Source organism: Pongo abelii, chromosome 6, assembly GCF_028885655.2.
Source record: "Pongo abelii isolate AG06213 chromosome 6, NHGRI_mPonAbe1-v2.0_pri, whole genome shotgun sequence".
NCBI lineage: Eukaryota > Metazoa > Chordata > Mammalia > Primates > Hominidae > Pongo > Pongo abelii.
In genome coordinates this window covers 82,257,380-82,329,468 of record NC_071991.2, presented here as the reverse complement: position 1 = coordinate 82,329,468, position 72,089 = coordinate 82,257,380, and the positions used below count along the sequence as shown (strand labels likewise).

The 72,089-nt window shown below is 37.8% G+C and overlaps 1 long non-coding RNA gene across 2 annotated transcripts; it reads left to right on the top strand.

Moving 5' to 3' along the window:
- Window positions 1-54,553: 54,553 nt before the first annotated feature.
- Window positions 54,554-61,501, top strand: LOC112134343 (uncharacterized). 2 transcript variants are annotated; one of them, XR_008527096.2, is made up of 5 exons: window positions 54,583-54,802; window positions 54,988-55,157; window positions 55,301-55,396; window positions 57,939-57,990; window positions 59,891-61,501. It is a non-coding gene; the product is annotated as an uncharacterized LOC112134343 (long non-coding RNA). The 2 variants fall into 2 exon arrangements; XR_002915785.3 differs by lacking the exon at window positions 59,891-61,501 and having other exon boundaries at window positions 54,554-54,802; window positions 57,939-58,255.
- The last annotated feature ends 10,588 nt before the right edge of the window (window positions 61,502-72,089 follow it).

Genomic DNA, 72,089 nt, shown 5'->3' with positions numbered 1-72,089 from the left:
AATAAAAGATGGAGATTCAATAAAAGAAATGATAGCTAGGTATCCCTTTATAACTTAAAATCTGTGACAGTCCTTCGGTGAAAAAAATGCATGTTCTATATTTAAAACATGTTTAAAAATTGTCTTACAGAAGGCTTGCTGATAGAAATGTAGAAATCGTTATTTTTGAAAATATGGTAATATTTACCAGAACTAATCATTTAGATTACATAAAATATACTGCTTCCTTTACATGGTAGGAAGACATAAGAATGAAATGTAATTAAAAGGAAAACATATATAATGTACTAAGAACATAACTGAAGTAAGGCAAAGCCAGTTCATATTGAAGTTGTTACCTAAAAAATCCAATTATTGTTTTTAGCTAACATTGCTAGTATCAAATTAGGATAATGTCATCTGAAAAAAATTTGCACTCAAAAGATGAGGCAGGAAAATGAACTTAATGTGCAGAACAAGAATTATTAAATGTGACCATAGTTGACATTAGCGATCAGAGGGAATCATTTTCACTTTTCTCGTTGTACTTTTTCCTTTTTAAATTAAAATCTTTAACTTTTCTTACTGATTGAAAGCAAATAAACTTCGCAGAGATGAATAGCATTTAGAACCTCTTCTCTATTCTCATAGGCTAGTCTCACAGAAAACATCTAATGTTTGTAGTTCTCTAGGAGATAAAGAACTAAAAATTACTTAAAATAATATTAAGTATTCCTTCCAGTAATTACAAAAGCAAGAATATAAGCAGGAAATGTCTGAATCGAGGTGCAAAATTGGAACTTTTCTTTCTCCTATCTGTCTGCTTCCTGCCTGCCCATTTGTCCTACCTCTTCCTGATCAAATTTCAAGTCCAATCCAAGGGAAAAGAGCATACCAAGCTCTCAAAACTGGTTCAATAAACATTAACACATTTTTCAATCATGAAGCAAATTCGGTATCTCGGGTATCATACTGAACTGTCACAAAATGTAAACTAGAAACAAAAAACTATCGATTTACAAACAAGCTATGGGACAAAGTTTGGTTCTAAGTTTGTTGTTTGGTATTTAAAGCACATTTTCCCTGAAGACTGAAATGATGGTCAGGTTCCCAACTCAGCCCAGAAAACACATGGCTGTTAGCGTTACTATGCTGGCCAATCAAAGTCTGTGTAACCCATAGGACAGCAGAAATACTGTGTATTTTCAAGACCAATAGAAGAAAAATAATGTTGTAATACTTGTGATAAAATAAAGCAATGCCATTAAAGAAGAAATAGAGTGCTTAAAAATTATTTTGGTTATTCATGTTTGAGAAAGAATGAGTTTTACTTAAAAGTTTTAAGAATGTGAAGAATATTTTCAAGGAGTTTGCAAAAAGTCATCAATTTGATCTTTCTTTTCTGTAATTTGGGAATATTACTAGCACTGATGGCAAGCTTCTCAGCCATACTTGGTAAAAATTGGCACACAATTCCAACCTTAAAGTCCTCAGCAGAGCCAGACACGTAATTTGTGGGGCTCAGGGCAAAATGAAAATGTTGTGCCTCTAGTTCAGAAAACAGGGGAAAAGTTCAGTTAAAGGTATTAAGATATAAAACTTCTCTTTCTTCAGTTTTCTTCTGTAATCTCCCTACCATCCTTCCTCCCCTTCCTACACCAACTTGCCATGGTATTTTTATTTGCTATTTAATATTCTTCTGAGTAAAGAAAAAAGTAAATTATTAGCATTAATTTTACCCTTGATCTTTATATTGTGCAATTGACAGTTTTAAATGCAAAGATAAGAGCACTCTACTCGTGAAATCACTAAAATTACACATTTTGTATCTTGTACTTTGATATGGTTTGGATATTTGTCCCAACTAAACATCATGTTGAAATGTAATCCCCAGTGTTGGAAGTAAGTCCTGGTGGGAAATGTTTGGATCATGGAGGCAGATCCCACATGAATAACTTAGCACCATCCCCTTGAGTGAGTTCACAGGAGATCTGATGTCTAAAAGTATGTGGCATCACCTCCTGCCTCTCTTGGTCCCACTCTCACCAAGTAACCTGCTCTCTCCTGCTTCACCTTCTGCTATGAGTAAGAGCTCCCTGAGGCATTACCAGAAGCTGAGCAGATGCTGGCACTATGCTTCCTGTACCGCCTGCAGAAACATGTGTCAATTAAACCTCTTTTCTTTATAAATTACCCAGTCTCAGGTATGTCTTTATAAAAATGCAAGAATGGCCTAAATAGATACCTCACACATGAATCTGTATTTCATTCTTACCATGGCAGAGAAGTCAAAACACTGCATCAAAACTAAGTCAACTGATTTTATTTCATGTCTTGACAGGCACATATTCTACCAACATTCTACCTTCAGCCTACTGATGAGTTAGGAGGGACTTAAAAGAAAGAGAGCAAGGGGTTGCCTTACCTATTCTTTTCCTTTTATGCCATCATTTTTAATACAATTGGCTAATACAACAATGTAAGATAAAAAAGCATGTGATAGGGTTCCTTGGTCATTTTCTTCTTTCTGTGGAAGAAGTTCTGGTTCAAGCAGAACACGTGGCCTTTTGGGGCTGTCAGTGTCCATACTTATTCTGACACAAACTTAACACATCTTATACTCTCTTTGAATGTTTCCGAACTCCCATGCATCATGGGTCCACTGGCATTCTGTGTTCCTGGGTCACTGCAAATGTAACATTCAAATGAAGTGACAAAGAAAAATGAAAATGCATGTTATACATATCTCCTGCAATCGTGGGCACTCTCTCTTGTTCCATAAGACTTTATGCACAAAACTTAAGGCCAAAGGTAAAATTATTCAGAATTTCAAGACAGTGACCACAGAGCATTAAACCAAGTTTGGGGGCCTTCTGATTAAGGAACCTTATGCAACTGCAGAGGTTGCAGGCCCCTGAACATGGCCCTGGTCCTCAGAAAGAAATTTTCAAAGGAAATAGGGCCATAATTGGTAGAGAAAAAGGAGGGAATGAGTGAATACAGAGGACATATATATCCACAGATAGAATTAAAATGAAACATTTAAATTGAGCAGTGAAATTCACAGGGAAGCAAGAGAGTAGAGTATACAGGTATTGCCCCAAGAGAAAGGAAAGAAGAAAGGGAAGAGGTGGTAATTTGCAAACCACTGACCAAGCCAGTTTCTGTCTGAAGTAAATTATTATTGTGGTTGATGAGCCATAGATGAGTAAAATTCTAGTGTGTATAAGCAGTAAGAAAAACTGTCCTCAAGGTGGGCATGATGCCAGCAAACATGAGTGATGGGACATAACTTCAGGGATGAGGCTTTTTCTGTGTTTCATGGCAAGATGTTTCACACTTCCAGCAATTCTAATGTATTACTAAGTTCTCATTCTGGGAAATTATTCCTTCCTTAATATCAGTTAATCAGTAGCTGTGATTTTTTTTTGTCTGAATATCCAGCCCCACAGCAGAACAGTACTATAAAGCTAAATTTTAAAATGAGTACTTTGCATAGGCTGCCCTTTTAATATTCCAATTTTGAAGACATCTTTGACATTTCTAAAACATAATTTTAGATTAAAGAAGATAGGTTTAATTTTCATTACCTGGAATATGTCGGTGTTGTATATTTTAAAATTCTCTGCATTATCTATCATTCAAGACTAATTTAGTCAAGTTGATAGTCATTTTATTTTAATAGCATTATTATTCAATAAGTATATTGAATTATCATAGTGATACATTTAAACTACAAAATGAAAAATGAAGTATACAACTTAGTTTTATTCCTACAGCACTGTTAGACACTTTGACAGACATGTTATTACTCCACTACTGACTTGTTTTTTTTCCCAGTGGTGATTAGTTGAGTTTATATCATAGACAAAACACTTCAATTTGTTATTCAGATATTAAAATATGCTATCCATTTTTATGTAGTAGACATTCACTTCACCTAATTTTCCTGTTTTACTAAAGCTAATGATCTCATGACTTTTGATTTCTAGAATTAGGCCAAGACTGTCACAGATGTATGCAAGTCATCTCATTTCAATTCGCCTTGGTTGTTGACACAGAAGCACTCCTTGGAGCCTAAATGGTCCAGTTTTCTCACCTTGTCTGTTAACCATAATCCCACACTCAGCTGAAATGATCCAATTTTTTATCTTTAATATTTTGTTTTTTTTCTTATAAGTTGAATGTAACTGCTTTGGAATATCAGATAGCATTAAAATGATTTAATTATTGTACCAAGAATCATTATTATTTTACATCCACATTCCAGGAGGATGGAATCTGGTATATCCTTTAAAACACATTTGTGCTTGAGTAAAGTTTTCCTGTAACTAATTTGTACTGACTTCCTCTTCTTGATTTACTTTATGGTACATCTATATCAGGATACATAGATTGCATTACTTTGCTCGCTCATTATGGGCAGTAATTCTGAAATCAGAAACATGCTTCAGATTTTAATGTAATGCAGCCTTTTCTTAATTTAAAATTCCTCTCTAGCAAGGTTTTGCTTTTTACTTTTCCACAGGAAAACCATTTCTGATGGCACAAAACTTGAGTCATAATGTATAATCTTTGCAGTTATAAAATAACTGCCATCTTTGTTTTATGGTTTACTCACCTGTAAAAGCTGTTTATTGTCAAATAGGAGACACTATGAATCGAATTTCTTCTCTTGCTGAAGTGCTTCCCCCACTAAAAATCTCTATTAATAGGGCCCCCCAAGATCAAAAAGGTAGTTTGATCACTGTTAGCAAGGAGTTATGCGGAAATAAGAATTGTTACAGGGAGAATTAGAAATCTGGTTTTATAGGAACAGAGAGGAAAGAATTTGCCACTACTGCTCTGGCTGCTCAACCTTTATTAAAGTATTAACATGGCACTTTTGGGCACTTAGCTTGGATGCCTTATTCTAGGCCAGTGTGAATTTTATGTCTCAGTTAGAAAACTTTGCAAAGAGAAAAAAAGAAGTTTTTAAATAATAATATGTGACATTAATATTCATGCTTATACAATCCTATGAAATCTGGGTTTGATTTCTTTTCTTTCCTTCCTTCCTTTTTTCTTCCAGGTGCCACCCACAGAATATTTATCTAGTGCCTTAACCCTGTACTATAATTTAAAAAAAAACAAAAACGAGTTGGGAAGATGCTTTAATTCTCTACCAGATCATGAATGTCATCCCTTATCCCAAGTGAAGGAGTTAAGTAGATGGGTCGTCAAGTATGTCACCATGGTACTCTACTAGTTTAACGAGTGAGGGTTAACTTTACTGATGAAACAGACAACCTGACAGACTAATGCTAGTGAAATAATGGAGTAGCTTGTCAAGAGTGTATTGAGACATCTCTTTATCCAGAAGGCCTTAAGACAAGGTTAGTTCAATTTTGCTCAATATTCTGTTTGACTTAAGAGTTACAGGCATGCCTCTGCAGATGTCAGTCTCTATTAATATCAACACTTGTCCCTTCTCCTTCATTGCAAAGCCAGCTTCATGACCTGCTAAGAAAATGGCACCACGATCGTAATGCAACAAATGGATGTGGAAGAAATGAGACAGACAGTGAGTAGCCACGTGTCATTTATCTGCAGATGCTACTGACATCCTGTTTATCACTCTAGGCCTGCCTCCTTTTGTGTCCGGAATTGGGGGGTTCTTGGTCTCACTGACTTCAAGAATGAAGCCATGGACCCTCGCGGTGAGTGTTACAGTTCTTAAAGGCGGCATGTCCAGGTGATGTTCGGATGTGTTCGGAGTTTCTTCCTTCTGGTGGGTTCATGGTCTGGCTGGCTTCAGGAGTGAAGCTGCAGACCTTCGCCGTGTTACAGCTCATAAAAGCAGTGTGGACCCAAAGAGTGAGCAGCAGCAAGATTTTTGCAAAGAGCAAAAGAAAAAAGCTTCCACACTGCAGAAATGGACCCCAGCAGGTTGCCACTGCTGGCTCAGGCAGCCTGCTTTTCTTCCCTTATCTGGCTCCACCCACATCCTGCTGATTGGTCCATTTTACAGAGAGCTGATTGGTCCGGTTTTGACAGGGTGCTGATTGGTGTGTTTACAATCCCTGAGCTAGACACAAAAGTTCTCCAAGTCCCCACTAGATTAACTAGATACAGAGTGCGGATTGGTGCATCCACAAACCTTGAGCTAGACACAGAGCACTGATTAGTGCATTTACAAACCTTGAGCTACACACAGAGTGCTGATTGGTGTATTCACAATCCCTCTGCTAGACATAAAGGTTCTCCAAGTCCCCACTAGACTCAGAAGCTCAGATGGCTTCACCTAGTGGATCCTGCAGTGGGCCACAGGCCGAGCTGCTGGCCAATCCTGCCATGTGCCCGCACTGCTCAGCTCTTGGGTGGTTGATGGGACGGGGCTGCGGTGCAGGGGGCGGCGCTCTTTGGGGAGGCTCCGGCCACGCAGAAGCCCATGGCAGTGGCGGGAGGCTCAGGCATGGCGGGTTGCAGGTCCCCAGCTCTGCCCCACAGGGACGCAGCTGAAGCCAAGGGAGAATTCGAGTGCAGCGCCAGCAGGCAGGCACTGCTGGGGGACCCGGCACACCCTCCACAGCTGCTGGCCCAGTTACTAAGCCCCTCACTCCCTGAGGCCTGTGGCGCCTGGCGGCTGCTCCGAGTGCGGGGCTGCCAAACCCACGCCCACACGGAACTCGCGCTGGCCCACAAGCGGCTGTCACAGCCCCAGTTCCCTCCGGCGCCTCTTCCTCCACACCTCCCCGCAAGCTGAGGGAGCCGGCTGTGGCCTCCGCCAGCCCAGAAAGGGGATCCCACAGTGCAGCGGCGGGCTGAGGGGCTCCTCAATCGCAGCCAGAGTGGGCGCTGAGGCCGAGGAGGCGCCAAGAGCGAGCGAGGGCTGCGAGAGCTGCCAGCACGCTGTCACCTCTCACTTTCTTCACTTCCAATAACTTATTTCTACCATTTCTTTGGACATTCCTGTTTAGATATGTCACAATAATTTCAAACTCAATAATTTTCACTCCTAAACAAGCTTGCCTTCGTGGGTTTTCTTGTCCCTGTTAAAAATATCATTAAGGCCCAAAGCCTCTGGATTTTTTTGGATTTTTTTCTACTTTGCCTATTACAACTCATCTGCAAAGCCCTATTGAGACTCCATTTGAAGTATCATTTTTGTCCTCTTTCTTTCCATTCCAAAACTAACAATATTAATACAAATTTCAAATACCTCAAATCTTACCAGAGCTTCTTCACTTCCTTGTTCTCAGGTCCCTTTTCCCCAAACACATTTAGAGTTCTTAAAATTTCAAGAGCTCTAATCTCATCTCATTACTAATTTAAAGGCATTTAATGAATTCTCCATGACCTGTGTGGGAAAGCATAAAGAGGTATGTTTCAGTTTCCCTGAAGATACCACAGAAGTGGTGGTTGTATTGGGTACAGACTGTAGGCTGGAAGTTGGCCAGGGAGTGCGTCCTATAGGCCAAAGGAGGCACAGAAGGCAGCAGCAATTGTCTTGGAAGCCCATGTCTGTAACTTTCCATTTAATCAGGATCCTCTGGATAGGATCATGGTTCTATAGGGTGCAGTCAACCATTCTCTTCCACAAGCTTTCCCCAGTTTCTATCTTATTAGGATTCTACACTCTTTAATTTAGACACATTAATCTAGATGTTTCTCGCACATTTCAGAGAAGATACCAGTAGGTTAGCAGTGCGAAAGAACACAAAAGTTTGTTTCCTCTGTTTTTTTTTTCAACCATCATCATTCTTTCCCTTGCTGCAATTATTCACTTCACTTCTTCCTTTTTTTCTCACTCTTCCTCTCACATCTCTCCATGTCTCATAATCTACAAAAAGCCCCTAAGTCTTTACCATGTAATCATTTCAATTAAAAAGTATCAAACCGCTGCATAGTGTTCTTAAATTTGTTTAGACTTTACCATAGATGTTGTCCATAGCAATGACCTGAAAAATATTAATACGTTATGAATGACTTCTCCTTTCTTCATTCTCAATATTTTTTAATTCACATATCCTTATTTAACTTTGTATTAAACAAGAAGTTTATCTTGCTCTTCCAATTATAGTCATTGAAAACCTCTCTTCTTCTTTGACTTCTACAGCACAGAGAAAGTATGCAATAAATATGTACTGATTGGCTGTTCACAAATCAAGTCTCCTCATTAGGAGTTGTTGATATTGTCACTCCTCCTTGAGCAAACAGATGGTTGTCTTTTAATATATTTTTAATGAGATAAGTACATGGAATTTACTTAGGGCTTAGAGAGGCAAATCTATGATCACTGAGCTTTCTTAGAGAGAGGGAGATTTGTAACAAAAAGGCAACTATAGGAATGGAAAGAGTGGGGTAGCTTAAGGATTAAAAAAAGATAATGAATACAATGATACAGACAAAAGAAATAAAAAAGAAGGGAAACAAACACAGAAAGGCTTTATCTAGGAGAAAGTGAAAGAAAGTGTGGAAGAACAGTTGGCGGTATAAGAGTTGTTAAATAAATCAAAATATTTTGTTTCCTGTCACAGAACCATTGTGTTTGGTCTTCTACTGGTTTATGGTGCATGATAGGAGTTTAGTATTCTTTGTTTCTGCCAGAATTTGAGAATGTCCTTGAGGCTAAGTTGTGGGAAAAGTAAATATGAGACAGCAGAGTTGCTGTAGACCTTGATTTGGACCCTTGTAATGGTCTTGCCTCCTCCACTCTCTGTAATGATACAGCTAGCCTCTAGACCTTAAGTGAACAGCCTAAACAGCCATTCTGCCATTCCTGTTTTTCATACCTTCTCACACTGGTGGTGCAAAGTGCTCCATTCTGAAATGTTCTAGAAGGACCATGCTCTAAGTTGTCTTTGTTCTACAACTTTTATTAATCAGCTAATTTCAAAATTATTCTTCCTTTTTTTTTTTTTTGGTGACTTCAGAACAAAATTTCTTTTTTTTTTTCTTCTTTTTTTTTTTTTAGATGGAGTTTCACTCTTGTTGCCCAGGCTGGAGTGCAATGGCGCGATCTTGGCTACTCCCATATCTAATGCATCAATTCTGACATCTAAAACAAAAGCTCTTAAGTAATGCAATGAACTGTTCATTAATTTGAAGGACATTTTTGCAGTCATCATTTGAAATATTTCTTAAGAAAAAAGGATGAAAGATAAAATATGCAAAAAAAATTTTTTTGTGTGTACAATCCACCATTTTCCTTACAGAAAATTATTTACTGTGATTCTTTATTTCAAAAGAAATTATTGCATCCATTTCAAAAGGAATTATACATAAAGAAAAAAGTCACATGCCCCAAACCTAGTCAAACACATAATATAAACAATCAGTATAACTTGGGAAAGAGATGTATTTATTTTTGGATTAACTACATGGAATAATATACTTCCTAATATTTTTATTCAATATGCTCACTGAACACAATAATATTCTCCAGCTAGAAGTGACTGATAAACATGCATACTTACTTTAAAATTAGAAAGAACCTTTTTCTGAACTCCTTTTTTTTTTTTTTTTTGAGACAGGGTCTCACTGTCACCCAGGCTGGAGTGCAGTGGCACGATCTCAGCTCCCTGCAAGCTCCACTTCCCAGGTTCACGCCATTCTCCTGCCTCAGCCTCCCGAGTAGCTGGGACTACAGGCAACCGCCACCACGCCCGGCTAATTCTTTGTATTTTTAGTAGAGACGGGGTGTTAGCCAGGATGGTCTTGAGCTCCTGACCTCGTGATCCGCCCACCTCAGCCTCCCAAAGTGCTGGGATTACAGGCATGAGCCACCGCACCTGGCCTGAACTCTTAAAATTAGCCATAATTGCCCTGTAAGGCTCAGGTTGAATTGTCTTCATCCCATAGAATTTATCTTTATCACTGTAAATAAGAGTAATCAATCCTTCTCTAAACTTCTAGCCACTTAAGACATATTCAAGAAGCATTTACTAAATGTCTCCTATAAGCTTATCACTCTGGTGGATACAAAGAAATATAAGCCATGGTTCCTACTGTTAAAGATTTTACAAACCTATTAGTGAGATTAGGAGTCCATATAAAGAAAGTTAAATATTATCCAAGAGATTAATGCAATCCTGTATTGCAAGGCGATTGATAACCTCCAAGTTCCAAAGTAATAGTTCACATGAATGTGAAGTCTTGAAGCATGTATCCACAACTGAGCTTTATGCTTATTTACTCAAGGGTAACAATGAGTTGTAAAACCAGAGTATAGTTGGATCATGCAAATTAAACCTATTGGAATATACTTGAAACAGTTTCAGAAAAAAAAGAACATGAAAATCAACATAGTTTATAGTTTCTCAAAGTATGTAGTGGGAAACTAGAAATAAAGCAAATATGCATCATTAATGGAAAAAGCTAAATAAATTATGTCATATTCATACTATTGAATATATAAACCCATTAAAATATATGTTTATATGAGTTCATTTGGAGGGATTTCTACAGTGTATTTTAAGTAAGGAAAGAATGATGCCTAAATTTAAAAATTGCCAGTCATCAGAATCAGGACAATTTGGCTGTCAATTTAAGTCATTAAATTTTGGGACAGTTATATGAAAATGGTAACTGATAATAAGTTTTTATTAGAAAAAACTATATTACTTATACAAGTGTTTCAGAAAGATTTCTGTGAATATATTAATATAACTTTCAGAAAATACATAGATGAGTTAAATAACTGTCACAAGCAAAAATAAAAAAAGTTGTAGGAATTTATTTAATGGTGAAAGGAGTCTCATCCCTTTTTCATATGATAATAAATCAGTTTGTATAAACCCATTATTGTAAAATACTACATATATAGAGAAAGTGCATATAACTCAGATATATGGCATAGCAAATTCTTATAAAGCAAACACCTGGGTAATAAAAACAGAATATTATCAACACCCCTTGTAGTGCTCTCATGTTAGAACTTTTACTTGCGCCTTTTAAATATAGCTTTGTGATGGATTTTTCCTTCTTAAACATGATAGTTTTTTTTCTTAAACATGATAGTTTTGTTTGTATTCTATGACTGATTTTTTTTTGCTCAATGGTATGTTCTTAAAAATTCAACATTGGTATATATAGCTATATTTCATTTCTTTATTTTTATTGCTGTATCACAGTTATTAATCTATTCTTTAATTATTAGACATCTGATCTGTTTCCAGTTTGGAATTGTTGCAAATAATTTGACTTTGAACAGTCTTGTCATTTTCACATGATACAGTTTCATGTATTTCCCTAGTGTATAAAATACAGGAGTGGAATTGTCGGGTCGTTGTATAGTTGTATTCTAAATGTATAAGATGATGCCAAACTCTTTATGAAATGAACAAATAACGGTACATCTTTTAATTGATTTTGTACTCTTATTATTACTAATGAGATTGAACACATTTTCATGTTTTTGAGCCATTTGAATATCCTCTTTTATTAAATGCCTGTTTAAGTTTTCTGCCCCCTTTTTATTATATCTGTCGTTATTTATTATTTATTTGTAGGAGGTCTTCATATATTCCCTTTCCAAGGCCTATGTTTGCCATATGTGTTGCAAATAACTGTTTCCATTCTTTGTATTACCTTATTTTACTATTAAATATTGCACTTTGACGAACAGAAATTCTATTATTTTATAGTTAGAATAATCTATATTCTGTTTGAGAAAACTTTTTCCACCTCGAGGTCATAAAGACATTCTCCTGTAATTCTAAATAATTAGTTTTTTGTCCTTCATATTTATACCTGTACTTTAACTGTAATTGGTTTTATGTAGGAGATGAAGTAGGAATCAAGTTGTATTTTTGTTTCAGTATGGATACCCAATTTTTTCATTATCATTCTTACTGAAAATACTGTCCTTTCCCCCAATCTTTTGTAATGGTAATTTTCCCATAAACCAAGTACCACAATATATGTGGCCTTTTTATGAACTCTTTACTTATTCCATTGGTCTAATCTTTTATACTTGCAGCGGCAATGCACTGTCTTAAATAGCTTTATAATACAACTTAACACTCAGTAAAGCAAGTCTCCCTACCATATATTTCTTCTTAAAAAATATCTCAGAACTTCTTGCCCCTTTGTATTTCCGTATAACTTTTAGAAACAGCTGTCAAGTTTAACTTCAAAAATTTAATATTTTGACTGGGATTGTATTGCATTAAAGCAGCAATAATATACTTAACAGCATAGAGTTTTCCAATTCTTAAACACTATGTATCCATCCTAATTATGTTGAGATTGCTTACATACTGTTCTATAGTATTCTGTATAGAGATCTGGTAAAATTTTTACTACATGCATCCCTACGTATTGATATTTTTTATGCGATTGTAAATTATATCTTTCTTAAGTATTTCATTTTCCAACTGTTGATGTTATATAAAAATGAAATAAAAGATTATCCACTGATTAAAGTAAGTTGTCTATAAAAAGTAAACAGTTTTACAAACCACTGCTCAATGAAATAAAAGAGGACACAAACAAATGGAAGAACATTCCATGCTCATGGATAGGAAGAATCAATATCGTGAAAATGGCCATACTGCCCAAGGTAATTGATAGATTCAATGCCATCCCCATCAAGCTACCAATGACTTTCTTCACACAATTGGAAAAAACTACTTTAAAGTTCATATGGAACCAAAAAAGAGCCTGCATTGCCAAGACAATCCTAAGCCAAAAGAACAAAGCTGTAGGCATCATGCTACCTGACTTCAAACTACACTACAAGGCTACAGTAACCAAAACAGCATGGTACTGATACCAATACAGAGATATAGACCAATGGAACAGAACACGGCCCTCAGAAATAATACTGCATAGCTACAATCATCTGATCTTTGACAAACCTGACAAAAACAAGAAATGGGGAAAGGATTCCCTATTTAATAAATGGTGCTGGGAAAACTGGCTAGCCATATGTAGAGGGCTGAAAGTGGATCACTTCCTTATGCATTATACAAAAAATTAATTCAGGATGGATTAAAGACTTAAATGTTAGACCTATAACCATAAAAACCCTAGAAGAAAACCTAGGCAATACCATTCAGGACATAGGCATGGACAAGGACTTCACGACTAAAACACCAAAAGCAATGGCAACAAAAGCCAAAATTGACAAATGGGATCTAATTAAACTAAAGAGCTTCTTCACAGCAAAAGAAACTATCATCAGAGCGAACAGGCAACCTACAGAATGGGAGAACATTTTTACAATCTACCCATCTGACAAAGAGCTAATACCCAGAATCTACAAAGAACTTAAACAAGTTTACAAGAAAAAAATCAAAAAACCCCATCAAAAAGTGGGCAAAGGACATGAACAGACACTTCTCAAAAGAAGACATTATGCAGCCAACAGACACATGAAAAAATGCTCATCATCACTGGCCATCAGAGAAATGCAAATCAAAACCACAATGAGATACCGTCTCACACCAGTTAGAATGGCGCTCATTAAAAAGTCAGGAAACAACAGGTGCTGGAGAGAATGTGGAGAAATAGGAACACTTTTACACTGTTGGTGGGAGTGTAAACTAGTTTGACCATTGTGGAAGACTGTGTAGCGATTCCTCAAGGATCTAGAACTAGAAATTCCATTTGACCCAGCCATCTCATTACTGGGTATACACCCAAAGGATTATAAATCATGCTGCTATAAAGACACATGCACACGTATGTTTATTGTGGCACTATTCACAATAGCAAGGACTTGGAACCAACCCAAATGTCCATCAATGATAGACTGGATTAAGAAAATGTAGCACATACACACGATGGAATACTATGCAGCCATAAAAAAGGATGAGTTCATGTCTTTTGTAGGGACATGGATGAAGCTGGAAACCATCATTCTGAGCAAACTATCACAAGGATAGAAAACCAAATGCTGCATGTTCTCACTCATAGGTGGGAACTGAACAATGAGAAAACTTGGACACAGGGTGAGGAAGATCACACACTGGGGCCTGTCATGGGGTTGGGGGAGGGGGAGGGATAGCATTAGGAGAAATACCTAATGTAAATGACGAGTTAATGGGTGCAGCACACCCACATGGCCCATGTATACGTATGTAACAAACCTGCACATTGTGCACATGTACCCTAGAAGTTAAAGTATAATAAAAAAAGAGAGAGAAAAAAAATAAAGTGAGATAAATTATTCTAAAAAGAAAAGTAAACAGTTTTATTTCTTCATTTATAATCCCTAGGTCTTTTATTTTCCTTTTTTCCTTTATTTCACTGGCTAGGACCGCCACTATAATGTTGAACAATGGTGATCTCATTTTCAAATTCAAGGTGAAAACTTTGACTATTAAAACGTTAAGTATAACATTTTCTTTGTTTTTTTAATAAACACTGTCAGATTAAAGAAGTTTATATTTCTAGCTTGCCAAGTGGTTGTTGAATTTTATCACATTCTGTTCTGATGCAAATGAGATAATTAGCTTGTAAAATATTCTTTTAATTTGCTGAATTACGTTGATCTTCAAATGTTGAAACAACTCTACACTCCCAGGTTAAACTTAACTTGTCAGAATCTAATACAGTATTGGTTTTTATATATTGTTGAATTTGATTTGAAAAATTGTTAAAGATTTATATATTTTTATTAATGAGAGAAACTCATTTGTAAGTTTCTTTTTCTGTAATAATGTCAGATGTTATAGTCAAGGTTAGGTGGCCTAATTCCTTATGTATGTGGAAGAATTTACTGGTGAAGCTGTCTGATCCTCATGATTTTTCACCTATTTTAAAAAATATTTGTTATGATTGTTTTAACGCGTAGGTTTAATATCTGAGTCACTTGTGAGCCTATTTATATTACCTTTTTTCATCTGTTTTCAGTCTTAGTTCTTAGCATCTCTGCTAACTCTTTATGGGATTGTAGAGTATTTGTAATGCCAATTCATAAAATTTGAAAAGTTTTTGATTAAAAGAAAAAAAGCATAAAATCTCAGCTTTTGCAATCTCAGCACATAGTATGTTGCACTGTCTGTTTTGTCCAATGCTTTTAAAGTCCAACATGGGATTTTCTTGAAATATGCATGGCCTGAAGCATCAAATATTTAGGTAAACAGGCAAAAGTCTCAGTAAAAATTAAAATAGGAACACATTAGTAAAAAGACAGAGAATATCTATACATTTCAAAAGTAGAATACCCATAAAATTGAAATCTGTGCAGGTAAAATGAAATTATTTTGGAACTGATTTACCACAAATTTGTGAACTGGTGCTGTTACAAAAAGAATAGAGTAGAATTAGCAAACTGCGCTTAAACTTTTAAAATTGAAATATGGCAGAAATACAGAATTAAAATTGTATTTATGTTCTTTGATGAGCCCAACTGTTCTTTTAGGAACATCTTATAGAATACTTCAAATAACTACAAAATAAGAAAGCCCTTTCAGAAATATCTTTAAACCAAAAGGATAGAACAAAAATAATTACTTTCTCTCCAAATACCTCATGAGATCTATTCTACTTTTATATAAATTTTTTATGTTTATACAAATACCTTGTTATTTTAATCTGTATTTGACATGCATGGATACTTTCATTTCTGTGAGTGTATTGGGAGCAAGGGGGTGTGACAGGATTCCATGTTAGACAAGAGACTTGTTTTGATGCCACTTAAGGAGACTACATTTTAAATTGGACTCTTACTTTCTACGCACTCCCCACAATCCTGATATGGTTCAGCTGTGTCCCCACCCAAGCCTCATCTTGAATTGTAGTTCCAATAATCCCCATGTGTGGTGGGAGGTAACAGGTGGAGATAAGCGGATCATGAGGGTGGTTCCCTCATCCTGTTCTCGTGATAGTGAGTAAGCTCTCACAAGATCTGATGGTTTTATAAGGGGCTTTCCCCCTTCTCTGGGGACTCATTCTTCTCTCTCCTGCTACCACGTGAAGAAGGATGTATTTGCTTCCCCTTCTGCCATGTTTGTAAGTTTCCTGAGGCCTCCCCAGCCCTTCAGAACTGTGAGTCAATTAAACCTCTTTCCTATATAAATTACCCAGTCTCCAGTATGTCTTAATTAGCAGCATGAGAATGAACTAATACACTTCCCCACCGCAATAATAGAAAGGGCTTATGTCTACAGACAAGCTTATTCTCTTTATTTGTTGGAAACATGAAAAGTTCTGGCTTCTATGACTCTTTTTCTCTATACATATTTTTCATAGAAAATCAAAATGAAAAGTATTTTCAGATTAACAAAAATAATGTTTAAAATTAGAAATGTGATTTCAAAACAAGAAAGTTGGTACACCCCACAGAGGCTGCTTAACTCATGGAAGATTAAGCAAATCATATTCTGTGGGGGGAAAAAATGAAAAAAAAAAAAAGCCAACCTGACAATTCCAAGGCAGTTCACAAGCATTATTTCAAAGGAAAAGCAAAGTTAAAAAAATAAAGTAAAATCAAGATAAAAGGAGGAGAGGGGGGAAATATTGAATCATTCTGGGTTCCCTGTAAGTAGTTTATCACTCTATTTGTAAACAGACACAGCGAGCTTTTAGGGGAATTGCCAGATATTAATTTTTTCAAGAGATTTAATATTATTCTGGGAGGGAGTTATATCCAGTTATATAGTTCTATTTTTTATTTGCCCCTGCTCCTAGAGCATAGCCCCTTCAGGTTCTCAACAGGAAGCATGGGACATTCTTCTTTGGTTGGCCATGAACTTAAAATTCTGTTTTCCTGGTAACATCTAATTACAGCGTTCTCTGCTTAAAGGGTCAACCTTTCAAAATGTGGCACATATACACCATGGAATACTATGCAGCCATAAAAAATGATGAGTTCATGTCCTTTGTAGGGACATGGATGAAATTGGAAATCATCATTCTCAGTAAACTATCGCAAGAACAAAAAAACCAAACACTGCATATTCTCACTCATAGGTGGGAATTGAACAATGAGAACACATGGGCACAGGAAGGGGAACATCACACTTCAGGGACTGTTGTGGGGTGGAGGGAGGGGGGAGGGATAGCATCGGGAGATATACCTAATGCTAGATGACGAGTTAGTGGGTGCAGCGCACTAGCATGGCACATGTATACATATGTAACTTACCTGCACATTGCGCACAAGTACCATAAAACCTAAAGTATAATAATAAGAAGAAGAAGAAAAAAAAAAAAGAGAAACTGCTTTCTGCTTGCTTTGTCAGACTTTCTTACCACATTTAAACTAGCTAGGATTTAACAAATATATTGAGGGCAGATTACAAGCAGAAAATCAGGCTCACTTCTCTGCAGTCCTCTTTTTTTCTGGGATCTTGGTCCTTCAAGTCCTGAATGGTTGTTTTGGGAGCTCTGAACTCTAATTTCTGTCTCCCTAGGCCAAAGAGAAAAGTGCTGCAAGTTCTAGGCTGCTGCTTCATGCCCCCATTTAGTGAATCAGGAAATATTTTGAGAGGAGAAAGAATGATTGATTTAACTTCATAAAGTGTAATAGCGTATGCTTGCCAAAAACATCAGAAACAAGTTATGTCAGAAGTGGTATCTCTACCTTAAATTTCATTCATCCTTTCTATAGTGTACAATTGTAGATGGAAGTAACAGCTCAGCTGGGGACTAAATTTCCTTATCCCATTTGCCATGAGATGTGGCTATATGACTTGTTTTTGCCAATGAAATATGAATGAAAGTAATTCATGCCACCTTCTAGGTCATGGCTTATAAAAGGCTAGTATGTCTCTTCCATACTCCCTTCCTGCCCCTACCTGGGTGTGGACAATGATAAGGCCTGAGGGGAGAGTGAAGTCACAAGATCAAAGGCATCTGGCCCCTAAAACCTCTTCATCAAATCATGCTATTATAAATGTAGTGCTCTTGTTGTTATAATAATGTACTAATACACAAGGCTTAAAGATTACAAACTGAAAATATATATTGTCAGAATATATAAATTATAATCTGAAATAAGAGTTTCAAAATCAATTGATAAAAGAGGAATATTTTTATAATTATTAAGATAAAGGCAATTCTCAAAAGAACATATTACTAAGATAAGGATGATGTTAAGAAAAGAATGGTGTTCAAAATAACTACTGATGTTCAAAGTAGCTACTGATTTAATATTACATTTTAACAATGGTGTATGATATATAACCTATGAGATTAGTAATAAAAAATTTTAACGGACATGTCCAGGGTTGATTGATGAGAGAAATGAACTGCTAATGGAACTCTAAGTCAATAAAACCTGTATGACAGTTTGGCAATATGTATCAGAATTTTAAGTAATTATATACTTTGAGGCAGAGTATACTTTTCCTAAGAAGAGAATGAGTCCAAAAGGATGTAAACATCAGAATATTTATTTCATAGTTTTTAAAGAACCCAAAACAAAAACATCAATGAGAATAACCAGTGTACAAATTGTGTTAGTATCATAAAATTATGTTTATAACATTTTAAGTATTCTTTTCATGAATATTTATTCATATGTAAATATATACATTTAACTTATAAATACATGCAGTGTGTGTGTGTGTAGAAAGAGAGAGAGAGAGACATGCACACACACACACACAGAAGAATCAAGACAGATACTTACCAAATGGAAACAGTAATGATCAGTGATGATGGTATTCCTGCTTTCATGCTTATACCTCTTTGAACCAATTGATGTTTTTAAGAATTTTACAACAGGCCTGTATTAGCATTTTTATGGGGGAAAAGGGGAAAATAAAAATGGTTGTTTCTTCAAAATACACAGATAAAATTTGGTTGGAAAAATAGCAAGAGCAACTAATTCTCTAAAAGGATGGGGTACCCAAGACTCAACGTTTTATCTTACCCACTTTCATTTGCTCATTCATTCAGTCATCAAAAATTGCATTTTGGGGACTGTCTATGTGCCAGGCACAATATCCTTAGGAATCCTATTATATACCTAAACTTGAGACTCACTGAGGGGGATTCTGGCTTTCGCGTGCCCAGAGGATATTCTTGAGCAATTAGGGGACGCTTCAAAAAGTGTAATAATGTGGCAAGGAATATAAATGTGTGCTCCTCAATCCACTTCCATCAGTAATGCAGTGAGTAGATGTACTATCCAGCACTTTTACCTGTGATTTTCTCTTCTCTTTAGCATCCACTACTACTGATAGTTTCATCAAATCATTTTAGTCTCTACAGCTATTTTAAAATGTGAAATAAGGACTTAATGCATATTTCATCTTCTAGTCATTTTAACTTTAAAGATTTTGAATTCACTCTCATGGCTGTACTGAAAATTAATTTGTTCAATCAGTCCCCATTGGAAGAGTTGAGAGAGAAAATGGAGATGGTTTCCCTATGGTGGTCATTTTTATGCTTTTTAGAGGCAGATAATTCTTTGATTAAAGCAATGGTCCCCTTTTCCCAAAAAAAATGAGTATGGAAAATGGACCTACCTGGAAACCTTTGCAAGTAACATCAGGAGTTCCAGGCTACCTAAGAACACCTCTAGCACAGAGAATTGTGTTTAGACTCAGGGCAGCACTCCCTCATAGACACTTTCCAAAGGCAAAATAGACTAATTATCTTATGTACTAATGATGCTCATGGGTGTCTCTCAGGACATTTAGATGCCAGAAAGAAAACATTATTTCCATGTAACATTTGCTGATAATAATAAATTATCCTTTAAGAATTATCACATCAAATAGATAAAACTAGTTTGCCTGGGTAGGAAAAATAATGTGGAAGCCTTTATGTCTCCTACTAAAAGCTTTCCATCTATTATTGTATCCTTCAGGAGCAGTGACCTTCCTTCTATTGACAGTTCTGGCAGAAATGTCAGAAACTTGAATATAACTTTAAGCATCCCCAGAAGCACATGAATTGTTATTACAAAGCAAAACAGTCACTTTAAAATTGAGGGTTGAATATGTATACACATTACTTACATGAAAAGTTTGGAGTATATTTGCTTTAATGATTCCAGAATTTTTTATTTTAAGTTCTGGGATACATGTGCTGAACGTGCAGGTTTGTCACATGGGTATACATGTGCCATGGTGGTTTGCTGCACCTATCAACCCGTCATCTAGGTTTTGGGCCCACATGCATTAGATATTTGTCCTAATGCTCTCCCTCCCCTTTCCCCTCACCTCCTCCCCCTCCACAGGCCCTTGTGTGTGATGTTCCCCTCCCTGTGTTCATGTGTTCTCATGTTCAATTCCCACTTATGAGCGAGAACATGTGGTGTTTGGTTTTCTGTTTCTGTGTTAGTTTGCTGAGAATGATGGTTTCCAGCTTCATCCATGCCCCTAAAAAGGACATGAATTCATTCATTTTTATGGCTGCATAGTATTCCATGGTGTATATGTGCCACATTTCCTGTATCCAATCTATCATTGATGGGCATTAAGGTTGGTTCCAAGTCTTTGCTATTGTAAATTGTGCTGTAATAAACATACGTGTGCGTGTGTCTTTATATAGAATGATTTATAATCTTTTTGGTATATACCCAGTAATGGGATTGCTGGGTCAAATGGTATTTCTGGTTCTACATCCTTAAGGAATCGCCACACTGTCTTCCACAATGGTTGAGCTAATTTACACTCCCACCAACAGTGTAAAAGTGTCCCTATTTCTTCTCATCCTCACCAGCGTTTGTTGTTTCCAGACATTTTAATGATTGCCATTCTAACTGGTGTGAGATGGTATCTCATTGTGGTTTTGATTTGCATTTCTCTAATGACCAGTGATGATGAGTTTTTTTTAATATGTTTGTTGGCTTCATAAATGTCTTCTTTTGGGAAGTGTCTGTTCATATCCTTTGCTCACTTTTTGATTTTTTTTTTTTTTTTGTCTTGTAAAATTGTTTAAGTTCCTTGTAGATTCTGGATATTAGACCATTGTTAGATGGATAGATTGCAAAAACTTTGGTGGCTTTTTTTTCCATTCATCTTTTCTGCCAAAATTATGACCTCATTTAATTTGTTTGTACATTTATTTCTTCTGGAGAGCCCATCTCCAAATCACCATCCTCATCTTTTTTCTCAAACCTCAGGGAATACTGGCCTCTGTATGTCTTTTTAATTGCCTTGCTTTTGTCATTCCCTGGGTCTCTATGTATGTTGTTCATGGAACAGCACATGCTTGGAATATTCTTTCCCTTCTTTATACTCTGTTGAATTCATAACCTCTGTAATAGGCAGAATACTCCAATGATGTTCACATCTTAGTCTCCAGAGCCTGTGGATGTGTACATGGTAAAAGATAATTACGGTTGCAGATAGTATTACAGTTGCCAATCAACTCACCTTAAAATAGGGAAAGTAGCCTGGATTATACAGCTGGGCCCAATTTAATCAGAAGGGTCCTTACAAATAGAAGAGGGAGGTAGAAGAGGAGAGTCACAGGATGGTGTGACTATGGTAACAAGGCAGAGAGAGAGATAATGTTGCTGGTGTTGAAGACAGAGGAAGAGGACCATGAGCCAAGGAATGAGGGCAGGTCCTGGAAGCTGGAAAAGACAGGGAAACAGATTCTCACCTAGAACCTCCAGGAAGGAACGCAGTCCTGCTGACACCTTGATTTTAGTCCAGGCACGTCAATGTCAGAATTCAATGCCATGATCTTGATGTCAGAATTTGATGCTATGGAATTGTAAACTAAAACATTTGTGTTCTCAAGACCACTAAGTTTGTGATCTTCACACAGCCACAATAGAAAACTATTACATCATCCTTCAGATTGCAAGTCAAAAATCACTTATTAATTTCTCCAGATATCCATGTTTGGAGACCTTTAAGCACAGTACTTACTTTAAAAAACTTTAAAGTATGTAAAATAGCCATAACTAAAATTTAACTTAGGTGTTTATGGCTGTTTTTCCCCGCTAGTCTGTAAACTCCAAGAGTATAGTTCTTGTCTGCCTGTGCTTTCCACAGTGTCAATAAATGTTTATTCAGGGATTGACTCTCCTCTTTCTCTTCCTTACATACATATGCTTCCAAAGGAAATCAGAGAAAATCGCCCAAAAGAAATCCTCATAGGGCAAAGATCATCAGATTCCATATAGTAACCCATTTAAATCCCATAGTGCTTAGCTTTCCTAGGTCATTAATTCTCAGAGTGTAACCCCCTGACCAACAGCATTAGTATCACCTGGGAACTTCTAAATTAGGGGTGGATCCTAGGATTTGTATTTTTATAAGCTGTGTCCATGATCTGATGATGCACCCTGAAGTTTGAGAATTACTGCTTTAGTCCGGATTGTTGGGCCCCACGCACAGCATTTCTGACTTAGTAGGTGTGGAGTAGGGCCTAAGAATTTGCATTTCTAAAAATTCTAAGTGATTCTGATGCTGCTGTTCCTGGGACTTTACTTGGAGAATAACTGACCTAAACAATGTTAGGCCAGGGGACTTCTACTGGAATTTCGTCAGCAAAATCTCACAGCTTGTAAGTTTTTTATGACTTAGCACTTTGTGGTTAATGTGTCATCCTAAACCAGAAGTCTATATTTATTTTTAGAGCAAGATTATTACGGCCCTTTATGTAATCCAGCTTACATCTGTATTACAGCAAATGGCAGTTAGGTTGAGCAATCCAATTAATATATCTAAGACTATCTAGTTTTTAATCGTACATATTTAAGATTGCATGATTTTCTGAAACAACAACAGTCTTTGCAAAAATGGATTAAAAGTGATTGTAAACCAGTTTGCTTTGCTCTACAACCTACTGTATGATTATTTTCCTAAAAAATGAATGTAAAATTCCCCAATGTTATTATATTTCTGACAAAGTGACAACAATTGCTTATAAAATATTTAATAGCGTGCTTTAAAAACTAGGAAATATAACATGCAGAACATAAATTACATTTTAAATAATGATTTGGTTTAATGCAAGATTGATGATGTATGGAGTTTATAAATCGTTTTGAAATCAGCCTTCACTCGAATATTTCTGTGACTGAGAATGATTATGGCACCCTCTTGTGCAGGGAGGGTTCTCATGGAAAGTTAAGTTATTGTCTTAAATCAATATGCCCGGTGCTTGTGATGCTGATAAGGCAACATATTTCAACACACACAGTGACAAATGGTGGCCTCTTAAGCTGATTTCAAGGTGCAAATAGAATCTGCTTTTTATCCATTTGCCTTCTGTAGAGAACAAATCCTTACATTTCACAGTTGAGAGATACAACACTTGAGGTATCAATGACCTGGGACAGGTTTCACATTGCTTTCCATTCTCTTGTAATAGATTCCATTATTAAAAGAAGATAAGGATGAGAGCCAAAGAGGGGAACACACCTCCAGGGGAAGCTGAAAGCCAGAAGACAGAAAGCAGATGGAGGGAGAATAAAAACATAACGAGGCATGAAAATGCTGGGGAGTGAGAGGACTTAGTTGACAAATTTGAGCATTTTGAAACAACTAACAGTTGGTTTATGGTGACTGTAATGAGGTAATTAAGAAGGGAAATTAAGAATAGGTTTATTTAAAACCGTGTAAGTTAAAACGGAGCAATTATTAATGTGAGAAAATATAAACATAATAAAACATCTGTCTCTAATGAACAATATATTTACCAAGTTACATTAATGTATAATGTGATTTTCTATAACTGAAATGATGATATAATTAGACTGGGTAGGAAGAGACAGGGAAATGGTCATGTGCAATGAGGCTGCATCTACCATAACAGGAAGTACACAGTTAGTATCCAAAAATTACAAATTTAGAAATAGCAGCATAAACCATTTATTTAGAAATATGAAAATAAGTACAATGACATAACCAAGAACAACTACACAGCTAAATGTATTAAAAGTGATTTCTTTCCAAAGTAGAAATAGTGTGGGAATGGGGCAGAGTTGAGGTGCTTTTTATAATAACCCCTGGTAAATATGTTCATGTATTACTGATAAAATGAAACAGGTAACACCTAAAAAGAAAGACTATGGTGATTTTTTTGACAACTTAAAAAGTGATTTAAAAATTTACTCCACTTTCATTTTGAAGATGCATTTCATCTGTAATTTAAAAAATATATATCATCAGCAAGAAGACTCAATCAGATATCTTTAACATTTGGGTGTTGAGTTCTAGTTCTGCCTCACAGAGTTGCATGAGCTTGGGCAGGTCATCTCATCTTCTGTGAACCTTAGTTTCCCCATCGATAAGAGTTACTGTGAGAACTTAATGAGATTATATCTTAAACCACTTGGGAGGTGCTTGACACATTATTTCTTACACGACTTCTCAGCAACATTAGCCCCAACTTTATTCTTTTCTTCATGTTCATAGTGTCTGTTTTATCACAATCTTTGGCACTGGTTTCTATCACTATGACCACATCTTCTCAGTCTCTTTTGATGGTTTCTCCTCCTAGACACACTTTCCTAGAGACTCATCATTCTACAGCTTCACACCAGATGACTACAAGAATTTTCCTGGCGTGAAGAGCCACAAGCAAACAACTCCACATTCATATTTCCAGCACAGATCATGCCTGTGACTTCCAGACCTGTATGTCTAACTGCCTTTTTGACATCTTTTTTGGGAGTATTCAGGTGTGCTTCAAACTCAACCTATCTAAACCCAAACTCATGATCTATTTCCCCCCAATTTTTTCCTCCACTGTTTCTTAATTTCATGAATAGCACCTTCATCCTTTCAGTTACACACCCAGAAATCTAAGAGTTCCTTGACATCTCCTGCGTTGACAGTTAAATCCTGCTCACATCCAAAATGCAATCCAGTAACATAGACTGTGGATTTTACATACTAAATATCTCTCCAATTGGCCTCTCCTCTCTTCCACCACTACAAACATAGTCTAATTCATGCCATAATCACTTCACCCCTACGCCATAAAAGCTTTTCAACTATTCTTCCCCTATCCATTCTCACATCCTGTAATCCATTTTCCATACAGAATCCTGAACTGTTGGCCTTTTATCACTGTCCCTTCCTCTGGCATATCACGAATTTTCAATGCATTTTTAAAAATAAATGCCTACTTGCCTGAGGTCTATTTAAGTAGTTTTGAATGTCAAATAAACTAATGTAAGCACTGTAAATGAAATACTGTAAATGAAATATTGTGAAGCAGGATTTTCAATGTTTGGGAATATTGACTTTGATACCTTAGAAGTAAATTCCATTAAGTGTAAAAAGCTCTACCACCTTTTAAGGGAAAATAAATTAGATTCAAATAGATAGAAAAGCAGGGAGAAAGATGAGATGTTTGACTAGAAGAAGGTCAACGTTTTGACCCTTGCTATTTGTATCAGTGTGTTTGTTTTTTGCTTTTTGTGGCATCTGTTTTTTCCTCTATTTATTTGGATTTCTGGGATAGCTAGTGATTTAAGACATTTGATGTCAAGGTAAAAAATTATCCTCTGTGATGAAAGAGAGAACATGTTTATTAGTTTCACTCTGGAGGAGATTACAATTCAACCACACATTAATGAGTTAGCAAAATGGTCAGAATACATAGTGTGAGGACCAATTTGAAAGCATAAGAAAAGAGAAAGAGAAGCCACATATGAGAGAGGTCAGGGGGTGAGAACTGGCCATGTGAGACAAGGGCAAGGAAGAATCTCAGAGCCTGGTTGTACCAGGTGACTGCAAACCACTGCACCATGTGGGGGAGAGTCTACTTGAAAGCAGAGTTGTGGGGACTGTGAAACAATTATTTTGTTATGCTTTACACTGAGCAGACCTGGAATATTCTACTTTTCAAGGAAAGCAGGATGTGGGAAATATGTGTGGAAGTTTGAAGGAAAGCCACAAACATGAGTAAATGCTGAGAACATTAAATCTGTGTGGACTATTTTCACACAAAAATCCTGAGAAAGTGTAGAAAAAGGAAGACCAAGTCTCTTGTAGCTAAATCTCCCTTTTGGTGGAAATGTAGAATTTTGGTTAGATTTCACAAGGAATGTCTAAAATCACATCTAAAATCCCTAAAGAAGCATTGCTTCCAAGTCATAGTTTGGCAGATTGTATGGGTTGGTTCAGGCTTGTGGCTTTGCTGAGGGATTTCGTGGAAGGATTGAACACTGCAACCCCTCACTGTGAATGAAGAGCTTCTATTACAGGTATAAGGCAGTTAGTTGTTCAGCATGGCACCTGTATATGAAGGGTCAGGAAGTTGATAATACAGAATGTGAGATTATCATTTTTCATTTTGCTGGTACCATTTGAAAGGCATGGCTAAGAAACTTAGTGTTTTGGTTAGTCATTCTGTGGATCCAGAGAACCCAAGAAAATATATTAGTTACAGAAAAAAGTTTTGGCCAGAATCTGACTTTTCATGATATCTCTCTTCATGTTAGTATATTATATTGGCTAGGATTGGCTAGAGGGTGGAAAAGCTGAGACTTCCTTTGCAGGGCTACACAGGGAGCTTCTGAGCAGAGACATGGGATAACATGAATAAGATGAGAGACGGCATGATGTGTAATGCGTGGTTGGTCATTCTATGAGGTAAGGCTCCTCATTTTTTTTTTAATTTTTAATCTCTACCTCAATAGTACTTTTCAATTTTTTACACTATGGCAGAATAAAATATGACTTCTTATTCAGATTTTGCAGCTATTCCTCTGTCTTCTCAGTTTTCTTATTCTATTACATTTCTGGTAAGTACAATCCAACCCATCCCCCATCTGCAGGACATTGTGATCCGTGATGTTACAGTAGGAATTTGAGAAAGCTATGCTATAATGGAAGGCCACGCTGTCACGTAGGATATGTGGGGCAGAGAGCAAGAAGTATGACCCATCCCTGGGACCCAGATACCATTCTATCCTTTTTGGGCCCCCCGTTTTCTTTCTTAGTTAGTAAAAGAAATGTCGTGACAGCTTTTCTTACTAAACACATACTCATGTAGTATCTGTGAAATTAAAAGTTGACTAAGGTGTTAATTCATAGATGTCTTCACAGTGCCCTAGATTTTGTTTGTTCCAGCTCATATTTCACATTTTGTCTTTCATTATACTTTGCAGAGGTTCTGTGTTATTCTCTTAGACATCTTGTAAGGAAGAGACTTACTGGATCTCTAGTTAGTATTTTGCTACCTAGAACTGCTACTTGAGAAGGAATGATCCTATATCATTCTTCTTGTAGCTTAAATGTAGTTTTCATTGACTTACAGCTTTTAAAAGTCTGCAGTGCAGGCTGTGTTCATTACAGACTTAACCTTTCTACCATCTTGTTGCCTGACTCTTAGATAGGTCATTTGGCTATAGTATTGCCAACCTATGGTTCTCCAGGACTGGTTCAACTGGAAGGCCAATTATTCTAATCCTTTTTCATGGCACTGTGTGATGCTCCCCAAAGTTGTCCATTTGGCCAACAAGGAAAATCTACCTATACAACAGACACCCTTTAGTATGTAAGTAGAACCATCAATATATTATTTAACATAGACACACAGTCTGTATTAGTCAGGGTTCTCTTGGTTACAATTCAAATGAATTTAAGCAAAAAAGTAATTTATTGGTTCACTTAACTGGGAAGCCCAGAAATGATGCCTTCAGGTGTGACTGAATCTGCATTCATATTCTCTCTTTAACAGTATCTCTTACTCCCCATGTTGTTTGTCTGTCTCTTTTCTCTGCGTGATGGTCTCTTTACTTCTTGCTGCTGGCAGCTTTTTCCGTGTGGCCAGAGAAGATGGCCACTTGTAACCCCAACTATACAATGTCTCACCTTGACGACAAGCAGAAAGAAAGCAGCACTCTTCTCTGTAGCTCTGTATCATTCTGAGACAAGACTCTTATTGACATTACATGCAGCATGTGCTTATGTTTGCTCTACTCAGTATATTCAGGGGAATGGAGTACTGTGACTGACTAGGCCTAGGCCATCTGCTCAGCCCAGTTACAGAGATAAAGAAGCAAAACTGATACCCCATCAAAAGCATATAGAATGGAGGAAGTATTTTCTTTAAAAAATCCAGAGGATAGGAGAAGGGAAGTGTGCTACATAATAGAAATTACGATTGCTACAGTTTGGCACATAAGTTGTTTCCTGTTAGTAACTCTTCTGAGGTTGAATACTGCTATGGTCTAAAGGTTTTTGTCCTCCCAAAATTCATAGGTTGAAAGGTAATCCCCAATGTGATGTGTTAGAGTGCAGGGCCTTTGAGAGGTGATTAAGTCATGAGAGAAGAACCCTCATGAGCAATATTGCGCCATTATGAAAGAGACTGCAGAGAGCTAGCTAGCTCCTTTCATTATGGGTTATAACGGTTATAATGGAAAGGTGTTCATCTATGAAGAAGCAGGTCCTCTCTAGACACTGAATCAGCTGGTGCCTTGATCTTGGACTTCCCAGCCTCCAGAACTGTGAGAAATAAGTTTCTGTTATTTATAAGCTACTCAGCCTAAGGTATTTTGTAATAGCAGCCCAAATGAACCAAGACAAATGCTAAAATCTCATAAGCTATCTGACAACCATTATCCTATTGTAGTTTGACTGGGGATATTTGGATGACAGAGAAGAGAAAGTGTATCTGGACTATAAAATCAAAGTTGATGTCTTCTCGTTTAGCTTCAGTTTTCTGTCACGGGATATTTTTTTCTGACCTTCAGATTTCAAAAGTTATTACGCTGTTATACTGTTACCTGCTGTAAGATGATTATTAAATATCAAAGTGAGAGATTTTTGTTTTGTAAATTCATTCCTTCCAAATGTAATTTTAGATATTATACCAGGCAAAAGAATAAACTCCACCAAATAACATAAAATCTTAAAAAATTTTCATACATTTTATATGTTATGGTCTGGTTAAAATTCGTATTTCCTTTCATAAGAACTCAAGATAAACCCAGAGGAGAAAAATTCAGTGCATTAATATTCCATGAATACTGGGGATCAGTAAATCTAGCAATTTTCTTTCAACTACATGCTAGGATCAGAATAATATCATGTAGAAAAGACAATTCTGGTTTATACTTATAACTCATGAAAATACATACATTACAAGCTTGGCAAACTACATTTTCCAATTTCTCAAAAATATGTTTAGAAATGAATTCAAAAGGGCATCAGTGGAAAAATAGAGGAAATACTCTTACCTTGTGAAAAACAGGAGATAAATGACAATTCTAAAATGTCATAGTGCCATATTACCAAAATCTCTTTCGTGCCTTTTATTCACATGTCCCAATGAATGCATCTATATAAAGTTTCTTGGAAGCTGGAGATCTGAGGATCAGATGTAAAGTCATTCTAAAATAATCCAGGAGCTGGCTGAGTCTGCTTAAATTTTGTTTTATTTTAGTTTGTTTTTTCAGAGAGGATGACTTAGTTTTTTTTATTGCCTCCCTTTTAGGAGATAAAAACCAAGCATGCTTTTTGGAGCTGCAGTAAGAAAATTAACCATATATCAGAAACATTAGGGTCTTAGATTTTCTGTTCCAATTCTTAGAACATGGCTGTGCAATGTAATAATTGTGATTTTAGTTCCTCACACGAATTACAATTTTTAGGCGTACACTACATTGCAGTTCTAATTAATTGATACAATACTGGGTAGAACAGTTTTTAACCATACTAACTTTGGTCGTCACAGGAAGGGGAACATCACACAGCGGGGCCTGTTGTGGGGTGGGGGGAGAGGGGAGGGATAGCATTAGGAGATATACCTAATGTTAATGACGAATTAATGGATGCAGCACACCAACATGGCACATGTATACATATGTAACTAACCTGTACGTTGTACACATGTACCCTAAAACTTAAAGTATATTAAAAAAAAAAAAAACAAAGAGAAAAGGAAACAGGCAAGCAAACTTCCTGAATGGTTATAGAAAGTGATATCTGAGTAATAAATGTCAGGTCAGGCTCTATTAGTTAGACCAAACAAATCCATAAATTGGAGAATTATCTAAAAATTTCAAACTGGACTTTAATTATATAAATGGAATTTGGGGTTGGAATTTCTCAAATCAAAGTTGCACTCTGATCTGTACTGCCCAACCTCATCAGACTGAGTTCATTCCACCTTGTGTTCTGTGGCCCTGACAGAAAGGGCACTCTGAGGGCACATATTCTCATTCAGTATTTCACACTCCATGATGATGTCCTCATCACTGTAAAAAGCTTAATGGTAGCAAGAAAAGGCACCATAAAATGCATGCCAGCCCCTTGGGTTGCTAAATTTACTGAATTTGGAATATAGAAAAAGGTTCTTCCCACTTCCATATAGGGAAAAAAACAGAGAATGCCCAAATAAAAAAAGAAAAATAATAAGTTCAGGGAATATAAAAAGGGGAAAGTTCCTCCAGAATTGTCTAAGATGAAAGCTGCCCTGACTGACTGAAGGATCCTGTGGCTGGGAAAGCGAGAATGGCATGCCACATGTTCAAGACCCAGCACAATTGTGATAAGTCTTCCATCAGTTGATAGAGATCTTGAGCCCAAGACATCAAATATTTTAGACCAGGAACTCTATACTTCTCAAATGACTGCCTGCCCTTCTTTTCCCTCCTGCTACTTTACCAAATTTTGCAGTCCTATGCCAAAGATTAAATTCCCTTGGATCAACATGGAATAATCAGCTAACATTTTTTCAAGCAGTTACTAAGATCATCAACTTTTTTTAAAGCATCAATTTTGCAAGAAAATTTTGGAAAAAGTTAAGTAAGTACATAATATACAACATAATATATTGTGTGAATCTGTAAAGTTCAACCTTGAGACTGGAAAGATGGTTTTCATCTATAGGTGTGTCACTTCTGGTAAGCCTCAGCATGCTCTGGAGTGCACCTTAATTCTCTGACCATAAGAGATATATGAATGAATAAATTGAGAAGCACTGGGAAAAAGACACCTAAAATCCTTCAGCTCTACTTTTACAGATAGTTATACATTTTTGTCTCTAATTCTCACAACAAAGGGGGCATTTCGTGTTTGAAAGACCCACTGGAAGTCTATACTTGCATATCCTCACTTAGAAATAGATAAATCCTAATAATGCCTTATCTATCTGGCCAATTTCAGATGTTCTTATTTGAGATATTTCACATACATACTAAGATAAGATAAAAGCAAAGTAGTTTTCAACAATAACTAGGGATGGCTTATTCTTCAGTAGTTTTGTTTTGAAAGGATTTTAAATTTACATAAGAATTGCAAAAATAGAGCAGAGAGTTCCCATATACTCTTTTTGTCTGATTTCCCTAATGTTAGCATTTTCATATTCATGGTACATTTATCAAAACTAAGAAATTAACATTGCTATAATATTATTAAACTACAGACTTCATTCAGATTTCCCAAGTTATTTCAACCTTTTTTCTGTTCCTGGATCTAACTGCATTCTTGCATTTTTACTTTCCTCTTATTCTCTTCAAATACTACAATAGATGTAGCATTACTATTTTTAAGAGCTTTGCTCTTTCAAGATCATCAAAGGCAACTAATAGCTTCATAGTTTTTTTTAAAAAAAATAGCGTTAAACTTCTGCATTAAATCTGCTGGCTGCTTTAAAGCAATAAGAAATGTACTGTGCGGAATTTTAAGCTTGAGCATCAGGAAAATGGGTTAAAAACTACAACCATTTCTAGACACCTACGATCTCCTTCCTTCTAGCAAAATCCTTTTCAGCTAGGAACTGATTTTCTGATAGGCTAGATTTGATTGATTTCAGAAAACCTCAGGACTTTTTGTTAGGAATTTTCCGGCTTACTTACAGCTCAAACTCCCACTCTCTTATGGAACAGATAAATTTTGAGTTGCTTTGAGGCAAGGACCTGTTCTTACTCACTTTTGTATCCTGAACATTGCCTTAAACTTGATAAATATTTGTTGAATTAATGAACATATGAAATTTCCTAGAATCTTCAAGCTGGAGTGAATTTGAGAAAACTTGACACTTCCAGGTTAATTAGACTCTGGAGCCTTCACCTCTGACTGCCTTTGGGATGTTTTGGTGTAGATAGTGTCAAAGAGGTTGATAGGTTATAGACGGCTTCATGGAAATGTCATGAACCTGTGTAGAATACTGCCAGAAAACTCGCCAACTTTTAAATATCTAACGTTTCTTTTCTAGGAGAACTAACAAGAGCCCTTTTCTTCTCATAAATATGCAATCAACAGATTACAGAGAAATATGTCCACAGCACAATGACCAACATCAAATGAAGTATTGGTCATATCCTGCTTGGGTATAAGCAATTTTCTAATAATAAAGCTATCATTCAAAGAGCAATAACTCTAGGGCTCTAAATACTGACATGTGAAGCGGACCAGGGCAGGAGTGTGCTCAGTGATTACCCTACTGGTCTCAACATGTTACTGTTTTGCCACAATTCAAATTTAAATCTCGATGGCCTGGGTTTTTTGTCATCTTTCTGTCTGAGTTCTTGAACCCTTACTGATAGACTGGAATAAATGATAAAAGATCCTGAAGTGCCTTCAGGATCTTTTCCCTCAGAATGAGACACAAGTCAGGTATTTGTAGATGGTCTCCTGACATACAACAAGCATACTGAATTTGAGAAAAGGGTCTATTTTGGCTCAGGACATAAGTAACTCCATAGCAATTATTTCCATTATAGACAGCTGATTTATGGTAATGATTAACTCAAATAATCATTTTATTTAAAAATTCACTTGGAAAGTGTGAAAAGTCAAACTTCAATTTAGCAAAAAATTGAATATGAGAAATTGGCTTCTACTATATAAAATTTTTGCTAAATATGGGGTTAATCAGATACCCATTTGTCTCATTTCTCACCTGTCTTAGTGAAATGCACCTTAGTTTGACTCAGAAAGCACAATCAAGCCAGCCTGTTGCACTATCTTTGCCTACTTGCATTTCATTTCTTTCTTGCTTCAACATTTATTAGATGCCTATTTGAGGAGGAGGAAGAGGAGGTTAAAACTATGAAGCATATGCAAATCAGCCACCTTTAAGTACAGTAATTAAAGATGATAGTTTATATATATTAATATAGTCACTGGCCCTGTTCTTTCAAGTGCTGTGAAATGCGTGGGTTGGATAGAGTTGAGACTTCCTCATATAGGTTCCAGCACCTTTCAGGCAACTGCTATTAGTAGGCAATTACTTGACGGTTTCTGTTAATCAATCGGGTCACGTTTAACTTGAAGTCACTTGCTTTTATGCTGTGTCTCATAACAGTCGGCATTTGGTATCAATTGCTAAAACGTCTTTTCTTCCTCTGGCAGCAGTTGAAATTAATTTGGTGTTCTTCCTGCTGGCTTATCCTTGTGAAACATTATTTCTTCTTAGTTCTTGACATATTGGTTGCTTGATGCATAACTTGCACTTAAAGACTTCCTCTAGCAGGGCAGCCAACCTAATCCCCATGAAGAAAATGGCCCAGCAGGCAACCCAGGCTGTCACAGCAGCAGACACTGAACCCAAATCCAGGTCGGCTGCTCCTTTGCCCCCTTTCTCCTTCTCCATCTGCGTATTTAGAGTGAGACTCTAAAGAGGCTTTTGTGCAAACTTCAACTTATATTAAGAGGATATACACTGTGGTAGGAAAATGAGAGGCTTTGGGTTTAGATAGCCCCTTTTTTACATTTTGATTCCACCCCTTACTTGTGTGACCCGGGACAAGCCATTTAATCTCTCGGTACCTAGTGACTTCATCTGTAAAACAAGAAACTCATTTCAACCCCATATATACATATATACATATGTATTACCTATCATATGCCAGACACATAGTAAGTTAGTAAGTGCTTCAAAAATTCCTACTTGGAAGGAAATGTCCTTTCTACAGCCTCAATCCAAAATGAGTGGTTGTGATTTTTTGGAGGTAAGTCTTTTTAAAGCTTCCCTGACTCAAATAGCCTAGCTGAGTGAAGGGACAGCCTTCTCAGGGCCCTGTGGGCCTGTCACAAGCAATGATTTATGGCTTGTGACAGCACGTGCTCATGTTTGAAACCACAGCTTGCTGAGGCTAGAGTGGGTTTCTGAGGCTTTTGTGTAATGGGCTTTGTTTCATGCTAATAAACACAAGAACTTCTTCTCTATAAACATGTTCCTTATGGACCCCGGAGGCTATATTGCTGATGAATTTATTTTTTTAATGAAAAATAGGATGAACTGCAACCACCCAATTAGAAAGACTCAGTCAGATCACTAGAAGCTTTCAGTCCTAGACACAATAGAATAGGTTTTAAGGGGCTCATGCAGGAGAAACCATAATGAGAAAAGCACAGAATTTGCTTTTATTCTTAGAAGCAGCTTTGTCTTCTCTCTAGGCTCAGAGCTGTGCTGCTGGGACTGAACTCATTTCTCAACAAACTATTTTTGTTTCTCACTTGTTATGTGAATAACCTCAGAAATGCAGGCATCTTAGTCCCTGCAAGTGCCAAGGGTTTGAAGACACAATGAGTAGCTGTGGACAATTTCCAACTCTCACCCAGAAGCCTGTACCTATTGGAAGAGACTCGCCAAATCCTAGGATGGTTCTGATCCAGGAGCCTCCCTAGGGAAATGTTAACAAAGAGGATGAAGCTCAAGAAGTAATTCTCTAGGTACTGCTTTTACCCATGGGCGATTGCCCAGACACTACCATGTGTGCATTTTTTAAGATTATTTGTGGATGATGGGATCATCGGCAGCTGATGAAGAAAAACATCAGAATAAAAGTTCTAAAGCATAGTAAGCCTCCACCTGTGGAGCCACCCTGATGTGCAGATATATTCTAAAGTTTGAGTCCAAGCTGTTCCGGATCAATGCCATTAAGATTGGGGCTGCATCTCTTCACTGAGCTAGCCAGCTCTGAGATACCACAGCAGAGTTCTGATTACATACATCCCTTCCTTGTCTTCCTCTAATTTTTTTTCCTCTGTTGATGCCCCCATTGTTGGCATATCTTATCAAGGTTTGTTTTTCTTTAGGTCTTTATTAAAAATAAGAGAGAAAGATGTACTTGCCTACTCTTAAAGTGGATCTTAAAGCAGATGTGTTTGTTCCATCAACTCATCCTCCATTCATAGTAGCATATTCAGTACAGATACATTTATTAAACACTAATACCAGCCATATCCTGTATCATGCACTAGGATTCAATAGTGAGCAAAACAGACAGAAACTTAAAACCATAACCAAAAAATCAAAGAAATATAACACTGTAAACTATAATCAGTGGCACAGAGGAGAAGTACAAGCTACAACAAGAACTTGTAGCTGGGGAGCTGATAAAGGCTGATGAGTCACAGAAGCTTTCCTGAGGAATGTTTTCTTTTGGATCAAGACCTGATGAACAAGTAAAAGCAATAGCAAGATAATTCTAGGCCACAGAAGCAGCAGGTGCAAAGGTCCTGAACCAAAAGGAATTTGGCATATTGGTGGAACTGAAAGCAAGAGAGTGTGGCCAGAAAGCCAAAGATGAGTGGAAGATGACAAAGGCAGTGTTGGGAAGCAGTGGCCACATCAAGTAGAACCAAAGACATTGGGTTTTTAATCTACAAACCAATGAGATACATTTAACGTTTAATAAAAAGAGATATATGATCAGATTTGTTTATAAAATATTAAAATAACTGCAGCTTGTAGAACTGATTAAAGAGAGGGTGTGGTGGTTTTAAAGTATGATCACAAATTCTTTTATATTCTTTGTTTCAATAGTTGGAGTATAATTCTTCTCTTGAGTGTGGATGGGTTCAGTGATTCACTCCTAATGAAAACAGACAATGCAGCCTCTACCACATTCTCTTTAATCATTTGTTCTGGAGGAAGCTAGCTGCCCTATGATGAGAAACTAAAAACTTCTAGCAAGAAGCTTGGAACTCCAACAGCCATGTGATCCAACTAGGGAGCAAATCCTCTAGCCACAGTCAAGCCTTCGGATGATGGTAGCCTCTGCCAACATCTTGACAGACTCCAAGTTAGAACAAATAAGCTTAATGGCTCCTGGCCTCCCAACGCTCAGAAACTGTGTGAGAATATAATTATTTGTTATTTTAAGCAGCTAAATATTGGAATGATTTGTTGTGCAGCAATAGATAATAAATACAGAAGGTAAAAACAGATATTAGTAGGATGTTTCCACAGCAGCCCAAACAGATAATGATGCCTTAACTTAAAGTGATTGCTGCTCAAGTACATCTTCACTTTCTCTTTCTGAGGACACACCATGGGTATCAGATATGACCACTGGAAAGCCGTAGAGGTAGCTTTGAATCCAGGGTTTGCTATTTAATTATAGATGATTTTGTAATGCCTCTTTACAGCAAGGGTTGTTTTATTCAAATGATGGAGCCACTAATATTACTTCCCTCTTAGATTACATGAGAGATGCATGTAAAGTCCATAGTAAAGGTGTTAGAGCATAGTAACTGCCAGCTTTTATTATTATTATTATTATTTAGTGTATATCCATATAGATGATAATTTCTCTCTCTGAATCCTGTTCTTTGCTATGAGAATAATCACCATTAAACACTACAGTATCAGTTTCCTTATCAAATTACATTCGTGGATCCCCATTACTTTCAAAATACATTTGCAATTTTTGGGCCATACATTAGGGGTTTCTACCTTGAAGTGCCACCTTGCTACCTATGTGAACCTCTGCTCCCTGCAAATTCTTCTTCTCCTTAGTTTCTTTTTTCATGGCTTGTGATGTTTGGTTGAGTCACTTAATTTCTATTATCCTTAGTTTTCACACCAATATATTGTACATATTAATAAATACCTACTCCTTCCCACTGTGCAGGGAAAGTATAATAAAAGTTCAATTGTTCATTGTGACAAACTCATCCTATTTACAAGAAGCCTGAGCCATGTATGTTGCACCTCCTGCATACATATACATAAAAATCAAAGAGCCACCAAGGAGCATTACTCTGGAGGTTTTACCAACTTTGAGGAGGCACTTCAGGCCTCAGGCCTCAGGTCTTGACTGGTTTTAACTCACTTTCAGCATATTGAGCCCATCTTCCTCATCTCTAGTTTCCCGACAGAAGTTTGAGATGTTGATTAATCACTGCTGATTCATTCTCAGTCATGTTTTATTGCTTAATTAATTTCAGGCAGTCTCTTGCCCTCCTCAGAACAATCCAAAGCCCTATTGCTCTACATTTAGATACAGAGGATGAAGAGGAAGATTCCTTCACAGGCCCAGGCAATAGCATGTCTACTGACAGCTACTGAGATGACCTCAAATCTCCAAACTAATCTGACCTCACTAACCAGAGGAGCTGGAGAAATGCAGATGTTTGACCCACTTTAAATGCATCTGTCATTTTAAATAGTGCATATTTTTGGTGACTTCTCAATTGTATAGCCCACAGATTGGCTCAAAAGTAGGAATGCATAATTTTTTACTCTCTATGTTCCCAACCGAGATTATTACTCCTGGTAGAATGCCCTTCAGAGACCAGTGGTAGTACCTGAAAATTGTTTATGGGTCTCTTCCTCCCCTCTTCAAGCCTCCTTTAAAACAGAGAGAAGCTGCCCAATAGAGAGACTCTTTAATTTGCCAAGGACCAACCCAAAGTGTCTTGATCTTTTAATTTTTCTTGGTTGAAGTAGCATCAACACAAAGTCATTTTTGTTAATCTAAAGTATGGCGGTGATTTTGCAATACAGTATATAATGAGGATTTTGTAGAAATCTTTGCAACTTTTTTAAATGTTCATGTTTCCAATAGCCACACCCTAGATTTCTCAGCATGATTTTGCATATAAAACATAACTACCAATACCAAGAGAGTAATTTAATAATTTCATTGCTCTTTTGCATGATCTATAGCCTTCTTATATCTACCCAAATATGTTTTCCAAGTTTCCAAGTTTCCTATATAATATTTTAGATATAGTTGATATTTAAGTAGCCCCTGAACAAAGATCTTATTTATCAACAAACTGAGATGCAGTCTCAGTTCCAACACTTAGAAATATTTGTAAATTTTTTATTGAATCAGACAAACAGAAAAGTACACAAATCTTAAGTATACATCTCCTTTGAATCATTATAAAATTAACATACCCACATTCAATTAATTGATTATTTCTTTGTGAATCATCAAAAAAACACCCAGTATTAGCTTTCCCTGAAAAGGGTAGCTATATAAATTTTAAAATGCTAATCATGCCATTATGTATTACTTTTCTTCTTAATTGGATTTTTAATTTCCTCATTAATACACTATAATCTAGTCATTATTTCTGATATAGATGTTTTATTTTAGCATGCATATGTGCATGTTTGGGGGTGCTGTATGTGCACATTTGTGTTGGGGCCAGGATGGGACTGATTTAATTTGGCCTGTAGAATCACCAACTCTAGTAAATAAGATATTTTTAGATATTTATGATGAAAAAACTCAAAACATTAGGACTTTGTTCTTAGTCCTTGACACAGTATCTGAGAAATTTAATTCCTTCAGAACTTATATATTGAATAGACAGATTCTAGTTTTGAATATAAAAAGTTACAGCTGGAAGGTACCTAAAAGACCTCATTTTACATGTGAAGAAACTAAGGTTATGTATTTGAGTGAGTAGCCCAAGGTTCACCCTAATTAGAGGGTGAACGCTAATTAGAGGCTCACCCAGGACTTTCCCATGCCCTACTTGATTACTCTTAACAACTCATGCAACACAAATGTGCTATTACGACTGCTGTTTCTGCAACAAACAGTAAGGATCAGCACTAGTGTGTTACAGAGAGCAGTCAAAAGAAAAAAAGATAAAAGAAATAATGTCCACTAACAAGAGAACATCTCAGAAATTTCCCCTCTTCCAGCAAACCAATACTGACAGGGAACCTGACTGGGTTGCCCTTTATATAAGTATATGTTGTAGGGAAAATGCCAGAAGAAATACTACAAAAACAAGGCAAAGAACTGTTGTTTTGACTGTATTTTGAAAAATAGCCTGAAAACTATTTTGGTGTGATATACAATATGATAATTTTGAATTCAGGTTGAAACAAAATTGGTTTTCTATCTTGGTTATCAGTGAGGGGGCAGAAGACTCTGATTGTAGGTACTGTTGATCACTGGACATAGATGTAATGTGTGATCACAGGTTATTTGTTTCTAACCTCAGTTTAGAAACTCCAAGGCTTGGTCTCCACAAGGGAAATACATAACCGGGATATTCTGCCTCACTCCATATAAGGTTCCGCCCATCTGGTTATGATGTTTACATAGATATACACTTGTACACACACAGTTTCCTGGAAGGAACAGGAAAGTAATGGATTCTTTCAGATCAGTTCTTATGTGCACAAGCATACAACCAATTTGGGAGGATTTAAAGTTACGCAATAATTAAAAGCTGAAGTAGGTGGCTCTGGAAGCATCTAACCAAGTCTGAGTCATCATCACCATGATGGAAGTGCCACGTGTTACCATATTCCTGAGGAATTTCCTCATTTAAGGGCTTCAACAGTATAAGTCAGGGTCATTTGCTAAAATGATATTTACATTTCCTTACAAATACATTCTACCAGTGATGTTTCTAAAAACATTCTCTTATTCATATCTAAATGGCTATCTTGCATTTGTGCCTTTATTTTGAGATGCCTAAGATTGTTTTCAGAAGTAGGTGATATAAAGAAGACGGGAGAAAGATTTCTGTATAAATTGCTAAGGTGAAGGGGATAATCCCTTCTATTATTGGGTGGATAAGTGTGTACATGAGTTAGGCAATATGAAAATTTTGTCTCAGTGATTTAAATCTGGTTGGGGGAGAGGGTAGAGATCAAGAATCTTTTATGGAAGTTCTTAATTTCCAGTTGGCACATTAGACATTATTTTCTCAAAGAAATTACAGTGATATATCCTAAAAGTAGTCTATTAAATCTAAGTTAACTTTTTGGTAAAATAAGCTACTCAAGGTCAATGTTGTTTATATAGGACAACGGATTCTGAATTTCTAAAAACTCAATTACATGGAAGCTTTTGGGAATAATGATCACCTAGGCTTATTTTGGTCTGTTAGTTTTTCTTTTGTAATAATCATTCTCTGTGATGATTGAAGTCAGTTGACTGTTCTCAAATAAGGTTTTAATTAAATTGATAAATCCACAGGAAAATCTATGAAATGTTTATAAAGTTGCCCCTGACATTTTTTTCTTTCAAAAGTCTGGAAATTAATGGTAATTAAAAAAATAACTATCAAAATTTGACTTGTGTTGCTCAAAGATCATGTGAGCAAATTTATGGTTTCAGACATAATGAATAGCTAGTATTGTACTAACTTTCCCACCTTAAACTTTAAAACCTGCAGAAAACATATAAAATAACTATTTGCAGTTATGAGACTGGAGCCCAGGCAGAGCTACAATCCTTAAGAGAAAGGGAGCACAGAAGGTGACCCTCACATTCACTAGGGTTTTTTTTGTTTTTTTGGTTTTTTTTTTTTGTTTTTCTGGAAACAATTTCTGGGCTGTGGTGCAGGCAAATGGAACCCATGCAGACAGTGATAGATAAAAATGCCATGACCTTTTTGTAATTTTGACACACATTTTTATAAAACAATATGCTCTTCATTCAAAAAATAAAGTTCTACTTGGAAATTGAGGCCTGACAACTCACAAGCAAACCAAAACATTTGCTTTTTCTCTGTTGGAATAATATCTTACTACATGTTTTAGAAGAAAAAAATCTTTTCCTCTTCCACTTTTTTACCTTTGACTTCAGGAATTCTAATGCTACTTTCCAGGTGGATACATTGTAGTATATACCTTTTATTGCCTAATAAAATCAAACTTTTCCTAATTTCGGTCTCCAAGGAGAATGTATTGCTTTGGGCTTCAAATCAAGTTAACTGAAGGGGCAACATCTGAGAGCAATAGCAGACAAAGTACATTCAAAGATAGCCGAATGAACTAACCAGTTGAATCGGATGCTGAGCATGTCGACCAAAGTGAAGACTTTAGGTTGACGCAACTGATATGGCATTGTTTTTCTCTTTACTCATTGGCTCAAAGTTTCAGCTCCAATTTGAGATCACTTTTAGATTGGGGTTGTAAATTTTCACTACATGTTAAAATGTAGTCAATCAGCAGCACAAGATGCAAGCTTCACTCCTGGGTGACACACATCCCTAATCTACTAAAGGTCATCAATGCCAAGGGGCAGCCACAGTTCATCTTCTGGGCTGCCATCTTACTTGAAGTTTGGAAGAAATAATGATTCCTTTTAGCTTCCGTCCCACACAGACATACTGTGAAAATGCAAAAGGATACATGAACTTAAAGATAAAATCAGAAACTTAAGAAAGGGAGCCCCTTTGGTGCATATTTCTGACATCCCACGGGGTCTGTGTTTATTCTTCCCTGACACTGGAGAGAAATAGTTTGAGAAGGAAGAGCACATGCTGTCACATCAGCCTGGGATTCAAACTCATCTCAGCCTCTCATTGACAGTGTCAATTGACACTTGGGGGAAGTGGCCTAAACTGTCTGAGATTTACTCATATTTAAAAGGAGGAAACCAATATTTACCTCAAATATTGCCATAAATTAAAAAAGTGTGGTGGCAAAAACCTTCCTCTCCATGCCTGGCTAGATGGTACCCTCTCTTCATTGTTCCTATCACCTAAAATTCTGTAATAATCACTTAGATATAAGTTTAAAAAAGGAAGAAGAATAGGAGATATGCTCTCAGGTTTGCTGCTCAAGAGCTAACTGTTCCTCTAGTTCTTTCACAATGATGCTATCATACAGGCTGAGAAGAAGTCTACACTGACAATGTAGAGTACATCTCATATGTGGCTCTTGCCTAATGTACCAGGCCTGGAAAACGCCTTAGATTGCTTCTGTTTTCTCTGCTGGGTGAAGCTGAGTAAAAAGTGTTAAATAAAAGTGCTATCCCGAAATGCTAACTTGAGTAACACTACAAAGAGTAGGGCAGGAGGGTGCATGAGGGGTCCAGTCAGGGGCTCCCAGGCGTTGCGGTGGAGTAAAGCATTAAGGGACAAATAGGATGACTGCAGAAGAATCTCTGGAAATATGTGGAGACAGTTGGGGCCAGGGACATCATTGCCATCCTTTCATCTGTGTCTGTCTGGTATCTGAGGGTAACTGTAGTGTGGAAGTGAAACGGGACAAAATGGTGGTGACAGGGAAGTGATCTCAAGAGCAGTGGTAATGGAAACTTCTTCCACTCAGGTGCTTCACAGATAAGGGCTCTTTGCAAGCTGGGAGTTTGTAATGTGGGGACTACTTAAAGAGCAATTTTTCGATGATATTTGAATTATTTGCAATTAATTTAAATTATTTGTGCAAATATGAAATTTAAATTATTTGTGCAAATATGAAATTCTTCTATTAATGATTTTGTCCTGAGTGCCAAGCAAACCAAGAACACCAAAACAAGGCAAGACTCTAAAATTATCATTTATCTGTTCCTCATTCTTTCAGCAATATTTAACATGTCCCCGGCACTGAGAATATAAAATGAAAAGCCCAGTGTCTGCCCCCAGGAATATGTATTCTGCCTAAGACAGTATAAGGCATAGTCATTCACTTTTTAAAAGTATGTATGAATATGCAATGTTTGTCTTTCTGTGCCTGGCTTATTTCACTTAACATAATGAGTACATAGAGAGTAGAAGGATGGTGAGCAAAGGCTAGGAAGGGTAGTGGAGGGCTGAAGGGAGAAGAGGGCATCATTAATGGGTACAATAAAATAGAGAGCAAGAATGAATAAGACATACTACTTGATCTCGCAACACGGTGACTATAGTCAATAATAATTGTGCATTTTAAAATAAATAAAAGAGTATAATTTGGATTGTTTGTAACACAAAGGATAAATGCTTGAGGGGGCGGATACCCCATTCTTCATGATGTGATTATTTCACCTCAAATGCCTGTATCAAAACATCTCATGTGCCCCACAAATATATACACCTACTATGTACTCACAAAAAATTAAAAATAAGAAAGAATATGTGAAATTTATGTTCTAAGTATCCTTTTTCATTAATGTAAAAGCATATGTCACCCATTATTTTTCATCTGATTTCTCAAAGCCCAAGGACATCTCTGGCAGTATTTTTAAGAAATTAATAATAATAATAAATATTTGGCTCAATTCTAAACTTATAGAACCAGAATTTCTGCTTTTGAGGCCCAGAAAGTTGCTTTTTTAGCAGACTCCCAATGTGATCTTTTGTAATTAAAATTGAGAACTATAGCTGACTTTCTCTTTCTTAACATTGCCCCTTATCGTAAGATAGACATTGAGAACTTCAAAAGCAAAAACAGAAAAGATCACATCTGCCATGAAATTTCCAAATAAAATCTTTCTTAAGTATGTGTTGATGCATAAACTGATTTGTTTTGACCGATTTTATCTGTGAGGCCAATCCACAAAATAGTCATGTCAATCAAAAAGTCATTCCCTTTTGTTTGCGTTTTAACATTCACCAGCATGGGGCTTGTCACAGACAAAGGTTACCTGATTATATTACCATGGCAGGCAGGTGGGTGACTTCTGTAGGAGCCACACCAGAGACATCTACAAAGGAGAACTTTTCAGTGGGCAGGTCAGTACTTAATGAAAGTGCCAATGGCTTTCACAGACAAGTTTATCTGGACTCCTCTTAACTCTCTTGATAATAAACATCACATCTTCTCTCAATAAATAGTCTTTCTTAATTTCTAAGTAGGCAAAGGTAATCAGGTCTAAGAGGACCAAGTACATTTTTTGAGGAGTGGGAAAGGAGAGATACAGAAGCTTTGTTCCCTGGCATTTGAAAGGAGGAACAGGGAGGCTGGCAAGCACTGGGGCTTCCAGTGTGGCTCCCAGAACCATGCAGGTGCAGATTTGACTCTCGCTTACCATGCCACCTGGGGCATTCAATATAGCCAAGCCACAATTTCCTCATTCTGAAATTGAGGAAGTAAAAATAATTAACATTTACTGAGTGCCTGTCATGTGCCAGGTCCCCTCTCACTGAGTCCTCCCAATATCTCTCAATGGAGAGGACAATATGCCCGTTTAACAGATGATGAAACTGGGGGACAGAGAACCACTTCAGAGAGATTTTGACAGCACTAACTATGATAATGCTTGGAGTGCTTAACACAGACCTTAATATTTATAAATGCTGAACACTCCTATTATGAATTTATTAAATTAGCCTTATTTTTCCTTTTTAAGCCCTTTCCAATAATCATTTCAAAATTCACAGCCCCTTTGGTGTGGGCCCTTGGGCCAGCTAATTCATTAAGATACATTGTCTGGGCACAGTGGCTTACGCCTGTAATCCCAGCATTTTGGGAGGCCAAGGCAGGTGGATCATTTGAGGCCAGGAGTTCAAGACTAGCCTGGGCAACATGATGAAACCCCATCTCTACTACAAATACAAAAATTAGCCAAGCACGGTGGCACATGCCTGTAATCCCAGCTACTCCGGAGGCTGAGGCATGAGAATTGCTTGAACCCGGGAGGGTGAGGTTGCAGTGAGCCAAGATCTTGCCATTGCCTTCCAGCCTGGACAACACAGCGAGACTCTATCTCAAAAAAAAAAAAAATGCATTGTCCAAATGCAGACTGGGCTCACTCTTCATACTTCAAAGGAAGAGTGCGGAGCTTCTAAAGTTAGTTCCAGGAGATAGAACCTATTATCTCCACAGTATATGACTCTCATTACACTGGGCAGGACCAGAAAGCACCACAACCAAGAAGAAATTTTTTTCTGAAAACAGTACTAGTCAGTCATTTTGACTACTTCCAAGGGACACATAGTGGGTGCTTTGGTTGGTTTTGAGGAGCTTTGGGTAACTGATCCAAATATGAGTTCCATTGGTTGGTTGCTCCCAGAGAGGTACAGAAAGAAGCAGTGTGGCGTAGGAAAAGAGCCAAAGCTCTTTCAGGTGCTTGGGAGAGGAAACAGAGCTGGAGCTGAATCCTGATCTCTTTCCCTCCACTTAAGAGTTGAGTGATCCTGGGAAAGCTACTTCAAGTGTTGAAGCTAGAAGTACCTCATAGGGTTATTTTGGAAAAGAAAACAAGAGGACCTATAGAAAGTTTCCAGCACACTGTCTGCCACACAACAGTTGCTCAGTAAATAAAAATGAATTATCATGATTGGTTTTATTATTAAGACTACCTACCAATGATAACATTGTAAACACCCTAGATAGGATAGTGTAATCCTACGACTCAGTGGCCAGCACGGAGAGAGGTTATAAAGGTATGAACTCTGGTCAGGCTACTGTGTAAGCGAGTAGCATATAGAGCCAACTGGTTTGGGTGACCATAATCATTTATTTTTTCTTTCATTGAACCAATAAGTGTTGAGGCTTTTGGAAAGTACAAAGCAGGGGCTGCATCTAAAGACAACCCTATTCCAGTTTTCTTTGAAAGTTTGGGCCCACAGATGTAGTTCCTATTAGGGGAGACTGTTTCTCTGGGCACCTACACAGAGAAAGAAATTCCTTCAGAGTGAGAAGAGGATGGAAACTGTGGTCCCAAAAATACTGGAACCTGTTCTCAGCCTCCTGAAATCTCCTAAGGGTATTGGCAAGACCCCAACAAGCATGCCTGCCTGGTATTTCTAGAGGAGCCAGACTGTAGGAACAAAGGACCCTAATCTCAGCAATGGTATTGCATCCCAAGTCTGCCATAAAATAGTAAAATTGCCAGACCTAAATGAGCCCTGTTGGCTTACACAGTGGATTTCTCAGTGGTAACCAGTGTGAACTGAAAACCTAAGATGACTTTCTGATACCCCCCAAGCTTTGTAGACTTAACTTTCCCCTACAATCAAGGACTCACTTAAAACAATGGGGAGGGGAGGCTCCATGATAGCCAATGATTGGATTCCTTGCCAACTTGATGGGATGTGGAATGAACAAAAGATATATAATAATATTCTTTGCACACCGAAGTCTAGAGTAAGACTTATATTTGCAACATGTGTTAACCAGACAGTCATTGAAATTACTTGTTGAAATCGGACATTTAAGATAAATCAAAAGCTGCACTATTTGGGATTCCCTCTACCTTCCTGAGAAGCCCCACTGGGTCTTGTCTAATGGCAGGGAGTTATGTGCTTCAACCATAAATCTAAGAAATGGAACTCAGTTTGTATCTCTAGCACAGTGCTTCTCACACTTGAGCATGCATCAGAGTCACCTGGAGGCTTTGTTAAAGCACAGATTGCTGGGGTTTACTCCCAGCGTTTCTGGTCTAGTGAGTCTAGCATTGCCAGAAAATTTGCATTTCTAATTAGTTTCCAGGTGATGCTGATACATACAGGAATTCCACTTTGATAACAACAGCTGTAGAAGACAATTTTACAGAGACTTGGTATGAATTTTCATTCAATCTAATTTTTAGTGAAAATTTCTTACCTATGTGGCATGAATTTACATTCTTGTTTCAGAACTTTTTTCCCCTACACCCACCCTCTACATTCTCCTCTAAGCACAATTGTGCAAGCGGGTTTCAATAAAGTTCTCTTTTTAACACCCAAGATTCACAATAGAAGCTGTGACATCACTAGATAACAACTTGGCACTTCTGTTTCACTTTTTAATGCTAAATGTTTTTTATTTGTGTTTTTCTATTTTTACTGTTAAAGAGAACACTGAACTTGTCTCTCTAGCAGCCATAAGTATCATACAGTGAACTTGAGAGTTCTGCATTACTGATCAGGTTAAGAAAGCAGAGATTGGAATCTCTGAGATACATATTCCAACCATTTTATTTTCTTCAAATACAACCTACCCAAGTGTCTTATCTGAGTTGATTTTAGAAAGCTATTCTGTGTGACAAATTGTATCCAATTTCTTTCTTGCGCCTTGTAGATATTCTTTCATGGGCTGATAAACAGAGTGTAAAATCTGTTACAGAAATTAAATAGTACAGTGGTTAAAAGCATGGGCTTTGCTGACAGGGATACCTCTGTTCAAATTTCAGCCCTGTCGCTTCATAAATTAAGGGTAACCTCAGACAATTTAATTTTTCCTTTATGAGTCTCAGTTTCTTCACCTGGATAACAGAGATAATGCCTTCCTTTAAGTTGTTGCAAGGGCTGATTTAGAAGACATGAGTAATAATAAGCATTATAAAAGAAGTATTACTGTTTCTTAAAGATTATCTTTTTTCTAAAAGTTTTAGCACTCTCTGCAACCTCTTAATTTGTATAGTGGAAAATAAAAGGGTCCATGGAAAGTTAGAGAAAATTTACATACACTCAATATTAGGAGAAAGTGCTGTTATTGAAACAGGATTTTCACTTTTTACAATAAAGTAGGTGTGTTTGCTTAGTGTTTACTCTTATTTCAATGGTGTTTGTTTGAACCAGCATTAGCTAACAGAATTCACACAGTTCAAATAAATATCAGTGGACTGGAAAGGACTTTTCTCCAGCCAAGTAGGTCATGCTGGAATGCTAGGTTAACATCAATACACAAAATCCAATTTGGATAACAAATCTTGTTACTAACACAAAACATTCATGATATAAAAGTATTTGCAACTTAGATGAGGCAAACATGGAGATTATGTATGTATACACACACACATACACACATATACAAACACCATATATATTCACTATATTATAGTGAAATTATTTGTAACAATTTTTATCTGCTTTTATCTTTTAAACGCAGTTCATAATGTTATACATACCCTCAGATCTTAGTTTCATATTCACGTGAACCCAAATGAATTTGTTCAGATGGGGTACTGAAAACAAAAGGAAGTGATTCTTGTTAACTTAACATAAAACCAGGTGTGTGTATGTGTTTGGAGGGGCAAAAAACAAAAATGACATTGAATGGCAAGGGTATGGGGAAGTCACCAAACTAAAAAAGGTAGATGACCAGAACAAGAGGGAACAAGAAGTGGAATTGCTCAGGCATCATGGCCAGCAGTTGGACTATTCCCAGAGCTCCAATTGCTTTTCCATCTGTGAATCATTCTGCTAAAGAAGGAAGAGTCTAGCCATCTGGTCTAGAGTAGGTCAAGTCCTCACCTTTTGTTAAGGAGGTGAACTTTGATTCAAAGCTCCACGTAAGCCACTGCATATAATGTCTGGTAGTGGGGGGAAGAGAGCAGGAGGGGAAAATGACTTCTCAAAAGCTCAGAGAGAAAAAGCCTGCTGTTACCACACACAGAGAGAATGTATGCTAAAAAAAAAAAAAAAGTGTAACCTACTGGTACAAATAGCATACACATGTATTTGAACTAGTTCATTTCACTTGGGAAAAAAGATGCCATTGTCTTATAATAAGAGCAAAGAACATCTTTAAAATGCAACCCTAGTCCTCATATTATCCAAATTCATAGGCCACCATGCTATGCACATTGAGTTAGCTAAAAGTTAATATTTAATGCAAATATTCAAGATGGCAAGATAAAACTCATTAAATGGAATAATATTCATTCAAAAGGTTAATTATTCATACTCAATGCAATGGCTATTTTGGTGTCTACTTTTAATAGCTGCAGCAGCAATAAAAACTTTGGCAATACTGTTAATTTATTAAAGGCTATAGCTAGTAAATATTTAATACAGTCCCAAACATTTTAATATTCTTTCCAATAATATTTTACCTAATAGTTTTTTCTCATATAATCAATTTAACATTTTAATCCTTAATATTTTAATTGATCTTCAATTTGGAGAGATAGAACAGGAATTTAAGTTAAATATAAAATTATCTCTACAAGCAAAAGAAAAAGTTAAAAATATATAACCCCCTCAGGATATGGAAAATTACTCTATTCTAAAACATATGCCATAAATTTTATATTAAATGAACACTGAATCACAGATGTTTCTTCTTTCAAATTTTTAATATTCGCCAATTATGTCTCTCCTTAATATGCTTTGACATTAAACTTAATTGACCCTAGTTCTGTCAATTAGAAGTAGTTGTATTATTTATGGGTTTTATATAAATTGTCTTTATCAGGTCTTTAGAGCTTCAGGCCACTTGCTTATTCATCATCTTCTTTATCAAATCTGCAGTTTAAAATATTGGGATTTTTGAAATAATTTTTCATATAATAAAACATCTATTCTTGGGGGATGTTGATAATGGGGGAGGCTATGCATATAGGGGGCAGGGGACATATAAGACATCTTTGCACCTTTCTCAGTTTTGCTGAGTTTTTACTTATATGTATGTATTTATATGTATTGTAAAGACCATTGATACTATGAAGAAACTGCATCAACTAATGAGCAAAATAACCAGCTAGCATCATGACAGGATCAAATTCACAAATAACAATATTACCCTTAAATGTAAACAGGCTAAATGCCCCAAAAAAGACACAGACTGGCAAATTTGATAGACTCAAGACCCATCGGTGTGCTGTATTCAGGAGACCCATCTCACATGCAAAGACACACATAGGCTCAAAATAAAGGGATGGAGGAAGATTTACCAAACAAATGGAAAGCAAAGAAAAGCAGGGGTTCCAATCTTAGTCTCTGATAAAAAAGACTTTAAGCCAACAAAGATCAAGAAAAGACAAATAAGGGCATTACATAATGGTAAAGGGATCAATGCAACAAGAAGAGCTAACTATCCTAAATATATATACGCACCCAATACAGGAGTGCCATTTATGGCCACAGAGCTAGATCAACTCTCCGAGGAAAAGAGGAGAAAAAAGTAGATGAAGAAAAGTTGAGGACTCAGAAGCAATCTCCCTGAAGTAATTTAACAACTAGAAGCTTAACAGAAGAAGAAGGGTCACAGACAAATGGGCAAAACATGCTGAATCATGTTACATAAAAACTCAGGTGTGGGATCTTGGCGACTTACAGAAGAAAGGAAAGAGTGGTCAACTAAGAAGACCAGAAAGAAATAATCATCAACAAAGATTTAAAGAAAAAAAAAAAAAAAAGAAAACTCCACAGAGTTTCAGCAAGCTGAACACATTGGCTTTGGCAAGTGCCCTTGATGACACTGATGATAGCTATTGTAGTGAAATGGTAATAATAACGGCCAAAAGCCTGGTTTAAATAAACTGATAAAAATAGCAAATACGCCCTTCACAGGAGTTTTCAGTAAAGGAAGCAGAGAAATAAGGTGATAGCTAACAGAGATTTTCTTCAAAATCAGTAATATTCAGTGAGCTTGAATATACTTCATAAACAAAAAGACTCCTAGAAATGTCCTAGTAATATCACCCTAACTCTGTATCAGCTAGCCAATGCTGCATAACAAATTACTCTAAAACTAATGTATAAAACAAGCATTTATTATGCTATTAGATTTTCAGAAATTTAGATGGGCACAGTGAGGAGAATGTGTCTACACTCTACAGCAGGTGTTGGAAAACTTGTACAGGCCCAGATAGCAAGTATTCTTAGGCTTTGCAGGGCCAATGGTCACTGTCAAATTATTCAAATAGTCAATTATGCACACTGCCATAGACCATGCATACAAGAAAAGAGCATGGCTGTGTTTCAATAAAACTTTATTTACAAAAATAGGCAGTGAACCGGATTTGGCCTGCAGGCTGCAGTTTGCAAACTCCAGCTGGAGTTGCTGGAATGTCTGAGGCCTCATCTGGAAGACATGAACACTGGGGAGACATGACAGCTAGAGGTTGGAATTCTGCAGCTCCTCAGGTATTTCTTTCTGTTTCAATAGGATCTCTCCACGTGATCACTCATGCATAGCAGCTTCGAGTTAGTCACCCTTTTAAAATGGCAGCTGAGGTCTTGAAAGTGAATTACCCAAGAGGAAATGACAAAATCTTCATGGCCTTTTGTAACCTACGTTTTGAAATCATTTGGCATCACATGTACCATATTCTGTTTGTTGAAATCATCACAAATGTCCACCCAGGTGCAAGGGGAGGGACAGGAAGAAAAGTTTGCCTCTTTCTTGGGGGGAAATGTTAATTTATGGACATGTTCTAAAGCTACCATACTCTCTAAGAAATGAGCAAAAAGTCAAGAGACCATTTGTTGCAGTAAGGGATTTTTAAATTTTATAAGAATTTGAGTGATTCCAAAAGTTTGGTTGAAAAAGAAAATAGTAGTCACACAATAATTTTTAAAAGTGTTTTGGGATGGTGCTGAAGAGAGAGAATGGCTCCTTATAAAATTCAATTATGACTGTGCTTAATTGCATTCAGACTGTTTTACTAAAAAGAAGAAACATATTTGATATTTTGTGTTTTTGGTTTGTCAGATGAACATAAAAATGATTATCTGATTCTTAGAAATACTGTATAAATAAATGTCTTTGAGCATCTAGGTATGCTGAAGAATGGCCCCCAAAAATGTTCATATCCTGGAACCTGTGGATGTTATGTTAGTCTGGGTTCCCCAGAAAACAAGAACAAAGAGGAGATACAATCCGCTGCCCCCCACCACCCCTCCACCCCCCGCCACACATACACCACATATAGAAAGAGATTTTTTAGAAGGAATTGGTTTACACGGTTATGGAGCCATGGAGCCCTCCACTCTATATTTGGCAAGCTAGAAAGCTAGGAATGCTGAAGGTATTGTTCCAGTCCAAATGCAAAGGCCTGAGAGAGGAGAGTCAATGGTGTAAGTTCCAATCTGAGTCTGAAGGTAGGAAAAGACCAATGTCCCAGCTTGAAGACAGTCAGGCAAAGAGAGTGAATTCTCCCTTACTGCACCTTTTATTCTATTCAGGCTCTCAAGGGATTGGTTGAGACCCACTCACACCGGAGAGGGCAGTCTGCTTTACTTGGTCTACCAATTCATATGTTATTCTCATCTTGAAAAACCCTCACAGACATACCCAGGATAATGTTTAGCCAGATATCTTGGCAATCCATGGCCCAGTCAAGTTGACACAAAAACTAACCATTACAATTGCCTTATATGGCAAAAGAGACTTTGAAGGTGTGCTTAAGTTAAGGATCTTGAGACCGGGATGTTAGCCTGAATTAGCCAGGTGGGCCCTAAAAGTAATCACAAGTTTCCTTAAAAGATGGAGGCAGAAGAAGATTTCACCACAGAAGAGGAAGGAGGGGATGTGACTATAAAAGCAAGAGGTTGGGGTAATGTAAGGATAGGGTCATAAGTCAAGGATTGTGGGTGGCCCCAGAAGCTAGAAAAGCCAAGGAAAGGATTCACCCCTCAGAGTCTCCAGACCTGCCTGTACCTTAATTTTAGCCTAGTGCAACTGATTTCAGACTTCTGGCCTCTGGAAATGTAAGAAAATAAGTCTGTGTTTGTTATGCCAAGTTGGATATAATTTGTTACAGCAGTCACAGGAAACTGATGCAGCCTCCTATTAGGAGGTTCATGGGACACATGAAGGTCATGCAGTTGTTTGCACATGACAGAAGTTGCATTGACTTAAGAGTTTGCCACAATTTTATGATGATGGTTAAAATGAAACCATCAATAGAGAGTTTGCATGTAATAATTGCTCAATAAATATTAGTTAACCAAGATATATATTAAACAATAAAAGAGTGGCGAAAACAGAAGATTTAACGAGAAGGAAAAGGCATAAAGAAGTAGGGCTGAAATAGAAAAGTCCCAAGGGAACAGAGAATAGAATCTCTTCAGGGAGACTAAGGAATGTATCTCAAGGTCCACTGAAGGCGGGAAGGAGAAAATGTCTTCTCTCAGCACTTGAGTCAAGCCCCCATCACTAGAAGGCAGGATAAGGTTTGGCATTCATTCATTCAACCTTGAAGGCCCACCATATCCCAAGCACATGCTACTCCTGGATACACATGAGCAAGCAATGGGCTGCCTCCATCCTCCAGTGCACAGTGAAGTAGAGTTGGTCCCAGCAAGTACACATGGAGGGCCCGAGTCCTCTAAGGCATCCTCACTAATTGAAAATTATTTCCATTTCTTTTTAAATAAGTGTATGTTAGATGTCAAACTCCTAACTTTAATGCTTTAAAGATATTTTTACATGGGAAGCTAATAAAAACCTAAAAACCAAAGGAGAAAATATTCAGGTTCATACTACTTAGTATTCACTTTACTGAATTTTTGTTTACAGCACATCTACACCAACTGTCTTCTGGAAGCAGTATAGCAGAATGCTCAAGAGCATGGAGTTTAGAGCAGAAATACCTGGATTTGAATCCTAGATTTGCCATAAATTGTATTTGTGACTTTGGGCAAAAATCACTAAATCTCTGTATGCCTCAGCTCTCTCATCTACAAAACAGAGATGATAATAGTATTTGCCCCATCAAGTTTTCATGAAAATTGGATGAGTTAATAATTGTTAAGCACTGACACTGTCAGCCCATAGTAAGGGCTATATAAGTGTTTGTTGAGTAAAAGTATTAAAAACTTCTTTAAGACCCGGGAGTTCTTAAGAAAGCACATTCATACTCTGTAAATTGCGTAACTTTTTCAGGTGACAACATTTTCCTGCATGATATTTTCCTTGCTCACTTTCCAAGGGTCCCCATGACGAATTTCCACCTACCAGTTAACAAATGCAGCCAGAGCTCCATCAGTGAAAGCCCAGTGAACCCATATGTTGCAAATGAGTGTGAGTAATGACAACAGCAGTAAGGGTTTCACAATCCGTGCGTGAGAAGAAAGTTCACATATGCAATCGGAAATGAGGTACTCCTTCTTCCACTTCTAAATCACTTCAAACCCTTTCAGACTAAAATAAGTACTAGGGATGTGATTCACAGCTATCACCTCAGGGTGGAGAAGTGAAAGACTTACTAGCTTTGCCAGTTTGACTGTCAGAGAGAGCTGCATTCAAATTCTGACCCCAATCCTTGCTATCTACATAACAGACAAGTTAATTAAACTTTCTTAATCTGACAGGGAAAACGTTGCCACTTTGGCTGGTTTTAAGTATATAATTTAGCAAATCATACTTATCTTTGACTAAGTAGCAGACTGTAGGTTGGGTATTTAGAAATTAGAGCACCTACGGATCAGATACGCCCATTTATATTTTTAGTGGGGAAAGACATGCAGTGGGATCCCAAGCCTGTCTTTTGTGAGCCTTTATTGACTAAGCTTTCTGCCTTTTCCTTTCTAAAACCTTTTAGAAATTAAGAACATCCAGGCACTTCCTTTGCTAAGTCTGACACACACACAAGGGAGAGGACATAAATAGTTTCCAAACTCTTCAGTGAAAGTAGATGTGTAACATATAAAAGAATGGGCCAGGCGCGGTGGCTCACGCCTGTAATCATAGCACTTTGGGAAGCCGAAATGGGTGGATCACGAGGTTAGGAGTTTGAGAGCAGCCTGGCCGGCATAGTGAAACCCTGTCCCTACTAAAAATACAAAAATTAGCCGGGCACGATGGTGGGTGCCTGTAATCCCAGCAACTCGGGAGGCTGAGGCAGGAGAATTGCTTGAACCTGGGAGATGGAGGTTGCAGTGTGCTGGGACTGCGCCACTGCACTCCAGCCTGGGTAACAGAGCAAGACTCCATCTCGGGGGGGTGTGGGGGAGAGGTGAAAGAATGGTGGCTAGTCAAACAGTCCTTTCCAGTAACAAGGTCTCAGATACCCATCTCAGAAGATTTATTACATGCTGCCCCCACCATTGACCCTAAAGGAGAGACTGACTCTGCAAACAGCTCAAATCATAGTCATCCTCTTCATTTCCTGTGTGTCCCTCCCACTCCTCTCACTAACACGTAATACCATAGCCACATCAGTCAGTGGTTAGGATGCTGGGTTAATTTTACTCCCAAGGAAAGTGATGCCTGAGAGAAAGAGCCATTTGTTTGTCTTTTTAATTTCAGCTTCTTCCTAAATAAGACAGCCTTTTAGAAAGACTTTCACAGTGTCAGGTTAGTTACCTAAATCTTAGGTAGTGTCAGGTTAGTTACCTAAATCTTAGGTAACGTCAGGTTACTTACCTAAAGTCACTTTGTGACTTCATCCTGATATAAAGGAACAAGAAAGAGAGTTGGATTAGGATAACTCACTATGGTACATGTTATTTTTTATTTAGTTTATATATTTGGTGTTTTTAGACTAATTTTGCAGGTAGGGTGGGGCATAACTCAACATATTTTTTTCCTCACAAGCTGGATTAATTATTTTAGTAACATGAGCTGTATTAAAGTGGTCATAGAAGTCAGGTTAGGGCAAGCACTATTATTTATGTTTTACAGATGGGGTAACACATAGAAAAGGCACGGAGAAGTTAAGTGATTTGCCTATGGTCACAAAGCCTGTTAGCAGCAAACCCAGAACAAGAACCTAAGATTTATGACTGCCAGTTCCAGCTGTTTTTCTTTGTCATGCATCCTCAGCAATCAACATAATCAAAATCTGTTTGGAGGTAACTGGGTACAACAAAATAAATTATTGTTCCTTTTGTTGGGTGAATTCAGTTTGACCTGGATATTAAATTTGCACAAGTCTCACTGTCTCATTTAGTTATGTCTGCTCTTTTATTTTTTAAACTATGCTTATGACTTTCAGACTATTGATTTGTATAAAGGAAGATAACATTGATCAACCAAACAGGAAGTAATCCAGTGAATCTGGGACAGCGGTGGAATTCAGAAGCAGGGCCAGGTAAGCACTTCAAATATGCGAAAAGAAAATGAGAGAGCTGAAGGGAGACCAAGCAATTTGATTTGCTCTTGGTTTACTCTGGAGGAAAAGGAATCCTTCTGAATTCTGAATTCCCAGAGCCAAGCCACTGTATTCTTCCATTTCTTCTGAGTGTCTTCCAGGGAAAGTGTGTCCTTGTCAGCACCACAATGACACTTTCCATCCTGTGACAGAAACTAAGTCTTGAAAGACAACATTGTTACACTGTTTGGGGAGATCATGCCTAGTGGTTGTTTTGTTTTGAAGTCAGTGGGGATGATGAGGAGGGGTTTAGTGAAGGAGTAAATGTGAATGATAATGTCATAAATTCCCCTATGATTCTGATTATGAGAACTCTCCTCAGAGAATCTCAGTTCCCTAGGGAACTTTGTCCAGGATCTCCCAATTCTTTTGAGACCTCATCCAAAAATGGTGACTTGGATAAAGAGAACTCAGGAACTGCATGCCACTCTTCATCTAACTCTGCATGCAGCTGTGTTCACATTCTGCTAACGCTGGCTGATGTTCAAAAACTCAGCCCAATGATAAGGGTTTTAAAAGTGCATTATTTTCACTATTGATATAGATCTTGTGGAATAATCATTTCATAATGAGCCAGATCTTAACTAGTAGCAGACTACTCTAGTGTCTGCTACTAGTCAGACACACTCTAGTTTGTGGTTGGTGAAGCCAGAGAGTGATGTCATTTCCTAAGAAACAGGCAAGGAGAGAGAAAGCAATTGAAGGGTGAAGGGCAGAGAACTATGAAGTTGATTCAGGAAGAGACACATGGAGACTAGAGGTATAACAGAAGTTCTGGGCAGTGAACGAAGGAAAAGGGGGCCGGGGACTGAGGAGGAAGGAGTAGTTTAGATTCGATCTTATTTGCACCCACAGACCAGTTGCTAAGCGTCCAACTTTCTCAGGGATTAGATTTAACAGAGATAGAAAGTTAGTTTTCAAAGAGAAATCTTATTTATTAGCTAAAGTATGTCCAGTTTAATTATGTAATGAAGATGAGTATTTGTAACTCATTTATTTGAGTATATATTTTATAGATAACAATGTACCAGAGTGTAATAGAAAGTACCTTACAGTATAACTGTAGTGATTTGAATGGCTTGTCTGAGAAGGATGTGGAAAAAGGTCCCATATCTCTCAATAGTAGTACCCAAGTCAGCCTAAAAAGAAACAAAACATTGTAAATCTCTTGGTTCCTAGTAACAGAAGAGATTTTAAACACTGAGTCACCTGAGTGGAATATTTTTAATTTAGTATCAGCACCCTTTCCTAAAGATGCTATAGATTAAGAACTCTCTGATTTTTTTTAAGCCATGAGTGTTAAAGAGTAATCTGTTACAAATCAATTTCAGTCCCACTCTTGATAACATCGTGTTTTTAGACTAATTTTGCAGGTAGAGTGGTGCACAACTCACCATAGTTTTTTCCTTGCAAGCTGGATTAATTATTTTAAAAATAGCAAAGATCATGAAAAATAGCCCAGCCAAATACTCATTTCTTTGCTTAATGTCTCATTGCTTGGCAATTTTCTTCACTGTCATTTTCAATGGAAAAATACCTGAAATTCATCTACTGAATGGAGTGGTTTAAAAAGAATCAATAGACATGCTAATAATAAGGAAAGCATTCAAATGCAATATAGCATATGTTTCTAATTACCACTTCATCAAGTCCCAGTTACAAATTAAGTCTCTTTTATTTCAATTAACAGTCTAATGGTGCTTCAGAGAGATAAAGAATGTTTTAAAAAGAAACCAAACCTCTGATTAAGAGCACCCAATTTTCTCTCCAAGGAAACATGATAAAGGTTTTAAGCTACGAGAAAAGTCTGGGATAGGTGATTTGGGAACTGTACTGTCCATCACAGCTAAGAGATGCAGATGATGTTTTTGGATTTTGGTTTTTGTTCTCCCCTTCCTGGGACCTTCTCAGCCATTCTACTGCCCACTTCTCTTCTGGTATCCTATCATGGGAGAGAAGTCACCCAGCTGGCCATGCATCTATACAACAAATATTTACTAAGCACTTGCTTTGTACCAGCATTTAAGTACTTGGTCATGAGGATTCAGTGGTATATAAGATCTAGTCCCTTCTCTCACAAAGATTGTTGTTTAGTGGGATAGACAGATATATAAGCTAATAGTTCTAGTGTAATGTGTCTACAACAATAACAGAATGAACACATCTATAGTAAAGATTGATAAGTTAATTTACTCTAATGTGTTACGTCATTTTACCCAGAAGTTTTTAAATGAACAGAAGAATATATATATATATATATATATATATATATATATCTTTCTCTCTGTGTCTCTTCTATGGGTGAAATTTCTGGTATTTGTGATTAGGATAATGAGATGTCTGATACCCACAGAGGTGACCACAAACTGTCCATAAAGCTGAGCTTGTTATAAATTTTAATTTCAACTCAGGGCTGGATAAATTCATAGAATATTAAGGGTTCAAGGAATTTCACAGTGTATCTTATTGATTCATTTTACAGATGAGGACCCTAAGACCTAGCGAAACTAAGTCATTTGCTCCAGAAGACAAAGGTAATCATTAGAAATCAACATGAGATTTCAGCTCTCCTGACCCTTAGTACAACATCTGAAAGAAGATATGTTGTCTTTACTCACAGTGGAGGCATTTTTCTGGCTGTGTTTAATTTGCCCTCCCTATGGATTCAGGACCCATAACTCTTGTTCTCACTCATCTGCTATGCTGCTGATAAGGACTTTCAGGTCAACAGCTGTAACTGCTAAATGAAGTTAATACTCTGAAAAAAAAAAAAAAAAAAAAAAAAAAGAAAAAACAGAAGGAACAGAGACCAAAAGATTGAAAGCCATTTGGAAATTTCTTGAGTGGTGTCTGGCAGGTCTTTTATGAAGATTACATAAACCAGGAAAAAAAAAAAAAACGCCTGCCGACTGTGTTATCTGTAGTGCCTATTGCCTATTTTGGCTGATTCATTGATGGTGTAACAGATAACAGAATGAAAGGAAATGGTTTGGTTTCTATAAAGGAAAAAGAATGGTTTGTATAAGGAAACCATTAGTTTCCTGAGATTGCTATACCAAATTATCAAAACTTGGTGTCTTAAAACAATAGAAATTTTTTCTCCCACAGTTCTGGAGGCCAGAAACTCAAAATCAGTATTTGGCAGCTGAAATCAAGGTGTTGGCAGCACCCTCTGGAGGCTCTCAGACAGAATCTGTCCCTTGTGTCTAACAGATTCTGGTGGCTGCTGGCATTCGTTGACTTGTGGTCGTATCATTCCCATCTCCTCCTCCATAGTCATATCACTTTCTCCTCTTCTCTGGCATTTGCATCCCTTTTTAAAGACACATGTGACTGCATTTAGGGCTTACCAGGATAATGCAGGATAATCTTCCTATTTCAGGATCCTTTGCCACATCTTCAAAGTCCTTTTTGGCCAATAAAGTAATATTCACAGGCTCCAGGTTTTAGGATGTGGGTATTGGTGTTGGGGTGGGCGGCGGATTTGGGGGGTGAACAACCAGCCTAGTACTGGCGGGTGACTGGTTATCCATCATTCTTAAGTCAGAAACGATGACCCAAAATCTCTTTTTGCTTTTGCTTCACTCATTTTGCATTTACTTACTAGGCTCTGCTTCTTCAGACACTTTTATTACATTTTAGTTTTTGCTACATCTCTCAAAAATGTCTTATTATTTTCACAGCCTGTCATTTAGTTATGTTTTCTTCTAAGTGTTTGGCTGTCTTGGTCAGTGCTCTAAAGGAATTAAAATCACTTGGTCAGTGCTCTGAAGTAATTGATCAGTGCTCTGAAGTAATTAAAATCACTGTGAAGCTGAATGAAAAATCAGAAGAAGAATCAAGAGACCTATGTTTTGCTTGTTAGGAGAACTGTGTATCCTTTATGTCTATTTTTGGAGTTGGTGGTAATTTCTGGTCAAGGAATCAAATGTTCTTATTCCTAACCATATAGTCAGATAAGATGGCTAAGGTGCTTTCATAATCACCATTGATTCACTGTCAGATAGGCCCGTGCTCTGTGACAACTTTTCAATATTATAGACTTTACCAAATAAAAAGGTATCTCCTCATTCTGTGCACAGAAAAAGAAAATGATGGATGAGTATATCAGCCAGAACTCTGTGGCAGAAAAATAAGCATGAGTGTGCCCTTTCATGCCTCCTGAGAACTCCTGTGCTAGACAGAGCCTGTTCAAGATGTCTTTTCTGACTTTCTGATTCCAGTTGACATCTAGGCATATAAGGCAACTTTGTGATGGGGCCAGAGAGCACCACACATTGTTGTATATGAAATACTTTGTTCAGCAAACAAGCCGTGCGGCAACAAGACCTAGTGTGGTCAAGGATGGTGGACTAAAAACCACTGTGAGAGCAGAGATGTAGCCACCTCTGAGAATGGTTTTCTAAGCAGGATGACTTGTTTCCATCCCTACAGGCATCGTCTGGTCCAGTTCAGCACAGAGCTAGCTGCAAGTGACAACCTAAGAGAAAAGTCAGTGAGAACAGAGACCCATCTCTTTGTTGACTGCCTTAATCCCTAGAGCTGTGTTCTTCAATTTGCTACTATTTGCTACAATTTTTCTGCTTAACAAGCAAGTTCTACCCTGCCTAGGAGAGAAACTTTTAGTTAATTCATCTTCATTCACTACTATTCAGCTCATGCTTTAAAAACTTAGATAATGCTGTCTGAAATACTTAACTCCTGGTCAAATGGAGCTGCTATTTCATTCAGTATAATCAAAGAATAGCCAAGGACTTTAGTTAATATTTCTTCAAATGATAGAGAATAAACAAATTATTTTGGATATATCTACCATGCCTTCCAAACATGATTGTTGATATCTTTTCTGTATAAATTACTTTCCTACATAAATGGTACTTAGCTTTTGCTTGAAAGATATTCTCTTCTCTCCAGTTCAAAGATAACCCTCTTTCCCTCAAATTATAAGTAATTTATACTTAATAATCTTTCATATGAATTTTCAAAATTACAAATGGTAAGGTACCACTATTTTTTATTTTGTAACACCACAAACCATCAAATCTGAAGAGAAGAAAGGTTGAGTATGATCTCTGAAAAATAAATTCTAGTAGTGTGTATAGCAAAAATCATCTTAGAATGAATAGAAGCCCTGAATAACTGAATGACCACCAGGCTTATCTGCATCCACATTCTACTTAGTTAACTGTTAAATAATATCTAACTTGTTGCATTGTGAAAACAACATGTGTCTGTAAACTGAAAAATAGATGTTATTATCCATCTGGTTTAGTTACAATGGAGAAATGTCCTTCAGTTGCATGATGCTCTTCCTATGAATGAGGAAACCAGATCAACATTTCCGTTCAAGTTCTAGCTTGCCTATAACATTTCTTAGCTCCTTTTGCAAACCAAAAGTGGCAGCAGTTGTAACTGAATTAGTCTAACTGCTCAGACACATGCATTTCTGTTTGGTTGCTCTGGTCTCTTCTTGAAGGCCAAGTGCTGTGATCATTTATCATCATCAGAATTGGCTGCCATAACTCAGTGTTCCCAGGACCTGCAGCGGGCAGAGCACCAGCACAACCCGTAGAAAGCAGCTCCAAGATTGGCACCCTCTCATAAACCTGCCGAGCCAGGAACATCTTCCAGGCCCTCCACTCTCAGGAGTTTCAAGGAGAAAACAAAATGCTGAGGACTGGGAATGAGGGGCTTCAGCCTTGCACAATCTCTACATTTTGCTTTACTCCCAAGAGGGACGAATGAAGAATGTTGTTATTGATGCTATGACCACTTCTCTCCCATATTGTGCCCAGTAAACATGGCCTTACTCATTATTGAAATACTAGCATTCTTCTATAATGGTTCGTACATAGCTGCTGCCCAGAGCACTGAATAACACATACTACCAGGTGTCAAACCCAGATTTCCCCAGTCTCTCCTTAATTTCCAGCAATAAAAAGATTAGTCTTGCACAGCAGGTCTTCAGACCCTTTCTGATTTTGAATAGTGATTTGAACACCTCTCCTAGCTGTGTCCCCTTTGGGTTTAAGAATAAGATAGAAGATATATTGCTTTCCGTTTTAACATGTTTAACTTCTATTCAAGAATAAATATTGATGAAGGGCATCTAGGTACTAGTGATTTTTCCTGATGTTCATTTTGTGAACTTCACAGAAGACTTCGATTTCACCTTAAACCAAAGAAAATGTTCACAGATATCTTATAAATCTACTATTTTTCATGATTATAATAACCTGTCATCATGACAAGCCATGTTCATTAACAAAAGAAATCATAGGGGCAGCTTCTATTGGGCACTTAACTCCTTCATCCGTGAAATTATACCTTATGTGAATTTATTTTTGGAAAGTTCAGGTAGTTTAAATTTTAAATATATAGACTAGAAAGAAATTGGGACCTTAAAAACTATTTTACAGGAAAAATGTTTCTGCCTGTCCTCATATTTCCCTCTTTTTTTTTTTAACAGTGTTAGATTTCTGCAGAACTAATACTCTTTAATACTCTTGTCACACTTCAGAGGACACTATGTGAATTGTCAGATGCCACACAATTTCCAGGTATATTGTGAGGCCTCTGATAAGATTTGTATACTGTTGACACCTACTTAATATATGGATAAATAAATCTCCAGTAAAATACAAAATAAATAGGATTTCTATCCACAAACAACAAAGTTGCAAGCACAAAAGTGAAATCTGCACAGAGAGAAAAAGAGCTCTGTCATGTTGAGTATTTGTTGACCTCACAGTGAGTCATAGATTTTGTTCTAAGATTGGAAAAACACCAGGAAAAGAAACATTTTGGAAAACTGTAGAAAACAACTGGATCCAAGCTCAAGTCCTCAGAGATAACATCCTGTACTTAAAATCTTTAAGTTGTTATAGAGGGGAGTATGTGTATGTGTGTGTGTGTATGTGTGTGTGAGAGAGAGAGAGAGAGGGGAGGAGGAGGAGGAGGAGATGGGAGTGGAAGGTAAACAGCAGCAGAAAGAAAACATGTGCACTCATGTTTTCTTCAGATGCTTCTTCAGATGAGTCCATCAGGAGGACGAGGAGATGGAGATGATGATGGGAGGGGAAGGTAAACAGCAGCAGAAAGAAAACATGTGCACTCGATGATGCTTCTTCAGATGAGTCCATCTTCCTAAGTGTTGGTGGGAACACTGATCACAGATTTAAAAAAACAGTTTGTGTTTCCACTTGCACTTTCATCAAGAAGTTACAAAACATCTTGGAATACTTACATTTCTTTCTATTTGACTACTCAGGATGTGTCTTCATGACATAAGTCATTTTCAGCCATGTTTACTGGATGTTCCTCTTCTCACAGAGAACACCATTCTTTTGCTTTACAGTTAACACAGTGTTTTCCCACCCCCTATTGCATATGCTCCCACCCCCTATTGCATACTGCTCATAGTAACCAGCATATCTGTTTGGGCTGATGACAAAATCGCCAGGAGACACAGGTGGCTTTTGGGCTCTGATCCTAATGGGACTGTGGAGCTCATCCTGGAGCTCAAGGCTAGAGCAAGACACAGCGGAAAAATTAACTTTCTGGGGTTTCGATAACCACAGCATCCTGGGTTGATTAGCCTGTTACTATAGTAGAAGCCTGCTGATTCAGACATATAACATCACTGTCCAAAGCCTCTCGAAGTGGGATATGGCATCAAGTTTTTGCTTGCAAGCTAGAGCATGGCTATCATAGTAGAATTAAGGAATAGATACACTTATCACCTCAAAGTGCCATTCCAGAGGGACCCAGAAATGGTTATTGTAAAATTGAGTTATACCATAGACTGTTCCCAAATACTCTATGCATCCAAGGCTTAGTTACCTCCATTATAAGCAGTGTGACTGCTCTCCTCACAGAGGACTATAAAAATTAAAGAATCATCAAGAATTTGCAAACACAAGCTCATGACAAACATCTAGCAGTTATGTTAGACATAAATGATCTTTTCTTGGTAGACAAATGGAAAAGAAGTATATTTTATTGGATTCTTATCACTACTAAGAGCCCAACCAGGTTGTGATTGTCTGGCTTCCATTTACCAAATCACAAATTCTCACAACTGGCAGTAGGTGCCTCAGAGAGCATCTGGTTCAAGTATCTTACATGGTGGATGAGAAAATGGAGGTTCCAATATATTAACTTACTTGCCTGGGGAAATACAGCTTGTTTATGTCAGTGTCAGGACTAGATGCCCAGGTTTTATGATGCCATAACTAGTTTCTTTCCCAGGAGTCCAGATGAACCTATAACCTAAAATTGGTATCTAAGAGAAGGATGGTAAAGATGTCACTCTGAGTCCTGATTGATTGGTAGGAAACCCTAGCTGACTGGCAGAAAATCCTGATGTATGTGTTAAGAATGATTTTGGAGTCATACTCAGGCTTATCAGAAAAGGGTACTCAGGGTAAAATACAATTTCTATAAGGGGAAAAAGAAAAAAGGAAGAGAGGCCAGGTTTCACAGGTTTCTGATCTTAGAGCATCCACTTATTTTACAGCCATGATCAGATGTGTTTGAACAATAGGTGATAGTAGTAGGAATTGATTTTGTAAGATTCATGAGACAGGACCAAAAAATAAATAAATTTACAAATGGTGATCAAATATTGCCAAGTCAATAAGCTCCTTCTATTTGCATAGGCTGGGAACCAAGAGTAGAAGACAGACACTTATTTCTCAGTAATCCATACTGTAGCAATGGGACAATCATTTGGCCATCCCTATGTGATCATGGTCATTTTATAGGAGCATACTGGCTTAACTTTTTGAAGTGCTTTTGAAATGGGAAAGGTTCCCTTGTCCCCCTCACAGGGCGTGTGACGGGGAATGGCTCGCTTCTTCAGTGCCCTGCTGTTCAAACCTCTAGGGGAGCCATATAGACGCCAGTTTGTGGGGTTCCAACCCCAGGGCAGTGTCTAGGGGTGGATGTTTACAGCTCCTGAAGTCCCACTGAGTGTGTGCTACTGTGTGCTCTTTTAGTTTTGCCATCTATAGGTGGCTTTTTGTTAACCAGCTCAATTAGACCCTCTACCTTGTCACAAAGACAGAGGTCTTTCTGTATCCCAGGCTCTTGCCTTGGTGTACCGGAAGAATCAAATCACACCTCAGCTTGGAGAATGAGTACAAGGTTTTACTGAGTGGAAGTATTTCTGAGCAGATGGGGGAAGCCAGAGGGGGATGGAGCGGTAAGGTTTTCCTCTGGAGTCAGGACACTGAGCAGCCCGGGTTCTCCTCCAACTGTCCCGGCCAAATTCTGCCTCTTCTGCCAGGTCAATGGCCTGCAGACCTGCTGGTGCCTGTCAGTGCATTCCTCTCAGCATCCAGCCACCCGTGTGCTCCTCCCCTGTTGTGCTCCTCTCAAAGTGTGTCTGCCTGCTAGGGTCTCAGGATTTTTATAGGCACAGGATGGGGGCATGGCAGGCCACGGTGGTCTTGGGAGATGCAACATTTGGGCAGGAAAATAAAATGCCTGTCCTCACCTAGGTCCGTGGGCACAGGCCCGGGGTGGAGTCCTAGCCAGGAACCACACCCTTCTCTCCTTCTGTATCACTTTCAATGCTTTTTCTTATTTGATATCTAGAGAGCAAAGAAATACACTATCAAGTGCTAAATTTCATAGCACCCACTGTAGGTTAAAAAAACAAAAACAAAAACAAACAAACAAAAAAAAACAGCCCTTGAAGGAGAGAAATGGAGGAAGGGAATTTTGTTTAATTAGAAACTCTCCAGAAGTAAAGGCAATAAATACATAATACTTCAAAAGATCCATTAATGAATGTTTCATTCAGATATTCAGATGGAAACTTCTCTACCAATAAGAAGTGACTAAATGGAATAGATAAGTTTTTGTTCACATTTCATTTTTCAAGAACACCTGCTTTGAGATTCTCTTCATACTTCATGGTTAGTTGCTCGGCAGTCCAAGCTATGCAGTGGTACAATGGCTTTAGAGTTGACAGCGGGCCTAAATGAGAAACCAAAGTTCAAATCAAGACGTCTAAGTATTATCTGAATCATTACAAACGTCTGCAATTAATTCTCTGCACTGCTGATGTCTGTCTTTCATCGAGTGAACAGAGAAAAAGGAAATTCAATAGGATCTACTCTTTATGTCAATTGGATGAGAAAATTTCCCACTGCCTGAAAAGCGTGCTGATACTAAAATATACCACAGAATACATTTCATTAAGAGCTATTATCACTGTGATCACAATGACCAAGAACTCCACAAAGAATTAACGTCATTTGGCCGATACCTCCTCAAATGGGTCCACTGAATTCATGTTTTTCAAGGTATTGTTCCCAAGCATCTCTAGCAGAATGAACTGAAGTGCTTTTCCTGCTGAAAATGACAAAATTAAATTCACTGAATCAGAACATCTGAAGGTGGTTTCCGGGAATTTAATATACTCCTAGGTGATTCATATGTTCACTGAAGTCTGAGAACCATTCTACTAATTTCTCCATGAATCAAACTGATATAGTTTGAGATGCCAAAGATACAAGCCAGGATTCTTGTCTTTAATAATATGGTAAATCAGAAGAAAAAAAAGGCCCAGTTTTCTGTTTCTAGCATATGGATATGAGGATAGGCATCAGCTAACAGAACTAGAGATGTCATTTTTTCTTTCCCAAGACCATCTCTTCAGGTGAGAAGAAGCTTGTCTTTACCCTGCAGCAAGTCACGATTAGCAAATCATGGTCTCTTACAACACCAGAAATCACAACTTTCTCTCTTTTCTTTGAACTCCTGGCTTCTAAACTATTTATTTATTTATTGACAGAATCTTATTCTGTAGTGATCATAGCTCACTGCAGCCTCAAACTCCTGGACTCAAGCAATCCTCCTGCCTTAGCCTCTTGAATAGCTGGGACTACAGGTGCACATCATCATGCTTGGGTAATTCTTTAAAAAATTTTATGGGCCAGGTGGCATAGCTCATACCTGTAATTCCAGCACTTTGGGAGGCCAAGGTGGGTGGATCACTTGATCCTAGATGAGTTTGAGACCAACACAGCAAAACCCTGTCTCTGCAAAAATTGAAGTAAAATTTTCAAAATTGCTTGAGCTTGGGAGGTGGAGGCTGCAGTAAGCCATGATCGCACTACTGTACTCCAGCCTGGGTGACAGAGCGAGACCCCCTCTCAAAAAAATAAATTTTTTTTTTATGGAGTCTTGCTCTGTTACCCAGGCTGGTAAACTTTCTTGACACAATAGATATAGATAGATTAGATGATTGATTGATAGATAGATAGATAGATAGATAGATAGATAGATAGATAGATACTGCATGAACACCAGCAATAATAAAACTTACTTAGCAACCTAAAAGCTTTTCATTAGCTTTGTTTTACGGGGTTAATTTGAATTGCCCACAATGTTAAAAGGGAAGAAGTCACATCCTGAATACCCTGAACTGTAGAGTGGCTGCTTTCCTCAATTCTTTATTCATTCTTCATTTCCATTGCTTTACTGTCACTTTTTATGAACTCCTATGCTCCTGAATACAATGGATCTCTCTAAAATCTCTTGGTCTCTTAGAAAATATCTCCTTCCCCTCTCATTAAAAAAAAAAAAATCAGAAGTCTTGATTTTGTCTTGCTGACAAAAAATAAGCAATCTCTGTTCTTGATTCCACCAGCTATGGGTACAGGGTTGGCTACTGTCAGACCCACTAAATCATAACATCAAGCAAGCCCAGGAGAAAGCAATTGTAAGTTAGAAGTGGTACCTACTGAATTAGGCATGAGCTGGGCCAGAGGACACAGCATGCTTGTATCTCACCAGGAGGTAGCCCAGATCCCCAAAGTTCACCAGTATTGCACCCACACTTTTTTCTCATCAGCTTACATAGACCTCTAGCCACATAAAGTATTCTTTTCTTTTCTTTTCTTTGGTTTTCTTTTTGAGACTGAGTCTCGCTGTGTCACCCAGGCTGGGGTGCAGTGGCACAATCTCTGCTCACTGTAACCTTCGCCTCCTGGGTTCAATTGAGTCTCCTGCCTCAGTCTCCCATGTAGCTGGGATTACAAGCATGCACCACAACACCTGGCTAATTTTTGTATTTTTACTACAGATGGGGTTTCACTGTGTTGGCCAGGCTGATCTCGAACTCCTGACCTCAGGTGATCCTGATTGCTGAGATTACAGGTGTAAGCCACCACACCCAGTCCATATAAAGGATTCTTCGTGACCACAAAAAATAGAAGGATAAAGCTTCAGTTTGGTTCATAGATGGGTCAGCTCAATATCTCTGTGAAAGATGACAACAAACTGCTGTTACACTACAGCTTCACTCATATGACACTTAAAACCATGGTGAAAGGAAATCCTACCTAGGGGCAAACCTTTGAGTGGTACACCTGGTCATCCACTTTATATAGAAAGAAAAATGACCCATGATAAGAATATGTGTGGACTGAAGAGCAGTGGCAAATGGCTTGGCTGATTGGTCAGGGCCCGGGAGAGAGATTAGAGGACTATAGAGACAAGGCAGTCTGGAGAAGAGGCCAGTAGACAGACTTATGGGATTGGGCACCAAGTGTGAAGGTCTGTGTATTGAATGATGAAAGGAAATCCTACCTAGGGGCAAACCTTTGAGTGGTACACCTGGTCATCCACTTTATATAGAAAGAAAAATGACCCATGATAAGAATATGTGTGGACTGAAGAGCAGTGGCAAATGGCTTGGCTGATTGGTCAGGGCCTGGGAGAGAGATTAGAGGACTATAGAGACAAGGCAGTCTGGAGAAGAGGCCAGTAGACAGACTTATGGGATTGGGCACCAAGTGTGAAGGTCTGTGTATTGAATGATAATGCCCACTACAGGGCATCCTACATGGAGGAAACACTAAAAACAAAGTAGACAGAGTACTCGGGCTGACAAAGCCAGGCTGCCACTGGCTACCCCAGGGCTGACACAAAGAGTACATGAAAAGAGTAGTTATGGTGGCAGACACAGAGGCCATGCATATGTCCAAGGCCTCTTGCATATGTCCAAGCATGAATGCATATTCACCAAGGCGTGTGTAGCTACTGCTGAATGCCCAACCTGCCAATAACAGAGACCAACACTGAATTCCCAATATAGTACCATGCTTTGAAGAGAACTATTAGCTATTGATAGCAAATTGATTACACTGGACCCCTTTCATCTAGGAAAGAGAATTGGTTCATCTTACCTGAAATCGATTAATAATATCAATATGAGATTGTCTTTTCTGCTTGTATGGCCTCAGGCAGTACTACCACCATATAAGATTCTGAATAACATGGCTTTGAACCAAGAAGCCCACTTTATAGCAAGGAGGTGTACTTGTTAGGGTTCTCCAAAGAAACAGAATCAATAGGATGTGTGTGTGTGTGCACACGTGTGTGTGTGTGATTTATTATAAGGAATTGGTTCATGCAATTATGATGACTGGCAAGTCCAAAATCTGCAGAACCAGTGTCTAGCTTGAGTCCAAAGGCCAAAAGCTTCTGTAGAACCAGGAAGAGCCGATGTTCCAGTTTGAAGACTATCAGGCAGGGGAATTATCTCTTACTCAGGGGTGGGACATCCTTTTGTTCTCTTCATGCTTTCAACTGATTGGATAAGGCCCATCTACATAAGGGAGGGCAATATGTTTTACTCAGTCTACCAATTTAAATGTTAATCTCATCGAAAACACCTTCACGGAAACACCCAGAATAAAGTTTGACCAAACATCTAGGCACCCTGCGGCCCATTTAAGTTGACATATAAAATTAACAATCACAGAGGGTGTAGCAGTCATAGCAGTGGCCATGTGGTTATGCAAGTCACCTGCATACAGAAACTGCCAGTTGGATAGAGTAACAGATGGCCTTTTTAACAGCATAGATGAGGCACAGGCTTGAAACTGATACTCTGAGGTACACCTTAAATCAATGAAGTTTATATGGTGCTGTGTTTCCAATAGGTAAACTATGTGGATGCAGAGACAAGCGGTAGAAGAGAGTGGCTCTGCTTCTATGTACCCACTTGAAGAAGTTATGCTTCCCATATCTGCAATTCTGGGCATTTTTGGTTTAAAGGTCCTGATTCCTATAGGAGTAATGTGTCTACCAGGGACAGAGGAATTTCTGATTCCTATTAACTTTGAGTTGGGGCTGCCATCTGGTCATTTCAGACTTTTTTTTTTTTCTTTTAAGATAGAGTCTCGCTCTGTCACCAGGCTGGAGTGCAGTGGCGAGATCTTGGCTCACTGCAACCTCTGCCTCTTGGGTTCAAGCAATTCTCCTGCCTCAGCCTCTGGATTATCTGGGACTACAGGCACGTGCAACCACGCCTGGCTAATTTTTGTATTTTTAGTAGAGACAGGGTTTCACCATGTTGGCCAGGATGGTCTTGGTCTCTTGACCTCGTAATCCACCTACCTCAGCTTCCCAAAGTGCTGGGATTACAGGCGTGAGCCACCGCGCCAGGCCCTATTTCAGACTTCTTATACCAAAAGATTGGCAAGCTACAGAAGGAATTACTATCCTGGCCGAAGTAATTGACCCTGGTGATCAGGCAGAGGCAGGTCTTCCACTGGGACAGGAAGCCTTACATGGAGGCAGGGAAGAATACATTTGACCACCTGGCAATCCATTGGGACATTTCTTGGTACTACCCTGTCCAAATTGGCAGTAAATTGCTAAGTGCAACAGCCATCATCTGAAAAGTCACAGTGGCCAGGAGATCAGACACTTCATGGATAAGTGTCTGAGTTGCCTCAATATTTAAGCCATCTAAACCAGAAAAGGTGGTAACTAAGGGTGAGTTGGTGGAGGCGAGAAGTGATGAATGTCAGCTGAGCTCCTTAGGCTAAGTACAGAAACAGGACTAGAGCTTATCTTAGTAATACTCTTATTTTAAATTTTCCCGGGGAAAGGGACTAACTAGAATCCTGAAGGAGCTATCTTTGATGGGGTAACCTTTTTTATATGAGTAAGTGGATTTGAGCAGCCCAAGGGGTGGACTATAGTGGATGCTGTGGTTTGAAGGCCATATTCTCCCTTTAAGAATGGGACACCTATTTCCCTATGTCAGGACTATAGTCTACTGTCAGCTCATAGCTGAATTGCTTTCCAGAAATTTCCCTTGCCCAAGAGTTCTGTATCATTCAAATATATGTTCCCCTCTCCCCAAGAACAGCCCTCCTCCAGTGACTGCTCACCTGAGGGGAAAGGAAGTACAAAGGCCTGGGGCCCTTACCTTAATTCAGGACAAATCTGAAAGGCAATCACAGCTTCATAGCTGAGTCCATAGTTGTGACTATATCACAGTTTAGTTTCTCCCTCTGCTTAATTTTGCTTCCTTCCAGTAAACTTTCTGTTCACAAATAACTGTCCCAGAATCTGTTTCCAAGGAACTTAACCTAAGACAATAGGACATATTAGTGACCATCCAAAGAGGCCTTAATTTACTTTCACATGAAGTCATTTAAAAGCAAAAAAAAAAAAAAAAAAAAAAAATCCACTTCCATTATGGCACAACTTATTATGGTACATCTTTTCAGATATGTGTGGGCCTCCCTGGCAGCATAAGCTGATGAAATAAATGAAACAGCTCTGTCAGTACCTGTAATTCACAGAGTTCTTGATGCAAATCTCATTTAAAATAACCAGGCTCTAAGTGGATTCCACATGATTCAGATATTTAAGTTTTCTCTCTAGGCCATTCTGAACTAAGAATTATCTTAGGTTCATCCAAAAGATGGATTTGGGAACTGTTGCTGGGTTCATTTTATGGGTCCAAAGTAGAGCAAGTTCCGTTGTCAGAGCATTTAGAAATAGGGATATGGTTTGCTTCTTTTCTACCTCATTACCAAAATATATAGGATTATTTGTAGCTTCAAAAAGCGAGATAGGTAAATCCCGCTGTGTTCAAAGTTCAACAGGTATCTCAAACTGTTTTTCACATTGACTTGAAATATAAAGTCACAAAGCCTCAAGGCAAATGTAAGCTGAATCTTGCTGACTCTTTTTAAAATGTCCAAATACTGCTATTTTTTAAAATGTCTGGAACAACTGGTGATATTTCAAGAGGAAAAAATTGGAAATTTTTTTTTCTTTAGACAGAAGTGAATTATTTCAAGCTCCAAGTGATTCCAAATTCCATTGAGCTCCAGAGGCTGGGTTTCCTGAGATTTCTAGCGGGCACAGTACTTGGCATAATAAACCTCTTCTCCTGCTCCATTCCCTCCACCTCAAACAGCCACGTGCCCTCTAACCAGCCCTGGAGACAGACCTCAGTGTTGAATGATGGATAATAGTCATTTTCACCAATGCGCTTTAAGAACTATGTTTAGTTTCCAAATACTAAAGGAACAGGAACCGCTCCCTTAGGAGAACAGTGAAAATCAAAACAGTTTAAATTTCGAAGTTCAAATTCATAATTCTATGCTGCAGTCTAGTTTCCTCCCCATAGGAAATGTGGTATTACATACAGTACAAAGGGCTGCACTCACGTGGAAGGGTTAGTCCAAGGCTGTCAGAGCTGAGAATGACCTTGGAGACTACCCATTTCTATGCCTTTCATTTATAGATGAGACAAAAGGCTCCAGGGAAGTGATAGCAGAATGGAGAGGAAAAGAGACACAAAGTTAGA